The 72,089-nt window shown below is 32.3% G+C and overlaps 2 protein-coding genes, 1 long non-coding RNA gene and 1 pseudogene across 3 annotated transcripts; all 4 read left to right on the top strand.

Moving 5' to 3' along the window:
* The first annotated feature begins 5,395 nt into the window (after positions 1-5,395).
* On the top strand, positions 5,396-9,428 carry LOC107417386 (nudix hydrolase 2-like; annotated as a pseudogene).
* Positions 9,429-34,347: 24,919 nt separating this feature from the next.
* LOC107417387 (nudix hydrolase 2) lies at positions 34,348-37,046 on the top strand. The gene is made up of 8 exons (XM_016026001.4): positions 34,348-34,653; positions 34,738-34,803; positions 34,950-35,087; positions 35,569-35,646; positions 35,724-35,774; positions 35,878-35,912; positions 36,087-36,195; positions 36,540-37,046. The coding sequence occupies exons 1-8, from the start codon at positions 34,516-34,518 to the stop codon at positions 36,750-36,752; spliced, it is 828 nt and encodes a 275-aa protein (XP_015881487.4). The 5' UTR covers positions 34,348-34,515; the 3' UTR covers positions 36,753-37,046.
* A 1,165-nt stretch (positions 37,047-38,211) lies between these two features.
* LOC132803501 (uncharacterized) lies at positions 38,212-42,867 on the top strand. Its single transcript, XR_009638797.1, has 5 exons — positions 38,212-38,611; positions 38,777-38,870; positions 42,206-42,259; positions 42,348-42,472; positions 42,572-42,867. It is a non-coding gene; the product is annotated as an uncharacterized LOC132803501 (long non-coding RNA).
* Positions 42,868-65,559: 22,692 nt separating this feature from the next.
* LOC107417388 (cold and drought-regulated protein CORA) lies at positions 65,560-66,267 on the top strand. The gene is made up of 2 exons (XM_060816761.1): positions 65,560-65,674; positions 65,940-66,267. Exons 1-2 carry the CDS (start codon positions 65,560-65,562, stop codon positions 66,251-66,253), a joined length of 429 nt encoding a protein of 142 aa, XP_060672744.1. The 3' UTR covers positions 66,254-66,267.
* Positions 66,268-72,089: the final 5,822 nt, after the last annotated feature.

Below are 72,089 nucleotides of genomic sequence, written 5' to 3'. Positions count from 1 at the left end.
TCCACCGACAACTTGATTCCTGTTTTGTATTTTAGTTTTTTTTGGGAAGCTTGATTTATATATATTTATATATATATATATATAATTGGTAAATTATAACTAACCTAAAATGTTACCCCTTTAAGCCAAGCTACATGGAAGCATGGCTTATAAGTTCTACGATAACATACTTTAATTAATATATGTTAAAACTTTTTTCCCCAAGCTTTCCTTGGCAAGAAAAATGAATTCCAAGGCTTTTAAATTCTTAGGCTTTTTTGGTCCTAGTTGTTATACTATCTTCGATAGCAAAGACTAACGACATTGAGCAAAAAGGTTAAAATATTTTTTTTCAAAATTGGCTATTTTTTAAATTTGTTTTCTTATCTTTAGATTTTGAAAACATAATCAAATATGTTATAATTCAATTATAAACATAACAAGATGTCTTGGCTTTATAAAGTTAAAATAAAATACAAACAAGTCAAGATATATTAATCATTTAAACTGTACCTTAAGTAACTTGTACTGCATCTTAATTTTATAAAGTTAAGATGTTTTAATAGGATCTAAATTGTATTATAATAAGCATCATGTCTACATTATAATGGGTGTTTATATACACTTGAAGTGGCTAAATCTCAACCATAATATGGGTGTGACACTCATCCTAGAAAAATTATATAATGTTTATATAAAATGATGATTATAGATAAAGGAAACAGTCCAGTAGAGGATGAAAAGTCAAGAGGTTACTACTATAGAGGATGTTGTGTTCATGGCCTTTTAGGTCGTTGAAAGAAATGTTGCATATGATGGTCAGCCTCAAATAATTTTCGCAGATAATGATGATCAGCCTATGGCTCACCCAAAAGGTAACAACAAATACACCCAAAAACCATACCACAACATCTAAATATAGTTTGATTAAAAAAAAAAAGAAAATATTTTTTCTTATATACTTTAATTTACTTTATAAACTCTTATTTATATTAAAAACTAATTAAACATAAATGTGAATAAACTTTTATTCAAAAAGTATACAAATAAAATAATGGCATATAATAATACTTAGAGTTTACAGAAAAACCAGTTTAGATCGAGGCTAGAGTTTAAGACAAATTTGCCCTACTTAGGTCCTCATGATTTTATGACAATTGTCTCCCCAGATACAACGATCTCTCTTGATGATAGTAGCACTCCAAATCATCAATATCAATGAATCAAATTGGACTTAAACTCCCCGACATATACAACACTTAATTTTCTAACTGTTATGGATACATATATTATATTGAGTTTTAAAAATCGATTATAATTGAAGTGAAAATTATCTTATTTATAGAGTTTTAAAGAGTATGTAACCAAAGAAATATTTATTCATAAAAATGACAACTGATACATCTTCAAAGATAGCATTCATTGTGAATTAGTATCTTATAAAAGTAGCAACCATTGTGAAACTATGCAACTTATATCATTTGAAAATGCACCATTTTATATTTCCATTCAATTTGAAAAATTAATTAATATAATTTAAATTTTCCAACAATCCCCCGTATGAAAGGAAATTTCTAAAAAAATCATGCAAATGACAATGTAGACATTAGAGAGAGTTCATTTGATAAGCAATTGCATCGACATAGGTAGCTTTTTGCTTTACCTAGTGAAGCATTATCGGATTTACAAGGCTAATAAGTAAATGTGATGTCATGAACAGTCAGCCGTTAATTTAAACCAAGACAATAATACTCACACAATTCATTTTCGATCAAATTTAAATTCTCACAGTTGTGTTCATTTTGGCACTGAATGCTATTGGTTTTTCATGAGTGCTCGACAGAATTCCAGCTTATAAAAATTCTCATAGAAGCGACACCTTCACACTTACATAGGTGACTTCCTATTAAGAGTTTCCTTAAAAATCCTAGTTGGATTTCCAAATTATAGGAGTCATTAAAAGCAATGCTTATCGTGACACACATTACAGGCAAAATTAATTATCATAGAAATGGGTAGAATTGTACAACTCTTTAGTGCTTTTGTAAAGTCAATCGAAATTCGATTGTCCTTTTAAACTTGGATATTAGGATCTCTAATCAACTAGGTAGTGTTGCTATCAAAACCACTCTAAGATAATGCTTCTTATCCCATGGCAGCTAAATTGGAAATAATATCAATAAAGGATTCTGAAGTTAAGCGTGCTTAGACTAGAGCAATCATAGAGAGGATACTAGGCCCCAATGAAGGTAGATTTTGATTACCAGTGTGGACAGGTGCAAGTACTGGCAGGCCACCTAATATTCAATCCTACATCGCGTAGATGTAGATCAAGGGTTGTTGGGCTCCAATGAGGGTAGATTGTGATGATAAGCGTGGACAAATTCAAGGCACTAGCATACAATCTAGTGTCCAATCCCATATTGTCTAGTTGTAGATCAGGAAGGTAGGGTGTTATAATGGTATCAAAGCTTGCATCTGGCCGGAAGTGTGCCACGGATACTGGGCCCCAATGAGGGTCTATTGCGATGACCAGTGTGGACAAATGCAAGCACTAGTAAGCTAGCTAATGTCCAATCCCACATCGTCTGGGTGTAGATCTGGGGTCGCTGGACCCCAATGAAGGTGGATTGTGATGACCAGTGTGTACAGATGCGAGGCACTAGCAGGCTACCTAGTGTCTAATCCCATATCGATATCAGGGAATGATTCAAATATAATAATAGTGACTCTTCTAAAGCCTAGAATGCTCAAGCAAAAATGTAATAATAGTCACTCTTATGACTTCGAAGCTTATTCAGAGCAGTTGGCTTCAAGGTTCAAAAGAATTCCGAAGTGAAATGTGCTTAGGCAAGAGCAATCATAGGACAGATCAAGACAGGGTGCTATAAATTGTATCAAAGCCTATACCTAGTTGGAAGTGTGTCAGCGAGGATGCTGGACCCCAATGAAGGTGGATTGTGATGACCAGTGTGGACATGTGCAGGCACTGGCAAGCTACCTAGTGTCCAATCCCACATTATCTGGGTGTAAATCAAGGTCGTTGGGCCCCAATGAGGGTGGATTGTGATGATCAGTGTGGATAAATACGAGGCACTAGCAGGCTACCTAGTGTTCAATCCTATATTGCCTGGGTGCAGATCAAGGGATGATTCAAATATAATAATAACTAATGGTGAGCTGAGGAAAAAATGTAACAATAGTCATCTCATTTGTCAGGACCCGTCCAAGACCCATCATCGGAACCTTGAACAAGTCCTGGTCCCAAGGAAACACCACCGAATCTTCTAATGAAAAATCCGGCAGCATCTCCTCTAAGAGAAGGACTTACCACAAAATTTACTTGCACAAAAATACACTCCTATATAATACTACCTTATCCCTCCTACCTTACTATTCACGTCTGCCCACACCACCCACTTATTGCCGTACATTTCAAATATCCTTTTACAAAATATACCAATACGTAATATAGGAAGAAAAGTAAAACAATCATCACATCAACAACAATAATAATAATAGCGGTCGTTTTCATGATAAAAAAATAGTATTAATCTCATCTGTCATATTCACCCAAAGGTAACCACTTGTCCAAGGACTATCACATAATCACAGCTGTCCCAAGGACTATCTCACCTGCCCAAAGGCTACCACTTGTTCCAAGGACTATTATACTTGCCCAATGGCTATCTTTCTTACCCGTAGGCTGTGATACTTGTCCAGATATACATATGATGATAATAATATTAATAATAATATAAATAATATTAATAATAAAAATAAAAATAAATAATAGCAATAATAAAAATAATAATAATAATCATAATGATGATGATAATAATAGTAATAATGAAAATAACTGTAAACATAATTCTGATAAATAATAATTGTAATATTAATAACGAGAATAATATTAATAATAGTAATGACAATAAAAGCAATTAACTATAATGTTAGAAAATCAGGTTATGAATAGATAGAATAGTACGAGGTCAAATAATATTTAAAAATTCAAAATATATTATGAAATATACACTCGTATCTAGGGTACAAACAATACCCTCCAACATGCTGCGTAATCCATGATTGTAGCTGTTGTCGGCACCCTGCTACCAATGCAGTCCGAGGTGGTTGCCTAGATTGGTAGTCCAATCCCTTAAACTCGTAGGTAACATATTTACGAGGCTAGCTCTTCATGGACCACATCCGATCGCTGTCCCCATAAGGTACGATACATACAAATACAAAATATATGTATATATATATATAAAAGATACTTGATGCACATACTATATATCAGTGATGTCCTATGATACCCAGCGTCTCAAAGCACCGTCTGACGGTGAGGTCAAAGAGAGAAACCGGCATATAATTGCGTGGCGTCCCACCGCACCACTGCTAACAAAGTCCTGGCCATAGCAGGGGGTGGCTGATGCTCACTGTACATTATATCCTACCTACCCTCGGTCCGATGGCAATTACAAGACAACCTTATAAATCAACCTACCCGCTAATCACATCCACATCCACCTGCGCAGTAATCACATCCACAACTATATAACACCGGTACGTGTATGGTGCATTTAAAAACTATAAATTTTTATAGTATTATTAAAATAAGGAGTATCGATAAAATAAGATAAAATTAAGTTTATGAATAAATCAATAAATAAATTAATTCATTAATTAATGTATAAATATATTTTTTTGGAAATGCTAAATTTTAAATAAATATTTTTCTTCAAATCCAATGAAATCAATTTTCACCAAAACAATATAAAAAAATTCTTACATAATTAAAATCACAGAAATACATTATTTATGCATCAAAATTTCGACATTTAAATTCGCATAAATTTAATAAAAGAATTAAACCATAATTTCATAAAATTAATCTCTTCCACAATAATTCAATTCTATAAATAAGTAAATAATTAACACATAAACATATTTCTTTATCATAGTAATTTAATGTAATTAATTACTCAAACCTCCCAATCATTTCACACCAAATATCATTAGAACCACATACCATTTCACAATTAATCAAATATATAAAGATACAATTTATTCAATTCAACACAATTTTGGCATCTTCAATATAAATAAAATTATTTAAATATTAAGCATACATATTTTTCAGACTACCATATTAAAATAATAATATTTTATTCAAAATAGCATCTTTCAAAATACTCCACCATAATTTGCAAATAAAATATCTATAGAAAGCTAATGAGACAGAGAACACATTTCTATCCTCCATTGGCCACAACCTCGCTGGTGGTGATCGGAATTTGACCGGGAAGTTTCGGCCAAGCTCCTTCTCCTCATATCTCACAAATCGCTTAGAATTTGAGCAAATGGGGGTCATTTTTGGAACTAGGGGGTCGAAAACTAGGGAGAGGAACCAACTATGCGACCGGTGGCTGCCGGAAAATTGGTCAACCACCACCTCACCGCCGTATTCTTTGGACGCCGATCCCTGCGCATCTACAGGCCAACCGGCCATCGACTCGAGGCTCGGACTCACCCAGTCATTGGCCACCACGCCGTCCAGTGGCCGGAAGAGATGCAGCAAGGAGAGAGAGAGACCGATGGGAGGGAGAGGGGAAGAGAGAAGAAGAAGAAGAAAAGAAGGAGAAAGAGTCCTGTGGGTATTTTCCCACATGGGGGAGAAGAAAAGAAAAAGAAAATAAATAAATAAATATAATCTAAATGTAATTAAATTTAATATTTTGCATGTTTTTCATTTCTCATTTGAATGGTCATATCCATACCAAACATATTCTTTGCATTTCAGAATTGCTCCAATTGTCTGTCAATTATCCTTAACTTTGGTTTAGGACACATTTTCAAATTTATTGACATTTACGAAGTATATCCCTACTTAGACATGTGGTTTTTTTAATGGATAAAAGAACTGATTCCCAACCTTAATAGGTTAGACCATAAAACCAAATAAGGGAACTAGGGTTTAAATGGAAAATCCTAATCTAAAACAATGCTGCTTATGCCTCCTAGAAAATATTTTGATGATTTTATCTTGCACATTTAGGTGGGCAATGGGCCCGTTTAGTTGGACCTCATCCTATAAGTGCCGAGAAAGGTGTCTAAGAGTCGCTGCAATTACACAAACGACTTTGTTATTAGGCTTTGACCTTTATGCCCTAAAGTGGGGCTTGATTCATCCAAAAAGAGTTGTGATTCGAATCGGGTTCTTCATGAATTTGTCTTCCTTGTGTCCTTTGATTCACCAATCACGGATGATGTGTCTTACTTAAATCCACTATTTTTCTTGTTTAACAATTTTTTATTACTTTTCTTCCTATTTGTTTTTTGAAAAACAAGTAAAAACAAAAATTACAAGGCTTTATTTTATTTTTTTTTATTTTTTTTTTGGGGCATAACCCTTCACTACGTGAAAGACAAAATTTTGAACGAAAATCTATATGATGCCAAGAAAACTATTTGAAATATTCTAAGCTTTCTTCCACATCAACTTTTTCTTTTTGTTTATTTATTTATTTATTTTTATTTTTTTTAATAGGAAAGAAATGGCTATTGCTGAAAATGGGGCCCAGTTATATATATTCTACGTTAAATTAGTTATCTTTACTCTAGTTAACAAGCAATGGATTAAAGAAAAAAGGTTTTAACTAGCAATGGATTAAAGAAAAAAGGTTTTTTTTTTAAATATTAAAGATATCTTAAGGATGGTTTCCTTACAAATTAAATATTAAAGATATCTTAATAGGGTGTTCGGTAAAATGGAAAGTATTGAACGAAACTGATTTTTTGGTATTCAGTTTTTTGACAATGAGTTTTTTTGGGATTGTTTTTACAGTGTTTGAATAATTATACAGGAAAATAGGACTTACAACGAATTAAATAAATAAATTTATATATTAAAATTAAAGGATAAAATTGTATTTTAAAAAATATATAATATTAATTTCTCAGGAAATTTAAGAATGACACATCTTTAGTAGGATCCACTTTACCTGTCAGTTTTCCATATTACGAGATTTATTTTCTACTGGAACCTACAAATTCATTATCTTAAAAATTATCTAAATAGGAGAAAATTTAACTTTCCTAGGAAATTTTAGATTCCTAACTTTGCTAATACCCAAATACCCCATAAAGATGGTTTTCTTACGAATTATTTAATTATGTCACCTTTTTTAAAATAAACTTAACAAAATTAACCTTATAAACTGAATAAAACTATATAACAAAACGATTTATAAAAACAATTATATGAATTGAATATAATTAATTTATCAAATTCCTTGACCCAAAAAAAAAAAAAAACATATAATGGAATTAATCTAAAAGGAAAACATCAGATGTACAATAAAAAACTAATATCATATATTTAAACATTTATAATATATAATAAAAAAATTATACATTTAAAGTTTTTTGTTTTTACCAAGATGTGCAACAAACAAAAAAAAAATTGAAATAAGAATTGATTAATTGATTCAAAATCATATGTAGGTTTTTATAAATAGAGATCAACTAACTAACCAACCCAATCTTCTTTACATTTATTAATAGGAATCCTTCAATTGTTAGAATAATCCATATAGTAAAATTCTTTGTTCATTACTTTTTTCTATTTATTTATTGAGTGGTGATCAATAACTTGATCAGGCTTGATTGATCTTTTCCTTTATTAATATATATTATATAGTTCATAAAATTATTTAGTAAAAACTAGTATAACATTTCTTTTAAATTAATAAATATTCATTTATCTACAAATTAATAAATTTATTCATTTATCAATAAATAAATAACTTTTTTAAATAAATAAATTTTATTTACGTATGGAGATTTCATTATACATACAATTTTAATTTGATGATCTACGTGGAGGAGTTCGAGTAGAGATGAAAGAGCCTATGGATCCTAAGATTTTTTCTACAGGCTAAAGGCTTCAATATCACACTGGAGGCAGCATGTCAGGATTTTACGTTCTTCACTTGTTCATTTGATGTCTAGTTGATGCTGCAGTCAAGGTAAATTATTGCATTCTTCACTCTAACTGAGCTTTCTATTAAGAAACCAATTTGAAGATCGGATTGGTCATTAGAATTTTCTGCTATGGTACTGGGTCTCTATCAGCTTGATTTACAATCTCAGGCTTCTTGTTTGAATTTCATAGGAAGGATTTAGGTACCACCATGCGGAATCTGATTACTTATGCTAGTATATTGGATTCCTGATACTGTTGAAACTCTTCCTGTAAATGCTTCACATCGAGTGGGAATTGGTGCATTTGTCACGAACCATAAAAGAGAGGTATTTTTTTCTGGATCTAACACTGATTTTCCTGGTATTCCCAACAAATGAAATCAAGAAATGTGAAATTGTCTTAGATCAATTTAACCTCTTAATCATGGTGATTTTTTTCTCTAATGAAAGATTAATGTTTTAAGTACTTGAAGTGTGCCATATCAACTTGAATTTAATGTGTTTTTGTGTGATGAAGCCAAACTAATTCAGTTACTACAATAATGCATAGTTTTTATTATAGTGATCAAAGGCCAAATTAAATTTCATTACCACTGTAGCAGGAATATCACTTTCTTAGCTTTTTGTTTCTTAAAATTGTTAATAACATAGATTCCAAGCTGCTTTGACTGGAAGAAAAGGAAGTCATGGTGTCAAAATCTCTTTCTTTTTTCCTTTTATTCCTTCCCCGCGCGCGCGCCCCCCCACCCCACACCCACCCCCCCCCCCCCCCCCCCGCGGGGCGCCTTTTTACAACAATATGTTTCCAATTTATGTAACATTTAACGTTGGCATGTTATATTTGGCTACTGATATTAAGCTATATTGTTGGGTAGGTGCGTGTTGTTCAGGAGATTAGGGGCATGTTTAGTGGTTCAGGTGTGTGGAAGCTGCCAACAGGAGTTACTAATGAAGTGAGTACATAAAAAATGTGGGTATTTCCCAAATATTTCAAGTTATACACCATGCATTGATTTTTTACATCCACAGGGAGAGGATATATGCGATGCAGCAATTAGAGAAGTGAAGGAAGAGACAGGGGTAAGTTTTAAACTATCAAATATCTAGACTCATATGAAAATGGTTTTTCCATGTAACTACCGCTTTACAATGTAAATAATAACGTTGCTTTAGTTTCCTTCAGATTGAGACAGAATTCGTGGAAGTTTTAGCATTTAGGTAAGGATTTTTCCTCTCATCAATTAGTTTGTCGCACATTTCTAGATGCTTACTCTCTAATTGGGCTCAAAATCAATCTTCCACAAGACGGAAATTGCTAGTTTCAGCATGTTTCCTTAAAATCTGCTTGTACCTCGTTTTCTTTTCGATTTTGTCCTTATTAAATTCCCATTCCCTACAGGCAAAGTCACCAGGCATTCTTCAGCAAATCAGATTTATTATTTGTTTGCCATTTCACTCCCTAATTTGTTCTTTGTTTTCTTCGGTCACCCTTATTAGTTCTGAATTAATCTGCCACTTCACTCCATAATTTATTCTAGGTATTTCTTGTTATATTCTATTTTTGTGTAGGAAGAAACAAGTTTTTGGTTGTTTGATCAATATCTTCAAAAACCTTTTTCAATCCCCAATTAAACCTAATTTGTTTTTTCAAAAATGGTTATTGAAATTAAGATGGACTATAGCTTGTGATTTTTCTTTTCTTGGGTTCTTTTCAAATGAAGTTAAACTTTTATTTTTATTTGTGTTTATTTTAATTGTTTGGATATGATATTTACTTATCCTGTTACTTTTACCCTAATAATATTAAATAAATATATTTGAAATATTTATCTAAATAATATTTCATTTAATTTTAAATCTTAGTTAAACTCTATTTTTTTTTATAAGGCAATAATTCAAGTTTATTAGAGGAGAATTGATTGCAGTTTGATATTTTGATAAACCATCATCTAATACTATCATTTTCAAAAAAACTTGAACTTGCAAGAGATAGATTAAAATGGGATTATATATTTTAACACTTAGGAAGTAATTTTGCTCCTTTAGTATTATTTGATTAATAATAAAAAATTTCGAATTTCGAATGAATTAAATTTAAATTTTTTGTTACAATTAAAAATAAATTTATATTTTTAAAAAATCTACATAATTGATAATCTCAAGAAGACACCTGTACGGTGACAACCACTTCCCTAAACAGGTTACATAAATTTATAAATTTACCCAAAAAAAAAAAAAGAAAAAAAAAAAAGAGAGGTTACTTTACGGATTACCAAACACTTGTGTTTGTGTTTATTGCTTTCTCATGGAGTGCAAAAAGAAGAATCATTAGGTTTTAGATGTCTTAGAAGCCCAGTGGGCTTGTAGTTGGAATGCCCATACTCTTCTGGTCCCGTTTCTTTAGTAAGCCCAAAGTCAAAGCGTTATACGATGAATATATAGGGTTTTTTCGAAAAATAGCCACCTTACAACTCCATTTTAAAAAAATAGCAAAAATTTTTTTTTTTTTAAATAGCCACTTTGGGACAAAAATACCCTTGATAAAATTGAAAATTACGCAAAAGGGTTTTTTTTTTTACCCTTTCCTCCTTCCTCTACACAGCCGTTCGTGGAGTTTCTCTAAGGTCACTCTTTGCATCTCATCTCCTCTCACTCTCATTTTTTTGTATTTTCTCATATCTCAAACTAACCTCAGGTAAAAATTTTATCTTTTTTCTTATTAAATGAAAGTAAGGAAATATGTGTTTTTTTTTGTTTTTTCTCTTTCTCTTTTTTCTTGTATTTTTTGTTAGTTTAGGGTTTTTTAAGCTTTTTATTTAATATGGGTATGCAAGAAATTAATTTATGAGTTGTTATATGTGATTTTAAAGATACTTAGGTGGCATATGGTTTGAAAATGGGGAAAATTTTATGTAAATTGCAAAAAACAGTAAAAACGGAGGAAATTTGGCGAAAAAGATGAACTTCCGCCAATTTCCTCCAGTTTGTCAGTTTTTGCAAAATTTCCGTCAATTTTCCACCAGTTTTCCGCCAATAGGAAAAAGCTATATTTGGCGGAAAAAAAAAAAAACCAGAATCAATTTTTTTAATACAGTTAATATGTTTGTTTAATATTATTCAAAATTTTATATATTTATTGATTTAGTTTAATGTTATTCATTTAATTTTGTAGTAAAATGGAAGATGATGACATTGTTATTGCGGTATTATACAATAGAACATTGGTACAAAATGATGGTGGTAATTGGGAATATCGAAATGGTAAAAATATAATGGTTTCTGTCGGCAAGAGATGCACAAAATCAGAGTTAGAGGATGAGATTTTCAATTCTATTGAGATAGATCGAAATGAATGTTTGCTAAAGCTAAAATGGATATATGGACGATGTGTAGAAAAGTTGGATCCTATAAAAATACGATGTGATAGGGATGTGAAATGCTTTCTTCAAGAAGTGAGGAATGGAGGGATGACAATGATGCGGCCTCCATTGTATGTTGAGGTAATTTCGAAAGTTGAACATGTATGTAGAAATGTTCATCAAACAACATTTTCTTCGAATAGTGGGAGTAATCTTCATTCTTTTTCTTGTCCTCCAATTGGCGTTCGTCTACCACAAACTTCCGGTACTGAACCTATTCAGGCTACATCTCAAGAAATTATGGTTCAAGAAACTCAGTTTAGAGATCAAGTTGATGTTCATGGGGCCTGGACATCATTTAACATCCATGAAGGAGTTGATGTTGGAGGTGACTATGCTGAACGGTTTCCTAACGATGAGGAGTATGAGCAATTGCATCATATTGATCATGATGAGAATTACAATACAGCATGGGATGATGTTGATCATAATGATGTAGATTTTGATCATGAGTTGCCAGACAATGATAATGATATGCATCCTGAAATGAACAATGAAGGAGTTGATGATGTTAGGGTTCATCGTGCTACAAGTGACCACATATCATCGAGCAACAGAAATGGTTCTATGGCCATATTTTCGTCAAAGTTCACTGGCTGTGAGAGCATAGTAGTTGGACAATTATTTCGCAACAGACGTGACCTACAGAATAAACTGAGTATCTATTGCATGCGAGAAAATAAGGAGTTCAAGGTGACACGGTCAACTACACAACGGTATGAGGTTGTATGCTTGGAAAATATTTGTAAATGGCGACTACGTGCAACCACATTTAAAAATGGAGAAATATTTGTTGTGAGAATTTTTGACAATGTACACAATTGCTCGTTAGATATCATGCATCGAGAACATAAGCAGGCTAGTAGCCGGGTTATCGGGCAATGTATCAAATCTAAATATGAAGGTATTGCACGTGTTTACAAAACCAAAGAAATTCAACATGATTTTTTACAGAAATATGGGGTGAATATAAGCTACAACAAAGCATGGAGAGATAAAGAGTATGCACATAACAGTGTTAGGGGATCTCCAGAGGAGAATTTTGCTAAGTTACCTGCCTATTGTTATGAGTTAGTATCGAAGAACCTTGGGACTGTTACACGTATCAAAACAGACGATAATAACAATTTTGTATATTTATTTATGGCGATTGGAGCAAGCATTAGGGGATTTAAATCCCACATAAGACCCATGTTGGCTGTTGTTGCAACTACATTGAAAGGGAAATACAAAGGGTACATGTATATTACATCGGGCATGGATGGCAATAAGCAAATATATCCTTTGGCTTTCGGCATTGGAGATGGAGAGAACGAGCAAGCATATACATGGTTTTTCCAAACCTCAAGGATGTCATCCGAGATTTTCCGGATTTGGTGTTTGTGAGTGATAGACACCCTGCTATTGAAAGGGCATTACGTAAAGTTTTTCCCAATGCATACCATGCGTTGTGCATGTACCATATAAGCAGAAATATTAAAGCAAATGGACATGCAAAAGATGAATCAATAATACAATGTTTCATGCTCGCAGCTAGTGCATATTTGGTTGAAGATTTTGAGTTTTATATGGGGCAAATTAAGGCAAAAAATAGTAGGGTTGCCCAGTACATTCAATCATGTGACCCTACAAGGTGGGCACGTTCTCTTTGTCCATGTAGAAGGTACACTATTATGACCACCAATATTGCAGAAAGCTTGAATGGCATTTTGCTAGATGCTAAAGAGATGCCAATAGTAGCATTAATAGAGTACATACGGGATTTACTGCAAAGGTGGTTTTATGAGCGACGTACTGGGGTGCAAAATTGACAAAGCCTATGACTGACCATATGGAAGAGCATCTCAAACTACGAAATTTGGAGTCCATCAGACTATGTGTGAAAGCCATTAATATGCATGAATTTCTTGTGGAAGGTGGGAGTTTGAGGGGTACAGTTAATCTCCAATCAAAAACATGCTCATGCAAAGTCTTCGATCTTGATCAATATCCTTGTGATCATTGTATTACCGCTTGCAGAGATCGAAAAATTGCTCCTTATGGCATATGTTCTCATTACTAAACCGCGGATGCATATCGTGCAGCTTATGCTGAGTCCATTTATCCTTTGTTAGATGAAAAACAGTGGCATGTCCCGGATAACGTGGCAAGTCGCATTGTTCTTCCACCAAGATGGACACGTAGGCGAGCCGGTAGATCGAGGATGCAACGCATACCATCCGAAAGTGAAGATGTTATTGGACGTAGATGTAGCCAATGCGGTGGTGTTGGACATTATAGGTAGAGATGTACGAATCCATTGTCTTATGCTTCGTATTAGAAAGTTTTAATTTAGTGTTATGGTTTAATATATTGGATATAATATTTTCTACTCCACGGTGGAAGATTTATTAGCAATCTTTTTTTTTTTTGAATTTAATCCCAAATGAAAATAGGCTTTCTGGAATTGATTTTCAATCTTTAGTTTACATATCATTTTATGAAATGTCCAAATGATTTTGAAAAGAAAAACAAACATATATCATTTTTTCTTTTATTTAAAATGGTTATTGATTTTAAATGTCACTACATTTTTTGTTAATTCCATCTTCATCTTATATAATATTTGTCTCCACTTCCAATTTTTTTTACCCCACTATTAACTTATATAATCTATTAGAAATTGATTTTCCAAGTGGAGGAAATTAGTTTCTGATAGGAGTAAAAATTATTCAACGATTTCCACTTGAAGCAAATTTTTTCCAACAGGAGGAAAACTATTTCTGCTTGGAGGAAAATTTTTCCACCTGGCGGAAATTTATCCAGAGGCTTCAATTTATCTTCATATGGGATTTCCGACTGGAGGAAAATTTTTCCGCCTATAGGAAATATTTTCCGACAAGCAGAAAATTTTTTAAAATTTGGAAATTGAGCTCGTAAGGCGTTTGTCCATAACGAAATTCTAATAAATAAACATGGCACATTTCCTATAAGGTCAATTAATTATCCTTACATCAATAGCACATTGTTATCTTTGTTAAATGAACATTATAAGCCACCATTATATTTACAATTAAAAGTCAAATATAATAAATAATATGCATCTATAAACATGACAAAAGGAAAGAAAAATGCATCACCACTCAGCTCATATGTTTAGTTCTTTGTTGTAAGCCTCATATGCATACTTCTTCCTAAAGAACTCCATGTCATCTTGTGTGAATGTCACTGGTAATCTAGCATGTAAAAATTCGATGGTCTTGAGTGTAAACATGCCACAGTCACCACTACAAAAAAAAAAACAATTATTATAACATATATTAGTATTATTAGAACCATATTCAATAGTTAATATTTATTCAACAAACATGTACGTATTAAGGGGTTTTACCCGTTACTTTGCTGAGGGGTATTTTGTGCCAATTCACATGTAAACTCATCAACGGAGTCTACAAGATCCGGCTGCTGCTCATAAAAGGATGCAGACCACAGTAAATATGGTAACATTATGCATAATTTCTGGAAATAAATTTCTCCCCTGTTTCTGTTACCAGCCTTATCTGAGTCATATACAGTCATACGACGCTCTTTCAAGTCCACGTACCCTACCAGCCAATGTATGTTGCGCTTGTTTAGTGGAATCAACAACTGTCAATATATTACAGGATTTCAGTTAGCACAACAAATAAAGGAAGGCACATGAATAAATGAATAGTTAACATTACACAATTTGGACATGTATATTTTACATGATTTACGCATTTCCATGGCTTAGACTCCTTCATTCGAATCCCCAGCACATATTCTTGCTTTGCGTATGAGAATTTGAACTTAGACGGATTGGTGAAGAACTTTCCATAACACTGCTCAATGTATACCTACAACAAAATAATTTATTAGTTACCCAAAATCACAATAGCCACATATAGGACACCTAGCCGTTACTTACCCAAAATCCTCCATCTATCACCTCAAAACTAGGATAAAAAATATCAGGAAATCGATTGGCACGTACACGAAATAAGTAAGGCAGGACTTCCATATGCTGCATTGAAAGACGAGTTAATTTTAAATTACATCCATGCAGTTGAACAACTATCTATGGAATTTATCAAATTATAAAATAAAAATCTTGATCGAAAAATACTTACATCGTGATTCAGCCACTTCTCACTAGTTACAAACAACTAGAAAAAGTCTTTACCCGCAGTTAAAATGTCCATATCAACCTTTGCTGCCCAACCGGACTTCATAAATTGGTCAAAATTTTTTACAGGTCGCGTGGGTACTGGTTTGTATGGGTCGAACTTCAAAGTAGAAGATGCACCGGGTAAAGTGCGCTGTAGTTTTTTCCGCAAGCCTCCAACACTATAAGGAGTTGTAATAGCTGCTGCCGCCTTCCTATCCCTCCTCCCAATATCTATACTTTGCTTAGCAGCTGATACCTTTCTTGCACGTCTCCCGGCAGGAAATTTTGATGGAGACACTTTCTCGATGATCGTAACACTTGGTCCTGCATCATCTACAACAGATGGATGTGACTGTCTATCAACGGGGGTCGCATCCCCTTCAACGTCTACATCCATCCCATCTCCCAACCCGTCAGCACTAACTCCCACTCCTTGGTGCTTCATTAACTTATCAAGCTTGGTGTCCAAACTTGCAAACTCTCTAAGCATGGCGATTCTTAAATCCTTAACATCTTGCCGTACACTAGCCACTTCGCCTTCAAGGATTGTTAATCTCTCTCTCAAAGGTACCTAAAAGAAATAATAATGATTAATACTTGCAATAATAAAAAAGATAAACATTCATACAATTTATTCAAACCTCATCATGGGATGGAATCGTTGGAGGTTGGGATGGAGTCGATGGTTCAATATGAACATGAGCAGCAACTCCTGCAGTCGATGATGAAGGCTGGTCTGTCGGCTTATGTCCCATTCGCCGCCTCCCTCCTTTTTCCATAATTTCCACAGACGCCTGTTTCCGTTTCTTACTTCTTCCATTTCTGTAAGTGGAAGACCTTCATCTTTTTCATCATGACTTGCCTGTGGTGGCTTGTCTCGAACGGCAGGTGCAACATTGTATGGAGTACTGTCATGACGTACATCCCATGCCAAGTTGCCGATATATGCATGCTCAAATTCAGTCACATTCATTAAGCCATGAACGGGATACTGCAAAAGACAAAAGGGATTATCATCAAGTGATTAGTAAGTAATACTAATATTCGTACAAATACTGTAAAAGTGTATAAATAATATTACTATGTTGGAATGTATATTTATATATATATATATATATATTTGTACATATAAGTGGAAGAATTGATATACTTACATGACGATGATCGAAGAGTTCAATGGCCTTCTCAAATCTTGGCACTTATGAAATATGCCAATTAAGAATTCGAGGGAATGCCATGTCCGGCAACTTCTTTCCGAATGCTTGACCCAACGAAGGAATTGTCTCAAAACCCCAAATCTGTCAAACAATTAATTAATAATGAATAAGTAAAGAAATACACACCATAAATACAAGTGTAACAAACTTTAAATAATAGTGTAACAAACTTACCATGAAAGCCAAAGGAAACCCACAAAGACGATAACTCTTTGACTTGTTTAAAGCCATGGACTCTCTACGCTCAAAAGCACTCTTTAACAATCTAATGGTGGTAGTGTATGATAAAGTACCCCATGGATAGTTATTGAAGTACTATAAATCGTCCACCATCTCCAAGTGATTATGAGGTGCGGTGGCCATGCTTTCTTTGCCTAGAAGAACCGTCTCTAGGAAATATAATAAAGCCAACTTCAATCTATCATCGTCGGCTTCATCATCGTCTTGACACTGTGCAGTCATGAAAGCTTCGGTTATCTCTGAGTTAGTGACCTTTCGCTTTCAGCCAAAATACGTGTCACTAATACGAGTAGAGATGTTAACTCGCCTATTGGGTTCGTAACCAAACCATAAACTTGTAATTATGGTGAAGTCTCTCTGTGTAAATCTAGCACCACGCCCTCCAAAATTGAATACCATAGAATCCTTGTCGTCGCAAACACACTGCCTATACAGCATGCTATTGACGATGTGGCCACTAAATTGTATCTCGTTGGCCTTCAAAAAGTGGCCAAAAATCCTCAAACTTCTTTATTTGGGCTAGAGTCAGCTTGAACTTAATATCCGAGACGGCTTTCCAGAACTTCGATCTACAATTAACCTTTGCCCTCGATATCTCCGAGTCCCAAAACCTTCGTTGGTAATCTGAATCCATTTATCTGCAAATCAAATACAACAAAGCATAACAAATGGAGGAAATGTTTTTTCCGACACGAGGAAAGCCTGGAGGACAATTTTTCCGCCTGGAGGAATAAATTTTCCGCCTGGAGGAAAATGTTTTCCGCCTGGAGTAAAAAAATTTCCTCCAAGAGGAAATAAAGAGGAAATATTTTCCTCCGGGTGGAAAATTTTCCAGAACCTAAATAACATACACCTAACGGGATTTGTGCAACAATATAATGAAAATGGCTAAAGAATCTTTTCGAACCAGCGCATAATACATTATACATTAGTAGTGTACATTATACATTGCTTCCTAAGGATAACCTATAGATATATTATGATTTCACATTCAAACCTCCCATTAAATTCAAACAAAAACACAACTTCACAATAGTTTTAATTTCACATTTCACATTCTAACCATGCAACATAAATATTTCTATCACACCAAATAACACAATATTATAAGCATAGCGCATAATGACAAAGGTTCCAAATTGAGCAATTTATAAAGAGATGACTTATCATCTCTAAAATAATCCATCATGGAAATTATCAACAATTGTAAAACTCATTCAATACAGCACAACTAAAGGTTTTCAGATAAGTTCGTTACATTAAAGCAAAATTAGTTTGCAAAATATTTTCTATGTTGTACAGAGAAGCAACTTACATTAATGGGGGACAAACCACCACCAATGCTTCTCTATCTATTTATATATATCTCTCTCTCTCTCTTTCTCTATCTCTGTGAGTGTATGTGTAATTTTATCAGCTTGCACTTGTAACTCTACAATCACAAATTTTGTGCTTCAATTTTCTGCTCAATCCATCACTTACTCCTCCAATGCTGAAAGAAATAGAAAATCAATATTAGTAACCATGCAGCAATCAAACTTATCATATTATATGTGTAAGATGTGCATATGAAAGGGCACAGAATACTGCTTACCTAGCTAATGATAAGATGGAGCCTGGAGGTTCAAATAGATAAATGTCTCCTTGTATATTCTTTCTTTGATTTCTATTCAAATGAATAAGAGCATATGAGAAATTTGGAAATTTTCCACCAACAGAAATAAACCACAAGAACTAATAACAACTAAACAACTACAAAAATATACGAAATCATTGCATAAAATTTTCAAATTTCCTCACTTTTTATATATTTCAAAGGGCAATATAAAAGGTTTTATTTTGTTTCTTGGATCAAGAAGTAGGAATATTAAACCATAACACCAATCCCCATTGCCATTTCTCTCTATTTCTTTTTTTATGCAGCCATAATAACACTCACTCACTAGCATAGCATAAAAAAATTATTTGCAATATTTTAATTTTGCTGTTTTCGACCTGACAATCTGTCCCCTTGTTATATTTATAGAAATAAATTAAGGATTGCAAGCTGACCATCATCATCCCCAATAACATGAATAAAATAAAGGTGAATTATTTACAAATGACATTTGCACGGTGGAATTCCATATTAGTAAGAAAACTATTATGACAACAATAATCTGAGAAATTGGAAGCTTAGGATGCCTAACATTTTTTAGGAAATGAGGATTACCATTTGCACCACAAACTTGAAAAAATAAAAATAAAAAATAAAAACATTTATGCCTGTGTCTTAAAGACATTTTCAAAACAGGTAGGAGGGATATTAGACTATAACTAAATCCTTAGCCCCATTTTTTAGTTCTATTTTATACGTGATAAGGAGTTATTTATTTGGAGGGCTGCAGTATATTCTACAGCAAATTTCGGACGACTCCAGGAAGGGGCATTTTTACCATCAATGTCAAGCGGGGTAGATCCATAATCAAAATACCACTGAAAGCCTACTCAGCTAAAGAAATATCTCTATTGTTGCTCCTAGAGAATCAAACCAATGATGAATTATTTGATGACAGCATTTAGGAGGTGTTTATAACTTTTAACATTAATTGGAAAACATTTATCTCTATCCAGTGTGGAGGAAGGTAGAGGTAAGCTTATCTACAGGTATTGTACTTTTTATTGTTAGAAAATGTTATTAGGTTGTATTACATCATGTTACGACCTTATGTTCTTTGCCCAAACGATTTTATTTTCCATTTCAATTTCATATTATTGTATGAAAGAAGAAGAAGAAGAAAAAAAAAAAAAAAAAGGGAAAATTTTTGGAATGCCAAATTGAACATTGGCAGAAAGATTAGGCTACCCTTCTCAAAGTTGTGAATCTTGATAACTCTATATTTACAAAGATTATATATCCACTAAAAATCCCTTATAGACTAAAAATAATTTAGAACTCTTACATAATGCATTAAAAATTTACTGTTACAATTTGACAAGGTTCAAAAAAGATGCACCCTAAACTTAGGCAGCAAATCAAGACATGTCCACTTCAAGAGATCACGCAGATGTATATTATATATGAAATTATATGCTAGAGATAAAAGTAAGATATAACAAGCAACAAAATTATAGCAGAAGGCATGGATGATACAAAAACTAAATATATCATGCTTTCTAGAATAATAATTTTCTTTGTAAATGCTACTAGTAAAACTAATTGGTCAGAAAAGAAGAATTATCCATGCATACCATGCAATACACATAATACCAGATGAGATGCACTAACAATGAAACTAACAACATTATGGACAATCATAATAAAATTGGCAAAGCAGTAACAACATTGAAAGATAAAAGCATCGGTATATTAGCAAGCAAAAACTACCAGAAATAATTGCATAAAATAAAATTTAAACACAGGAAAAAGATCAGGTATATAATATTAACAAGTAAAATACTTACAGAAATATCAATGACAATGCAGAAGCATATTCAAATCTACACCAGATGGAGAACTAACCAGTCAAAAAATGGTAATTTTCAAATAAAAACAAAAGGAAAACTCTATAAACTTATCTATTTAGTTCCCTATCGCAAGTAAATGAACCAATAGCTTATCCAAGATACACTCTGTAGACTGCTCCATGGGTTATATGAATCTTCTAAACAATTCACTTTACTAGACTTCTATTCATCACTCATCACTACCAAATACTCCAAACCCTGATACCGACTGATAAGTGGGCATTGAAAAGAATCTGAAAATAGCCTAACACATACTACGTCAAACTATAAACATAATTTAAGCCATTGAGAATTGCAGGGGTCCATAAATGAATCTTTGAAACATTAGAAGTAACGGCAATCAAAAAACAAAGTTCACAAGCTACAAATAATCAAATACATCCCTGCTGACAATCTATAGCTCAATTCTTCAAAACATTTTAATCAAATCACCATGAGAAGCAAAAGGCAAACCATTTCTATTTTAAAACTATAAAAAAGTTCTTCATCTAAGTCTGCAGACATAATAAATCCTGGAATTGTGACTATGAACTCTGCTAATTATTTAGTATTGGTAAAGTTTCCATAAAAACCCATACAAAATTCCAACAATCTGTCCAATGAAATGGAGGTTAACTGTACAATAAACGTGTTTTAATAGCTGTACAAGCCTTAAAGAATCTAAATTTAAAAATAACTAAGGATAATTCATATTACTTAAAATATTTAAGAAGCAACTAAATTACAAGGACACAGGGAGATGTGGTGAAGAATAGAGCATTAGTGTTCTTGTGATAGTGATAGAAGCTAGCAAAGGTAGAGAGAAAAAGAAAGAGAGAGAGACAGTATGTAGAAGAAAATCGGCTTCACGTGGCCCCTACATTCCACAATCTGATTTTCAGTCCATATTTTTAGTCAAAAAAAAGTTCTTGAAACTCTTACCTCTTTTAGCTATTCCTTCAGCGATTCCTTCACTTTCTTCTTTCACGATTCCTTCACTTTTTTCTTCGGCAAACTAACTGACGAAAATGTGGACCTTCTATAGAAATTTGCAAGCTAATTTTGATTTTCCAGAAACTTGTCTCTCTGCTCAAAGACGAAAATCAAACAACATCACATGGGCATGGGGAGGGAGAACAATTTTCCAAAAACTGGTTCTTCTATGACACCGGCGAATGGGAGGACAATTTTGCTTGAAGTGAAAATGGCGCTGGTGTGTTTCTAAAGGGAAAGGGAAAGCTTAGCTTTGTTTTTATGCCCTAGTTCTGTTTCGAAAGGAAAAGGGAATGGAGGAAAAAAAAAAAACCAAAAACAACAAAATAAAAGAAAGTTGCATTTCGGTAGAGAAAATAGACCCCAAAAAAAAAGTACAAAGAGTATTTTGGTCCTGATGTACTAAAAGTTGGCTAAATTTTTTAAAAAAAAAATTTGCTATTTTTCTAAAATGGAGTTGTAAGGTGGCTATTTTTCGAAAAAACCCGAATATATATATATATATATTTCAAAAATGTTTTATAACTATTTTTTTAAAAAGAAAAAAATAGATTTTTTATCCTAATAGGTTTGGTTATAGGTATATTTCAATTTTATTAGAAAATTAAAAAAAATAAATGGTACTTATTTTTTGGTTTTATAAAAAAAACAAAGAAAAAAAGTACGTTTATTTTACTTTTACATTGTTTTCAACTTTGTGACACTAAGATATAAAATAAGTCTTTTTCTTTCTTTTTTTTTTTGCTTTTTCTTTTTCTATTCTTAAAAGCTATTAGGGTTAATACTAAAGGCTTCCAATTTTAATTTGGAATTTTGTTATCCATTGAAAATTGTTAAGAATCCAATATCTTTAGAAATTTTGGAATTTTTGGATAAATTTTGGGACATAGAAAGGAAGATCTTGAATTTTTTAAGTTGATCAAGGTTGATTTTTCTGATCTTTTTGTATTATATGAGATTATTTGAGATGCTTTGGGGTGATAGAAATAATGATTAAGGTTGAATTGAAGAGTTATTGTTGAAACCTTAATTTGGAATTTATATGGGGATCTGTACATAGTGAATATTTAAAAGTTTCTGTTGGCACTAAACCTTTTATAGATGAAAATAGACATGTTTATAAATCAGTAGAAATTTATTTGGAGCGATTTGGATCTATTTTTAATTTATTACAAGATTTTGAATTTATACATTATGACTGGTTTTTCTGTACGACTACAATATGGTTTGTATGTAAAAATTTCAAAACAGATCCAAACGAAAATATTTTTATCTGAAAATTTGTATACTTTATTCTTTATATAATATTACTATAAAAAAAAAATTGGCTTCAAAGTCCTTAGAGCATCCCCAATGACTTTTTAAGAATAAAGAGCATTTTTCATATATTAGAGAGCATCTTTAAACATAAAGAATCGAACTCTTAAAACTTCTCCTACAATGTTCTTTGTATCACACTCTTATTTTTATTTTTTCAATGAACATTTATTATTATGAATATTCCTTCCTTTTTTTTTGTTTTTTTAACAATAAATATTTTTAAAATATATTAATGTAATATAATGGTCTTAGAATTTAATAAGCATCAAATAATATTAATATAATATTATATATAAAGAGCGCTTCTGGCTCTCCAAATTTGGAGAGTCAAACCCACTCTGTATTTTAAAAAGTTAAAATACAAAGTGGATTGGTGCTTGTTTTTAGAGATTGGCTCTTCAAAATAAATAATTTATAATGGATAAAGAGCCCATTGGGGATGTTCTTATATTTTAGTTGTGGTGATTTTCTAAGTTACCTATACTCAGCTATTTGAATTTATTTTCTAGTTTGTTTAGCAAAGAATAAAATTCAATTTAAAATATTTTTCAATCTTTATTTGACTTAATAATTTTTATATAGCATTCTTACTATATATAGTTAAACTCTATAAAATTTTACTACTTTTGGAATTTTATTTTATTTTTAATGAATTTTTATGGAGATCGGACTCGCTATAAAATGCTGATTTTCAGTTTTTGTCAATTAGTTACTAAATTTAATTTGACCATGTTTTCAAACTTTGTTTGGCTTTTAAAATTTAAGTGGATAAAAAATTTTATGAAAGAGTAACAAATTGAACATTAAATGAAGGTTTCTGAAAATCTAATAGTCTCAGTATTTCTTTGTTAACTTTTCAATGCGTTTTGAATAGTTTTTCATTATTATTTTATGAAATTATTTTAATCATAGTTTCTTATGTATGTGTATAGTATCCTTATAATTTTTCAGACATAGATGATGTCATTTGAATAAGGAATTAAGTTTTTATTTAGAAACTATTTATGGATTAATAGGTTTTTATTCGACTTTTAGTGATTTGATCTTATTCTAAGCTTATGATTTTAAGATTTGACGGTTAAGCTATGATGATCTTATGGTATCAACTCTTATTCATTTAGTTTGAATTTAAGACTTGATTTTAGGATTTATACGTAACATAATTATGGTATATGATGGTTCTGCTTTATACTTATGAGAGATTGTTGGTACTATCCATAGGTTGTTAATCTTTTGTGAATTTTGCTGATCAAGATAAGTTACTGGACTTTTTACTGAAACCATAGCAAATATATACTTATTTTTTATTTATGTTTTTCTATAAATTTATGTTTTATGAAATATATATGTATTGTATAAATAAAGTGTTGATTATTGATATATGTATTTTTTGCTCTGGTGGTTGGTACTTAGTAGGCATTTATGTGATATATTATGATATATTTTCAAGTGTTGAGATGAATCATGTAAGAGTATTTGGCTAGTGCTTTATGGTTCTTTACCTTCTAATTCAGACATATTGTTTCATATGCGAGGACCTACTGATGGTCACAATAAGAGTATGACTTATATCTTAGGGTATGAGTGCTTGTTTTTAAAATTTATGTTTCCCCATTTGTTACTGCCTCACACTCGAGCTTATACGGATTACCGATGGATAATATTATGTTATGTCAAGTCCTACTAGGTAGTTAACAATTAAAGTTTATAAGAAAATTATGTTTACATTGTTAAAGATTATTTTGGAATATTTATTATTATCATTTTAAGTATTTTTTTTTTTTTTGTATTTATGAAAAACCCAGTAACTTATTGAGTTTTATACTCATTATTTATTGTTATGGTTTTAGCTACATCATAATTTCAATGGATTTGGCATATGATAATGGTGTTTAGTTGTTTTTATTTTTATATTAGTTACCTTGAATTACGTTTTGGGTGTTGGAGTTTATTTTTTGTTCACTTTCTTTGGAGACATTTTAGATATTATTTATTAATGATGTTTTGACATTTATCATATTTCAAGTATTTAGACTTGGGGTGTGACACAAAGATAAATAAAAATTACCTTCTTCTTTTTCCTTTTATTTTTTATTTTTTTTATTTTTTATTTTTTTTGTTTTTTCAAATGCAAAATCCATATGCTAAAAAGCTAGGAAGAGAAATCTCACTTGGTTGCTATCTTTTTTCTCTTTAAAAAATGTGTGAGATTGCCATACCTGAAGTCAAATATCTCTTTAATTTCTTTTGTAAGGATTTTTATTTTTTCAGGGCACAAATTATAAATTAATCATGATAACTATTAATTTGTCAATATAAAATAAAAATAAATTATCTTATTTAAATTAATTATTTCATATAAAATAAAAATAATTTATTATATATGTAAAACCATATAATTATAATTTATTATATATGTAAAACCATATAATTATAGTTACAAATTTACAATAATATAACATATGATATGATAATATAACAATCTCATATATAGTGAAATATATATATATATATATATATATGTATACATAATAAACCTAATACTACTTTTTTAAAAACAATATAAGAAACTTTATTAATAATTATGTTTTTAATTTTCTACATCTCCTATACTCTTAGACAGATTAATTTTTATTTTTTCGATGTCCATAAACCCATACATGCATCAAACATATTATATTCAAGTAAATAAATATTATTTCAATAATTTTTATTTTTTATTTTTAATTAATGAAAAAATCAATAATATAATCTTAAATAAGTTTGATATTTAGCAATTAAAAAAATATTAGTTAAAGTTTTATTAATAGTAAATTTAATATATTAAAGTTATAATTTAAACGGGTTATAAGCGTGTTGGATTCGGGTTAAACGGGTCAATCCGAAATTGACAAATTTAATTACATGGATTAAACGGGTCAGTTTCAGGTTAATCAGGTCAACTTGAAATTAGCACATTTATTAATTGTGTTAAACAGGTTGATCCGAATTTGATCCGATCTCATTTATAGTACACTCAAACTCATTAACTTCATATCGTTTTCGAATCGTGTCACCGTGTCATGACCTAAATTGCCATATCTACTCCCAACCATGCATTGGTGTATTTGCATTCCCTTTTTCACTAAGATATTTTAACGTTCATACAACTTGCTTAATGCTCATCAAACGAATTTTAATATCCTTCATTTTTGTGGAGTTTTGACTTTTTAGAATAGAATTTATAGCACAACTACATGAAAAGGAAACAACAATTATATACGACTATTCTTTTTGCTCTACCGACAACTTGATTCCCATTTTGTATTTTTGTTTTTTTTTGGGAAGCTTGATTTATATATATATATATATATGTGTGTGTGTGTGTATATAATTGGTAAATTATAATTAACCTAAAATGTTACCCCTTTAAGCCAAGCTACACGCAAGCATGGCTTATAAATTCTACGATAACATACTTTAATTAATATGTGTTAAAACCTTTTTCCCCAAGCTTTCCTTGGTAAGAAAAATGAATTCCAAGGCTTTTAAATTCTTAGGCTTTTCTGGTCCTAGTTGTTATACTATCTTCGATAGCAAAGACTAGAGACATTGAGAAAAAAGGTTAAAATTATTTTTTTTCAAAATTGGCTTTTTTTTTAATTTGTTTTCTTATCTTTAGATTTTGATACATAAAATAATCAACAATGTTATAGTTGAATTATAAACATAACAGAATGTCTTGACTTTATAAAGTTAAAATATAATACAAACCAATCAAGATATATTAATAATTTAAATTGTATATTAAGTAACTTGTACTGCATCTTAATTTTATAAAGTTAAGATGTCTTAATAAGATCATAATTGTATCATAATAAGCATCATGTCCACATTAAACTAGGTGTTTATATACATTTGAAGTGGCTAAATCTCAACCATAATATGGGTGTGACACTCATCCTAGAAAAATTTTATAAAGTCAAGAGGGTACTACTATAGAGGATGTTGTGTTCGTGGCCTTTTAGGTCGTTGACATAAATGTTGCACTTATGATGGTCAGCCTCAAATAATTTTCGCAAATAATTATGATCAGCCTATGGCTCACCCCAAGGTTATCAACATGTACACCCAAAAACCATACCACAACATCTAAATATAGTTTGATTAAAAAAAAAGAAGAAAATATTTTTTCTTATATACTTTAGTTTACTTTATAAACTCTTATTTATATTAAAAACTAATTAAACATAAATGTGAATAAACTTTTATTCAAAAAGTATACAAATAAAATAATGGCATATAATAATACGTAGATTTTACAGAAAAACCAGCTTGGATCGAGGCTAGAGTTGAACTCTATGTCCTTAAGACAAATTTGCCCCACTTAGGTGCTCATGATTTTACGACAATTGTCTCTCCAGATACAACGATCTCTCTTCATGATAGTAACACTCCAAATCATCAATATCAACGAATCAAATTGGACTTAAACTCCCCAACATATGCAACATTTAATTTTCTAACTGTTATGGATACATAAATTATATTGAATTTTAAAACTTGATTATAATTGAAGTGAAATTCTCTTATTTATAGAGTTTTAAAGAGTATGTAACCAAAGAAATATATATTCATAAAGATGGCAAATGATACATCTTTAAAGGTAGCATTCATTGTGAATTAGTAGCTTATAAAAGTAGCAACCATTGTGAAACTATGCAACTTATATCATGTGAAAAGGCACCATTTTATATTTCCATTCAATTTGAAAATTTAATTAATATAATTTAAATTTTGCAACAATCCCTCGCATGAAAGGAAATTTCTAAAAAATCATGCAAATGACAATGTAGACATTAGAGAGAGTTCATTTGATAAGTAATTGCATCGACATAGGTAGCTTTTTGCTTTGAACCTTACCTAATGAAGCATTATCGGATTTACATGGCTAATCAGTGAATGTGATGTCTTGAACAGTCAACCGTTAGTGCAAACCAAGACAATAATACTCAAACAATTCATTTTCGATCAAATTTAAATTCTCACGGTTGTGTTCATTTTGGTCCTAAATGCTCTTGGTTTTTCATGAGTGCTCTAGAGAATTCCAACCTATAAAAATTCTCATAGAAGCGACCCCTTCACACGTACATAGGTGACTTCCTATTAAGAGTTTCCTTAAAAATTCTATTTGGATTTTTACAAAGTATAAGAGTCATTAAAAGCAATGCTTATCCTAACATACATTACAGGCAACATTAATTATCATAGAAATTGGTAGAGTTGTATAACTCTTTAGTGCTTTTGTAAAATCAATCGAGATTTGATTGTCCCTTTAAACCTATATATTAGGATCCCTAATCAATTAGGTAGGATTGCTATTAAAACAACACTAAGCTAATGGTTGTTATCCCATTTCCCTTAATCAGTGGTTTGCTTATCTATAGAAAACTCTTTAATAAGTGGATCCACTTGCTTTTCCTTTTGTAGTTTAACATAAATTTCTTTAATAAGTAAACTACTTTTCAATGTTGTGTCTTCATACATTTAGATTAACGAAGTCATTCGATTAGTTTTAGATTTTCAAATTCCATAGTGTTTTCAAGATCTCCATAACACAACACTAACTCCAAACAATTAAATTATCAATTTCATTCATCTCAAAGTTAATAAGGAAATTAATTCTCCTCTCTACTTTTATTTGAAAAATAAAATTAGGTAAAAATATATTACTATATAAAATCACCCCAAATAAATAAATATATATATATATATATATATGTACATATATTTTTATTTTGTCAAGTAAGGGAAAATTTTCCATATCCATAGGTAAAATACTATTTTCCCTTTTTATTTATTAGAAAATAAATGTACGATAAAACACCATTTTCCTTCCCTTTGTAATTTACTTATTTATAAATATTTTTTTTTAAAAAAATGCTCCAACCGGAATTTCTAAAAAGATAATTTTTCCAAAAGAGAATTTTCATTTCCGAAACACAAGTATATAATGCATATATAATTCAAATATAAAAACAACGATTTCCTTTTTTTTTTTTCATTAATTAGAAAATACATAAAAAGTCGGTAAACCATATATTTTTCTATCAGAATCAAAATTTAAAATAAAATTTAAAAAAAATCCTTTTTTAAAAATTTTTTATGATGACATCAGCATTGGGATTGCTGATGTCAACGTCTTCTACCTCCAGCGGATTGACCCGATTGTGGTTCATGGGACATGCGACCCGTGATCCAACCCGATCGGATCTTCTCATTTTGGCCACTGTTTTTTATGCCATTTGTTGGGTTTTATCGTATCTACGTTTCTGGGAGAATTCCGGTGTCCATATGGCCAAAAACGTGGCTAACATCAAAACCTTTTTTTGGTTTTTTTAATCAAAATTTCTGATTTCTCACTGTTTTGCAGGCCAAAGTTATCAGTTTTAGAGTCTCGAATCCATTCATATATCAGCGATTAGATTTCCCTTATCTCAAATTGATTCACCCATCAATTACAAGATTGTAATTTTTCTGGTGTTTTATGAAAAGTACAGAGTACCTTCAAAATGGACGCTTAATATGAATACAATGTTTGTGCTCTGACATCGATTGCTATCACAATTCCATCAAACCAAGAGATACACACATTTGATTTTTCAAAATAAAAACCATGATTTTCTCACTCGTTCATCAGCAAGATGCAATTTTCTAGTAAGTTGTAAACTTACAGTAATCAATATGGTAAGATACAGATTAACCACAATCAAGCCGCAGAATCCAAAACCATTGAGTTCTATACTCTAATTCTCTTTTACCCTGTCTTGTCATTTCTCAGACAAGTCTAAGCGCAGCCCTATTAATTCTGGCTTAGTTTGAGAGTATATTTTGTTCCAAAGAACAAGAACATTTGAAATATTCATTTGCTTTGTCTTAAAGAGTTGTCTTGCTTATTTTGCTAGTCAACATAATTGGGATAGACACCAGTGATTACACACCACTGCTATCAGAATTTCCATACTTCCTCTGGCACCCTTTCACACATCAAATCCACAAAATGTTCGTTTTACTACTTATCTCTTATCAAAAAGCATAAACAGAGAGTGCCTTCTCCTGACACTTTTCCAACATGGACACTTTTCTGTGAAAATAATGGTGATAACTGATAAGACACCGTCATAAAATTCCAGTTTGAATTTTCAAGATCAAATATCTAGTATCATCACACCTGTTTATTGGTATTTATCAATTATCAAGGCATTTATCAATATTTTGAAAAATAATCAAACATGTAATGATCCAAAAAACAGATACATCACAGACCATTTATTATATATATATATATATACTCACCAGATATTCACAAAACATTATACCACATAATCCATAAACAAACAGCCAGTTGCAAGCCAAAGTCATGGGCTTAAAACCCCCGTTTTTTATATTCTAGATTACAATATTTATTTAATTGCATAATCTTAAACCTTTATTATATTAAACACTAATTCATCATTCAATCAAAAATATTCAAGATCAATTCCTAAGTCCCAAAAGTAGATATATGTTCGAAAATTTCACCAAGGAGAGAAATAGGCACAGGCCAAATCTCTCAATCAATGATAGAAACCTATGTTGTCTTTATCATAAAATCCTTATTGCTTTCTTACTATATTAATTGTATATGGACTTAAGATCAATTCCTAAGTCCCAAAAGTAGATATATGTTCGAAAATTTCACCAAGGAGAGAAATAGGCACAGGCCAAATTAGCATATAACTATTTTAGCATCAATCTTCCTTATTAATAAGATTTAAAAAATATATTAATAATTTAATATGAAATTAATTAATAAAAACATTAGTACTTTAATTGAAAAAAATAACCTTTATAAATTATTGTTGTATTTTTAAATCATAGCTAGAAATGTAAACAGGGCGGGACAGGGTCAATTTTTAAAATCCTGTCTCCGTTTCTGTGAAAAATTTTTCATCCCATCTTCTTTGTTTTTTCTGTTTTTTTAGTGGCGGGATGGATACGGGAATTTTCCAATCGGAGATGAGATAGGATGGTTTTCGCTGTTTTTTTTTTTTAATAATTGATATAATTTTTTTAAAAAATTTATATAAAAAAAATTTTATAAATAAAATATAAATAAAGTAACTAAAATACAATAAAAATATAATAAAATATATCAAGATGATGTCAACGGTCAATATCGATAGTAAAAATATGTTTGAAAGTAATTAAATATTTGTTATAAAGTATTTATAATTTCATTAAATATTTTTATCATCGGTTATGAAATTATTTAGTTACAACTAAAAAAAAATAATAAATATTTTTATTTATATACAAAAAATAATACAACAAAATTATTATTATTAAAAATAATAAATCAATATATATATATATATATCTATCGGGCCAAATTTGGGCCGAGGCTTTTTTTCCTGCCTCCAGCCCGTCTTCAATTCGGTTTTTAAATCTATATATCCCGAATGCACCCCGTACTCGCAATTTTTTGGTAAAAAATCGCCCCATGAGGGGCAATGGACCGTAGGATTGGAGTTGGTTGGGGCAATTGTCATTCCTAATCATAGCCTTGAAGCCATTCAATGTATAATAAATAAAGTCATGCATGCACTTACTGGCATCTTTCTCCCATAAATCCATGCAATGCCCTGTCAATCCTATGTTTAATAATTGGAAAAGTCTACCTTACAGGTTACGGATTGGAAAAGTCTCCTTCAATAATTAATAGTCAATCAATTATGTTAATTTAAAATAAACAAATAAAATTCGTGTTTACTGTTTATTTAAAAAAGAAGAGGTAAAAGTATCAAATTTTTTATTACAATTTCCTATAGATGCAAGAAACTGTTGGAAAAGATATCGCAATAAAATGAAATGATATGATAATATTTATTTAATAAATTATAATTTACGATATTTATCTATTTAAGAGTTCAATTATTTATATAAATTTTTAACAGCTAATATATAATAATAATTTTCACATCATTTGGAAAACAAAAAACAAAAATTATAGAACCCTTCTGCATAATGAGATTAATTTACATTTGTACCTCTAATAAATCATAAATAAATAAAAGCTAATGTGTAATACCACTTTCATAAAATATATTTTTAGAAGCATCCAAGAAGTCGTTACTGAGATTGAAAGGATACAATAAAATAAACAATTATTGTTGACTATACTTCAGTCTCAACAAATTATTTTTCCACACAAGGAACTTCGATGATACTTCCTAAAGCATCGATTAAACTTTCATAATATGATTCTTCGCTTGTCGGGGAAAAGTTGATATTAAAGGGGAGACTTATGAAGGACTTTATGAATTGAAATTGGTTAAAGAAGGTCCAATTTTCCCCCCTCTTTTAGACTTTGTTCTGTTCGCACTTTTTCCTATAAAAAATAAAAAATAAAAAATAAAAATCTATTATATCTGGTACAAACAATACCTATAAAAAATTATGTCTTCATGATAACATTTCTTCAAAAGAAAAAAAGAAAGTTAAACATAGAACCATATTGAGACCGAAATATATAACCATAATCTTTAAGCAACAATTTAATTTAAGAGTTTTGAGTACTTACATGATGTGAGCAATACAATGCATTTTGCGAATTGTGACTTTTTTCCCATACTTTGCTTGTCTTTGATAGAATTTGCATTAGTTTCAGTTTCCCCAAAAAAAAAAAAAAAATGACTAAAGTCATACGTATTATGTATATTGTACTATATTTATATACAGATATCAGTTATTTCCATATCCCTAATACGACATATATAATTAAATAAATAAATGCAAACCTAAAATACCAGTTTCATACAATATTTTCGGGAACCATACTAGCTGATACTAAAATTAAGCTGATATAGAAAAGAAACAAAATATTGGCTACACTTTCAGAGTCAACAAACCAATTATTTTTCCACAAGGAACTTGGCTGACACTACCTACAGAATTATTATTATTATTTATTTATTTATTTATTTATTTATTTTATGGTGAATGACACTACTAATGAATTGACTTAGACTTTCAAGACTTCATAAAAAAACAAAGAAAAAAAAAAAAAAGACTAGACTTTCGAAGTGCTTTGCTCCTCTGATAATTTCTTATGTAAAGGACAGGGAACATGATAGAGTACTATATGGTAGATCTGGCAATTTGGGTCATGATACAGCGACACGACTCGAAAACGACACGGAATAAATGGGTTTAGATTTATTATAAATGGGTTCGGTTCATAATCAGAGCAATCCGTTTAACACGAATATTAATCATGTCATTTTCGGGTTAACTTGTTTAACTCGAAATTGACCCGTTATGATCCATTTATTAAACGTGTCAGTTTCAACCCGACATGATTATACACCTATTACAACTCATTTAAATTTAATTTTAAATTAATATTTTATCACTAATATAATATTTAATAAAAATAATAACAGAGGAAAATAAAATTTATAAGTAATTAAATAAATTTATATATTAAAATTAAAGGATAAATTTATATTCAAAAAAATACATAATATTAGTTTATCAGAAAATTTTAGAATGATACCTCTTTAGTAAGATCTATTTTTCCTGTTAATTTCCCATATTACTAGATTTATTTTCCACTTGAACTTACAAATTTCTTCTCTTAAATATTATCCAAATAAGAAAAAATTTTATTTTTCTAAAAAATTTTAGATTTACACTAACTTTACCATTATCCAAACACCTCATAAGAGTTTTTTTCTCCAAAACTGTTTGGGAGGTTATGCTCGCTTGTTCTTTTGACCGAGCCTGGCAGTATAGTTTGTCAAGCTGCAGTGCTTGGTTTTGACTTTGAGAAACCTGCTAAGTTGAACAAATTCCAATTTTGTTAAATAACAATAATTATGGGTATCTTTTAATTTGGGAAAATATAGTTAATTAACTATTGAATGAATTGATGAGATATTCTACTAAACCAATTAAAATAACTTTTCAAAACATTGTTAAAATACAATTTTAGCTCTTTAAAAAAAATTTGAAGGTTTTTTAATAATATCCTTTTTCTGCAAAAGATTGAGATCTTTTAACAACATCAATAAATATACTTGTATTTATGACTTTTTTTTTCCCTAAGTCAAATTTATTTATTTTAAAATAATATTTATTTATCTGCACTCCATCGTTGTTTTTTAAGAAAATTCTCATACACATTATAACGTAAAATTGTTTAAAATATTTTATTTTTACAATTATTTTAAATCCACTATTTTTCTTGTTTAACAATTTTTTATTACTTTTCTTCCTATTTGTTTTTTCAAAAAATAAAAATAAAAATTACAAGGCTTTATTTTTTTCTACAAATTACTATTAATTTATAATTTAAGAAAAATGGTTTACACAAATTATACTATTTCCTCCTATTCTTATTTCTCAAACCCTTCAATACGTCGTCCGTTTATTTTATTTTTATTTTTCCCTCTCTTTTGGCATAACCCTTCACTACGTCAAAGACAAAAATTCTCTTATATTAATTGGAATTTTGTGGCTTTTTCTTCTTGTTAGCTGCCAAGTTAATGTTCTATGAATTGTTTCATAGAGTTACTTAGTGGATATCATTTTTTACCTTATATTTTTAGACCGAAAATATAAAATCCCTTACTTGATTCCACAATTGTTGGTTTCAACAAGTTCACTAGCAGTTCAAGAGCAAGTGATGGCAGAAACTGGAGTTGAATTACTCAGTTCAATTGATGATCTACGTGGAGGAGTTCGAGTAGATATGAAAGAAGCTGTGGATCCTAATATTTTTTCTACATCGCTAAAGGCTTCAATATCACATTGGAGGCAGCAGGTAAGGATTTTACGGTCTTCACTTGTTCATTTGACGTCTGATCTGCTACTATATTATTATTTATTTTGAATGTTAACGCTGCAGGGGAAGCAGGGTGTTTGGATCAAATTGCCTATTGAGCTTTCTAGTCTAGTTGATGCTGCAGTGAAGGTAAATTATTGCTTTCTTCACTCTAACTGAGCTTTCTATTAGGAATCCAATTTGAAGATGGGATTGGTCATTAGAATTTTCTGCTATGGTAGTGGGTCTCTATCTGCTTGATTTACAATCTCAGGCTTCTTGTTTGAATTTCATAGGAAGGATTTAGGTACCACCATGCGGAATCTGATTACTTAATGCTAGTATATTGGATTCCTGATACTGTTGAAACTCTTCCTGTAAATGCTTCACATCGAGTGGGAATTGGTGCTTTTGTCACAAACCATAAGAGAGAGGTAATATATTTTTTTTTTTTTCCTAGATCTAACACTGAATTTCCTGGTATTCGCAACAAATGAAATCAAGGAATGTGAAATTGTCTTAGATCAATTTAACCTCTTAATTATGGTGATTTTTTTTTTCCCTAATGAAAGATTAATCTTTTGTGTGGCATATCAACTTGAATTTAATGTGTTTTGTGTGATGAAGCCAAACTAATTGAGTTACTGCAATAATGCATAGTTTTTATTACAGTTGATCAAAGGCCGAATTAAATTTCATTACCAGGAGTATCACTTTGTTACCTTTTTGTTCCTTATAATTGTTAAGAACATAGATTCCAAGCTGCTCTGACTGGAAGAAAAGGAAGCCATGATGTCTAAATCTCTTTCTTTTTTTCTTTTTTTTCCTTTCTATAACAATATGTTCCAATTTATGTAACCTTTAACGATAGCATGTTATATTTGGCTACTGATATTAGGTTATATTGTTGGGTAGGTGCTTGTTGTTCAGGAAAGCAGGGGCATGTTTAGAGGTTCAGGTGTGTGGAAGTTGCCTACAGGGGTTACTAATGAAGTGAGTGCATAAAAAAATGTGGGTCTTTGCCAAATATTTTAAGTTATACATCATGCATTAATTTTTTACATCCACAGGGAGAGGATATATGTGATGCAGCAATTAGAGAAGTGAAGGAAGAGACAGGGGTAAGTTTTAAACTAGCAATATCTAGACTCATATGAAAATGCTTTTTCCATGTAGTTTACTGCTTTCCTATGTAAATAATAACACTTCTTTAGTTTACTTCAGATTCAGACAGAATTCGTGGAAGTTTTAGCATTTAGGTAAGGATTTTGACTTCATCAATCAATTTGTTGCACATTTATAGACGCTTACTTTCTAATTGTGCTCAAAATCAATCATTCATAAGACAGAAATTGCTAGTTTCAGCATTTTTCCTTAAAATCTCCTTGTACCTCCTTTTCTTTTTGTCCTTATTAAATTCTCACACTTTACAGGCAAAGTCACCAGGCATTCTTTAGCAAATCAGATTTGTTCTTTGTTTGCTTGTTAAAACCTCATTCCTTTGACATCCAGAAGCGGGATTCAGAGGTTGCGGAAGCCCAGGTAACTTCTGGTACCATCATAAAATTTGGAGGTCATGAACAGAGAAAAACAGTGAAACAGTCAAACTTCTGATTTTTATTGCAATTTGCTACAGGGAAATGAACTTAGATGCTCTTATGTGTGCTTTTTATGGGATTGCAGGAAGAATTTCTTATTCCTCTTGTCCCTTCATTACACTGCCATTATTTACATAGAATTAGTAAAAAAATATAAATAAAATAAAAAAATAAAAAATAAAAAGAAGGAAACAACGAAACAGAGAATGTGTCTGACAAAACAAAAAAAAGAAAACGAATTCCAATACTTACCTAAGTTATTCTTTATTTTTGTTGCTTTTTCTCTAGTGGATGCCAGTTGAAGAATATGCAGCTCAACCCTTTAACCAAAAAAATGAAATGTTCAATCTCATTGCCAAAGTCTGCTTGGCAAAGTTGGACACAGGCTATGTCGGTTTTTCTGCAGTGCCTGCAACCTCAACTTCTGGCAAAAGAAATTATATGTACTGCAACAACCTCTATATGGGCTTCAAAACTTCTTCTACTAACAATCAGCCATGAAACGTTGATTCTCTACAAATAACTCCATAGCATAGTAGCAAAAGCTGCAAAGTTTTAGGACCTTTATAGCAGAACCCCATTAAGGGCTGATCCATGGCCATAGTGGGAAAAAGGCTTAATGCTTTTCTTTCCGTTTTCCATTTTCATTCTATTTGTCTTTTCGAAAAAATAACATGCCAATATAGGTTCCTGTTTATTCATACAATGTATTGCTGTGTGGAAAACGTTATCAAATATCCTCTCCTTGTATACTGGAGCCTCTATAAAGATTGTCATTGAAGGTTTCTGTTTGTCTATTTCAGTATGCAAAAGTTGTGTTGATATATAATGACCTGTTTGGCTTGGCTTCTAAAATATTGTTTTTGGCCTATTAAAAGTGATTAGACAGTTTCGTGGAACAGCTTAAATCCAAAACCAGTAAAATTTGGTCTCTTATCTTAACCAGTTAACTGGTAAAACATGACCAGCAAGAGAAGCTTCAAGATTTATACAACCTTTAAAATAATGAATAATCCAAACAAAGTAAGACTACCCCATTTGGCTTTGGCAAAATAAAACAGTCGAGTTTACATTTTAATCCTTTCTTAATGTGTACTTATTATCTTTTGGATATATAAAAAGATAAAATAAAAAAAATAAAAAAAATAAAAAACGAAGGTCAAATGTTTTTACATCTAACTTATCAACAACACCTCATTATAAATAATATTAAAGAACCTGGGGAGGTGACTACTGGTTTAGTGATTTTTAATTTTTTATGGCAATTAAAAATGATTAATTTTCACCTGGTATCTGAGTCAGCAAGAAGGCATATGCCATGCCTTTTAAAGTCAAATTGACAAAAAGCCCATACAGATTCTTAAATTTACACTCGCATGTCAGTTTGGTAAAATTGCAATTTTGTTACAAACTCTGTCATATATGGAAAACCATCAATAGTGCAGATAACATTTTAGGACATGTCGTTATCTTTGGATGATGGAATATTATATTATTTTTATTTTAAAAGCTTGATGAAACTTTATTATTATAACCAGACGTACAGAGACTGAACCATGTTCAAAGGGTGAGCTCTCAAAGTGAAAGGAGACCTTCATGAATAGGGGTGGGCAAATAACCGGGGAAACCCCCGGACAGGTAAACCTGACCAAATCGAATGCATACAAATCGGATTGGTTGGGATCGGTTGGGCTGTTCGGTTCTGAAGAAGAAGTGGTTTGGTTTGGTTGTCGGTTTAAATACTGAGATATGCTCAAAACTTCCAAACCGAACCAGATGTTTAAATATTATAAATATATATATATATATATATAATTACATTTTTATATATATAAAATAATTTGATTTAACAAAAAACAAAAAACTATTTCTCTCACTCTTGGGCCTCTCTCGATCGATCTCATTCTCTCTCCCTCCTCTTTCACTCTTTGTTTTTGAAAAAAAAAAAAAAAAAAGGGTAAGGCTCTCTAAAACCTAACTCTTTGAAACCCTAACCGTCACTCTCGGTCACCACTCACCAGCGACTACCAATGAGCATCTCCTCCGGTCCCCCGCCATCTTTCCGATGACAATAATCTCTTTCTTCCATTCTCTCACTCCCAATCTCTCACCATTTCACCCTCTCGATCGGACCTCTCACTCTCTCTATCTCTCTCTATCTCTATCTCTTGCTCTAAAATTCAATCTCTATCTTTTTTACTCTCACTCTCACTTTCTTACTCTCCAATCTATCCATTCTCAGGTTGGCCGACCGAAACCCTAGCTCTATCACCATTACTCTATGGTGGGCCAGTGGCTGCGAGACCATCAACAACTTTGATTCCCGTCATCTTGTCACCAACCATCACGTTAATTCTCAAGTAATTTTGTAAATTTCCAGTTTCCCCAAAAAAAAATTTCCCTTTTAGTTAATTTCTATAAAATCACTATTTTAAAATTATATATTTTTCTTTGATGATCTCAAATCTCAAATCTCAAATATTAATTGTTTAATGTTTACTGACTGTTGAATTTTAATTTTTGAGAAAATTGGTCGTTCAAAAGTGAGGCAGCTCCGTGGCTCGTGGTCGTGGCTATGTTGTGCTCGTGTGTGGATCTGTGCTCAAAGCTACAATAACGGTAAATTGTTCTGTTCTCTCAAACTCTCACTGGTCGTGGTTGTGGATGGATAAAGTGTGGTTAAATTGACTTTCATAATTCAGAGTCTCTGTGATTGTGACTCTGAATTTGACTCAAAATTCAAAAACTGAATTGTCTCTGTGAAATGTTGAATTGCTTCTAAAATAGTTTAATTATGACAGTTCATATGGTTTTAAAATAGTTTTAGTGTGAGAGTTCATATGTTTTTAAAATGCTGAATTGTGAATTGTATCTCTGGATTGTCTTTGAAACTCTATTTTTATGAAGTTTTGAATTTAAATCGTGAGATTGCTTACATTTTAGAGTCTTTGTGACTCCAAAATTTTTGAAATTGCAATTTTAAACAGGATAGCTTATATTTCAGAGTCTTTGTGATTCTAAATTTCTAAAATTGAATTTTAAAAAGGTTAGCTTTCATTTCAGAGTCTTTGTGACTCTAAATATCAGAAATTGCTATTTAATTTTTAGTGTTTGTGGAATTGTGGAATATTATGCAATTTCTGAATATTGTGGAATATTATGCAATTGAAGTTGAATTTGGAACTGTTTAGACAAGTTATTTGCATGTTTGTAGTTGGAATTGTGCAATTTTAAAATGGTTAGCTACATTTCAAAGTCTTTATGACTCTGAAATTTGGAAATTGCTGTTTAATTTATAATTTTTGTGGAATTGTTGAATATTGTGCAACTTCTTCATATTATGGAATTGAAGTTGAAATTGGAACTGTTTAAACAAATTATTTGCATGTTTGTAGTTGAAATTGTGCAATTTTAAAATAGTTAGCTTACATTTCAGAGTCTTTGTGACTTTGAAATTTGTAAATTGCTGTTTAATTTGTAATCTTTGTGGAATTGTCAAATATTGTGCAATTTTTGAATATTGTGGAATTTTTTGAGTATTAGGAGTCTAAGAGACAGCAATTTTTAAAAGAGAGACAAATTTTTTTAATGCAATTTCTAATTGCTAAGCATTATTAAGTACTAGGAGTCTAAGAGACAGCAATTTTTTCAAAACTTTAAAATCATCTCTCTTTTATTTCATTTCATTGCGTTGTAGCGGGTACATGTATTTCAAACAGATGGATCCACATTTTTGAAATTACTGTTTAATTTATTGTAATTTAATCGGGTTGAGATTGTGGAATTTGTGGCCTTGAATTGTTGTGTAATTGCTGTCTTGTTTTTGTTTGTTTCCTCTTATGTAAGCAGTGTCCTAGATATGCTTGATATAGACCCAGATTTTCCATCATCAGTTAATGCACCTTCCTCTCAAACCCCAATAGGTCAAAGTCAATCACAACCACTATCAAAACCTCCATCGTATGATGCCAAATCGACATTACCTCCACAAACTCGATTAGGGGGGAGAAAAAAAACAAAAAACCTTCTAGGCCACCAAATGATGTATGGGATCACTTTGTTAAAATAGAAGATACTGATCGTGATGACCCTAGATGTGAATGCATATACTGTCATAAGGATTATGCATGTGGTTCTAAGAAGTGTGGAACTAGTACCCTAAGGAACCAATTGAAGCAATGTCAAAAAAATCCTTATAAAGTAGATGAAAATAAGCAAAAGACCTTAAATTTTGATAGGAAGTCCGATGATAGTGGTAGCAATTTGGTAGCTACAGTTTTCAACAAAGAGGCATGTAGGAGGGCATGTGCCAAAATGATAATATTGGATGAGTTGGCTTTTAGTTTTATAGAAGGTTGTGGGTTTAGATACTTTTGTAGTGTTGCATGTCCTAAGTTTGATCCTCCGTCTAGAAGAACCATTGTGAGGGATATTTATTAATTGTACTTGGATGAGGAGTTGGCTTTAAGATCAATATTTCTTGCAAAGCAACAAAGAGTTAGTCTTACAATTGATACATGGACTTCTATTCAAAATGTTTGTTATATACCATTGACTGCCCATATGTTGATGATGATTGGATGTTACATAAAAGAATTTTAAGTTTTTGTCTAGTTCCTTATCATAAAGGAGAGGCAATTATAAAGCTAATTGAGGTTTGTTTGCATGATTGGGGTATTGAAAAAGTGTTCACAATAACCCTTGATAATGCAAGTGCAAAAAATAATGTAATTGCATATCTTAAGAGGAAAATGGTACATTGGAAAAGTTGTGTATTGAATGCTGATTTTTTGCATATTCAATGTAGTGCACGCGTTGTCAAATTGATTGTGTGTGAGGGTTTGAAAGAATTAGATAACCTAATTGTTAGCATTCGTAATGCTGTGAGATATGTTAGATTGTCTCCTTTTCGATTGCAAAATTTTAAAGAGTATATAAATTAAGAGAAAATCGATAGCAAAGCTTTAGTATGTTTGGATGTTCCACCATATGGAACTCCACATACTTAATGTTAGAGTCGGCTTTGAAATTTCAAAAAGTCTTTGAGAGAATGGAGGAGGAAGATGGACATTATGCTTCCTATTTTGAATAGGATGATAGTGGTAGAAAGAAGGTTGGATCTCCTTTAGCTTGGCATTGGGATATTGTCAAAGTTTTTGTCGAATTTCTTAAAGGCTTTTATGATGTGACTCTTAAATTTAGTGCCTCTTCACATGTTACCTCCAATATATACTTCTATCAAGTTTCTTCCATACAAAAACAATTGGATGACTTGTGATAGTGAGGATGACTGGCTGTGTGTTATGGCAAGGAAAATGAGAGAAACATATAATAAACATTAGGGTTCCATGGGAAATTCAATAAATTACTTCTAATTGCAGCAGTGCTTGATCCAAGATATAAGTTGGATTATGTGTCATTTAGCTATGGGACGCTTTATGACAATGATGAAAGCATGGTTACTAAATCAACAAATGGTTTGAAAAAGACTTTAATGAGGCTATATAATTGGTATAATGAAAAAGAAATGGGTTCAGATAATTGTTGTCAATCTTCCATTAGTGTTGAGTCTTGTGGAACTAGTTTGGATAGTAATAGCAATGGATTAGAATAGGCCAACTATGCTAACTAGGTTTGGATTGCTTATTTACAGAAGAGAGAATAAAGTCAATGTAAGGAGGTCAAAAATGATGTTGATAGGTATCTGGCCGACCCTTGTGAATCTGGTTTAAATAAGGATTTCGATATCTTAAATTAGTGGAGAGTTAATGGAGAGAAATACCCTGTGTTAGAGAAGATTGAAAAGGATGTATACACCATTCAAGTCTCCACTGTGGCTTCCGAGAATGCTTTTAGTACTAGAGGCAGGATACTAGATCCTTTTAGGAGCTCTTTGACAGCTAAAATGGTGGAGACTTTGATATGTTGTCAAAATTGGCTTAATGATTCTCCAGGTTTGGACAGATTTTTTATGGAAGATATGGAGTATTATGAAAGTTTAGATGCAGGTAATGTAATATGCAACTGCAATTATTGTTTGTTTATATGCAAATCATATTATTTTTGAATGCTTTTATAATATTTGCTTCTGTTTAGTGTCACTCCAAGATTTGCCAAAGCCAAACAGTAGCAACAACTCCGGATAGCAACAATAAAAAGGATTGATTGTGCATTGTGGAGTGGATGGACTTGAAAATTAAAAGTTTTTGACAATGATGAAAGTAACTCTTTTAGTTTTATTTTTTATTTCTTAATAATCATCACATTATTAAACTAATATTGTATTGATTTAATTTATTTGGTTTCCTTTGTGATTGTAGGCTTTATAATAGTGGCAATAGGAGAGTGGCTTTGGATTTTTGGAGGGTTTGGTAGTGGCAGCAGGAGAAAGGTAATGGCTATTGGAATGGTAGTGACAATTGCACTTTGGAATTGTAATTTGTTATTTTGACATTTGCATTTTGTGTTTGCATTTCTCATTCTCTTTTTTGGCCGTGCCAATGGCAGACTAGAAGTGGCATTGCATTTCTCAATTTTCAATTTTCCCTTTGATATATGTTGAATTCTTGATCAATTTGTATTTGTATTATTAAACATTACATTAGTATTTTAAATTTGTATCTGTATTATAACTTGTAAGCCTGTAATATTTAGATAAATGTTTGTATTTGATTATTTATAATTTATTTGCTTGAGAGAGATGCAGAAATAGAAATGTGATTTTTTTATGTAATTTTGTTTATTTGTTTATGTATAAGAAATGTAATTTCTTTATTAGGTTTAAAACCAAAAAGTCCAAAATTGCCCATTCAAAAAAAAAAAAAAAACCATTTCATACATAAGGGTGCGCTCGGTGCAGGTCGGTTCAGTTTTATGGGCTTTTTAAAACTAAATCGACCAACTCGGCTTGGGTTAGGTACGAAACCAAACCAAACCGAACCGAACCGATGGTCATTGGTCGGTTTGAGTTGGGTTAACGATTTAGGCTAGTTTGGGTCTCATATTGGGCCTCGGCCCAAATTTTTTTATTTATGCTATTTTGAGATAGAAATTGTATACATCGGACTCAAAATTGTATAAAAATTTTTTAGACCTTTTTAATTATCAATCTTCAATCATATTCATACATTATATTTTGAATCAAATATCTTTTTCAAGGTATTATCTAAATTAAATAATTTTCACATATATTCACCTAGCAAAAATAACAAACAAACTAACTATTAACTACAATACAATGTAAAACCATACAACTACAATACAAGTGAAATAATACAATATAAAACCATACAACTACAATATAAGTCTACAACTACAACCTAATTATACAAATATATCATACGCCAACAAATAAATTCTACAACAAATCTACAACTATTATTATATAAAATAGAATACAACCCATATTTGAAATTTTAAATTTCAAAATGAACTTATAATTAAATAAACTAACAATCCATAAAAATGAAAATTATTTTAAAATGTCTTCTTCCACATTCTTCAATCCCTTTCTCACAATATGCCATGCAAAACTCACTATCTCCGCAAGCTATAATCCAGTCATCCTTCAACAAATATAAAATTACACATTAAACATTAAACATTAAATGTAACTAGCATTAGCAATCAATAAAAATTAAGTGTATTACTAAAATATTATTTAATTTAAAAGATAATTGATAATATGGAATTAACAACAAACTTACCAAGCAATCATAGATCAATTAAGTGGAGGTAGACTTTGTTTCGTAACACAAGATGCTCCCAAACAAATTAAAATATGATATTAAATTAATCAATAAGTACTAAAAAGAAGTTGTAAATATTACTAAAAAATTTTAAAAAGCTCTAAAAAAAGATGATAAAAATAAAATTACAAATAATAAAAGGAAAATTCTTACCAAATTCAATAAAATCATAATATGCAACATCCTCAATTGGTACTTCAACTCTATAATCATATCTCATAGGATTTGATTGCAACCCAGTTTGTGAACAAATCAAAGCCTCCACCATCTTTGGACCCAGTGAACTTTGAAATGCATCAAGAATACGCCCTCCGGTACTAAAAGCATATTTGGATGCTACTGTAGAAATTGGAATGGCATATAAATCTCTTGCAATTTGAGATAAAATTCGATATTTTGTGCAATTATTTTTCCACCAAACCAAAATATCAAATTTCTCACTCTCCACATCCTCACATGGATCAAACAAAAATTTCTTAATTTCATTCTTTATTTCCAATACATTTTTCTCCATTTTTCTTTTTTTAAATGGAGTTGTAAAAGCTTCATGGGTTGTAAAAGCTTCTGTTTTTCTTTAAATTTTTTTTTTTTTTAATATTAGATCCATTCATGGGTAATTGTACAGCTGCACACCATCACCAGCTATTTTTTATTTATTTTTTTTATAACTTTAATTGGGTATAAATAATTCTAGTGTCATGAAATTGGGTGTTTTGAACAACATTTTTTTAACACTTTATCTTAAAACTCCATTCATAGGTAATTGTACAGTTGAACATCATCACCAGCTATTTTTAATTTATTGATTTTTTTTTTAACTTTAATTGGGTATAAATAATTCTAATGTCATGAAATTGGGTGTTTTGGATTTTAATTTTGTTTTGAACACCATTTTTTTAACACTTTATCTTAAAACTTGGAAATCTAACATGACATTTCAAAAAAAAAAAAAATGTGAAGAAGCAATATCAAATTATTTTAGTTTTTATTTGGGATGCAAGTTCAGCCTTGTTAAATATGTTTTAAAATTATCTTTCACTTTTGGCTAAGAAAAAAACAATTTTCCTCTTATGATAATAAAGAGAGAGAATATTGAAATTTAGAATAATATGAGAATCTTAAAGGACATAAAAGGAGGCTATTGGACGGTGAAAGCATTTGAAGATGTCATAAATTTGTTTCATCACAAACAGATTTTCATAACAACTTGAAACTTCATAGCAATCAAATCACAATCAAGCATGGTTCACTTCACAATCTCCAAACTTCACAGCAAACAATTTCACAGCCTAAGCTTCACTACACTTTCCAAAAGTAATTTTTCGCCTTCCCACTTCTAATGAATTTCATATTTCACAAATGATGGAAAAATAATGAGAAGGAAGGCTAAGTAACTTATCTCCAAAGTTCTCAACCAAAATCAAATGGAACTTGCAACCAAATGGAACATAAATTTCTCAACCAAAACAAAAACCGAACAGATGCCTTACACCAACTATGAGATCTTCAACTGCACAATACACAGATTAGTTACATTCTGGCCCTAAAAACAAAAACCCAAAAGAAAATAAAATAAATCAATATAGGCCACCTTCACCAAAAAAAGTTGTAAAAAAAAAAAGCCCTTAATAAACTGGTTTCAAACAGTTGCAGAAGCTTTCTTTCAATCTTTCATGGATTATTTCTAAATAGGAAAGAAAAATAAAGTACTAAAAAATTGTGTACTGACCGGTGGGGTTGCTTGGTGTGGAGTTGCTTGGTGGCATCTTAAGTGGTGGATCGGCCAGTGGGGTTGGGCGTTGCAGGTGGTGGTGTTGCTATTAGCTGGCGATGAAGCTCTTGCTTGCTGGTGGAGAGGAGAAGAGACGAGTGGTGGTGCCGTGCTTGACTGCTGGATGCTGGAGAGGAGAAGAGATGAGACAAGTGCTGGCTGTTGGACAGGAGAAGAGACCGAACTACTGTGCAAAAACCAAACTGGTTAGGATGGCTGCTATTGCCTGCTGGAGAGCAGAAGAGACGAATGCACTGCTGCTGGCTGCTCCTAGGGCTTCAATGAGAAGGGATTGGACTTACAAAATCTAGAGAAAACTTTTAGGCTTATAAAAAGTTAATAAAAATAACTTTTAATAGTTTTATTTTATAATTATATACTATATTTATATATAAAAGTAAAATAAAATGTTAGTTTAATTGTGATGATTGATTTGGTGCAGGTTGGGTTGGATAAATTTCATCCAACCCGCAACCCGAACCGACCATTTTGATTTTTTTTATATAGTTAACCGAACCAAACCGATTAATAAGTTAAAATCAATCTAAACCAAATCAAATATGTCGGTTTGGTCGATCTAGTTCGGTTTTTGTCCACCCTTATTCATACCTAAAATTGGCCATTTCATACATAAAAAATTGGATGCGATAGGTATAGGTATGAAAATAGGCCCAAAATTGTAGGCCCAAAAATAAGCCTAATCCCATCTGTTCGAAAATAGACCAAAAATTATAGGCCCAAAGATAAGCTTAGGCCCACTAATCTGAAACCAAGCCCAAAATCAGAGACCCAATAATAAGCCCAAATCGACAACCCGAACCCAAACCAAACCGACCCCTTTGCTCGGTTAAATATTGGGTTTCCACTTCTCATCGGGTCAGTTCGGGTTAAATTACAAGGATCACCGAATGATCGATTCGGTTAGAATTTATGGGTGGAATCGATCTAAACCGAACCGTGCCCACCCCTACCATCATGAATTCTTCAACATTTCCTAGCCATGGCTTTGGTGCAAAGTAAATCAATGGGTCAAGGTCTATTTCTAATCTTCCTCTACAAAAACATTTTTTATTTTTCATTTTTTTTATTTTTTTGGTCACCTTTATTAGTTCTGAATTAATTAATCTGCCATTTCAGTCCATGATTTATTCTGGGTATTTCTTGCTATATTCTATTTTGGTGTAAGAAGAAACAAGTTTTTGGTTGTTTGATCAATATCTTCAAAAACATTTTTCAATCCCCAATTAAAACTATTTTTTTTCAAAAATGGTTATCGAAATTAAGATGGAATATAGCTTGTGATTTTATTTATTTATTTATTTTTGGGTTCTTTTCAAATTAAATTAAATTCTTATTTTTATTTTTATTTTTATTTATTTTAATTGTTTGGATATAATATTTACTTATCCTGATACTTTTACCCTAATATTATCAAATAAATATTTTGGAATTATTTAACTAAATAATATTTCATTTAGTTTTAAATCTTAGTTAAACTCTTTTTTTTTTTTTTTAAGGCGATAATTTAAGTTTATTGGATGAGAATTGATCTGCAGTTTTGACATCTTAATAAACCACCATCTATAAACATCGTTTTCAAAAAGGCTTGAACTTGCAAAAGATAAACCAAAATTGGATTATATACTTTAACAATTAGGAAGTAATTTTCCTGCTGAATTCGGTTAATAAAAAGAATTTTAGGATTTTAAATGAATTAAATTTAGATTTTATATTACAAATTAAAAGTAAATTGTCTTTTTAAAAAATCTACATAACTGATAATCGCAAAACCACAAGTATACGGTGGCAACAACTTTTCTAAACAAGTTACTTAATTTTACAAATTTACCCACAAAAAAAAAAAAAAAAAAAAAAGGTTACATCTTTACTACCTTTGCCAATTTCCAAGCACTTGTGTTTGTGTATATTGCTTTCTTATGGAGTGCAAAAAGAAGAATCAACAATTAAGTTTTAGACGACGATAGAGAAGCCTAGTGGGCTTGTAGTTGGACTGCGCATACTATTCAGGTCCCGTTTCTCTAGTAAGCCCAGAATCAAAGATAAACGAAAATCACCTCTTTTCTTAAAAGCTAGGAAGAGCAAATCTCACTTGGCTGCTATCTTCTTTCTCATTAAAAATGTGTGAGATCATCATAGCTCAAGTCAAATATCTTTTTAATTTCTTGGGTAAAGATTTTTATTTTTTTAGGGCGCAAAGTATAAATCAATCATGATAACTATTAATCTGTCAATAATTAACATGCCCTGTATTGGTTATGCCATAATAACTACTTTTTACGTGTTTATTATTAGATTTTCCTGTCCTTTTCTTTTCTCTTTTTTTGGTTTTTTTGTGAATATTTTCCTGTCCATTTGGCAAAGTGACATGATATAATATTTATAGATATTATTATATATTCTGGTCTAATTTGTCATATAGTGGCAGATTGGATCATATATGAACCTTTGCATTTACCCCTCGAAAGGAAGTTGTTTGTCCAACATTATGGTTTTCATGCGTCAAAATGCTAATGTATACATATGGTCGTCAAAAAATTATTTAATTAAGGATGAGATAAGATTTTGAAAAAATTGAAGATCAAACTGATCGGCAGCCAATAACCAACTAAATTTCCAAGTAGAGACACACTTCTTAAATGGCACTAAAAAACATCTTATATTGGTGATGAAAATGACATTCATTTTCGATAATCAAGTGCTTTTTAGTTGCCTAGAGATTAATAAGATGGTTGCAAAAGGCTTTACCTCGCCTGAGTTTTGCACTAGTGTTTCTTTTTCTCATCTCTTCAATGGTAGCAACAGCAGCTAGGGATCTACCATAAATTTCCTCCCAATCCCATGCTAAAAACAGTGAATTTGATTGTTACATATGTTAGATCAAATGCATACCTAATATTAACGGTTTAATGTCTCAACTCCTTTGATGAATTATTCAATTGGCCTGACTTACGTTCACAAGTATGTATTGAATCCATATATAGGAGACTTATATAGTAGTGAAAGAAAGACTCTATTTAAAAATGGATTAATTAAATAATTTTTTCAATCTTACAATAACAAAATTATCATTATCTTAATAATTAGAAGTTTTTTTTTTTTTTTGGGTAAATAATTAATAATTAGCAGTTTAGCACTATGTTATAGTGAATTTCACATATTATGTATAATTATAAGCTAAGATATTGGGCATTAATTTCTTATGCATAAACTTGTGCAGAGCATGTAATGGCAACAAGTAATGATGAATACAAACAAAATTATCATGGTGATGGAGGAGAAGGATCGACTTGCCATTCTGGTTGCTGCATTATTGGTCACTACGGTATAGGATTCATAAAGGGCTGATCTTGTGCTGGTCAGACCGTTCATGTACAAACTAAATTTAAGCCACACGACTACACTAAAACAAAAGTAAGTTTTTGCAACACTTTCATAAAATTTTTTACAAGAGGCATTAAATAGATGTTGCTAAAAGTATATTTACAACCTTAATTGCATTAATTACAAGATGCAGTTGGAAATACACATAATAATTCCTATAATTAAATTTAATAAACATTTTTACAATAAATAAAGGGTCTTCTAAAAGGGCTATAATGGTAAATTTTTATATTTAGCGCCAAAAAGTACTCGAAGTTATATATATATATATATATATATGGCATTGCTGAGAAGGGACCACCATCGTAAAGAAGTTTCAGCGTTGCCATTGCTAAGTAGTATATTTTGCATCTTCCCCAAAGCTGAAAAGGGACCGCCATTGTTGAGAAGTTTCAGTGTTGCCATTGCTAAGAAGTTAGGGTTGTTGCGGCGAAGAATAATGACAGGATCCGTCCCGGGAACCCTCTCAGAACCTCCCGGGTGATCCCGCCTAGTGAAGTCCCACTGGACAATCTCTAGAAAATATACAATGGAACCTCACCTTAAAACGTAAATAATCAACACTAGCATTAACATTAAGACCTCAATATATATATATATATATATATAAATAAATCCATAACCGGTCTACTGTACTACAGGCCATAACAACACACATGAGTACTATGGTTTCTACTGAGTTCCATATTTAAAATCAAAACATTCTAAGAGTGTCAACAAAGTCTATGAGTACAAATAAGTAAATAAATAAGTCCAAAAGATAACAATAGGTAAAGAAAGGATAAATACAGCTGCTGTAGTGGAAGGAAACAAGCGGTAAGCTGTGCACAAGGTAGACTGCTACTAGCCGCCTAAGCCTAGGGGAACGAATTTAAAACAATAAAACGTGAGATAAAGAATCTCTGTAAGTGGCATAGTATAATAGAAAAATAATGATTTACTTCTGAAAAATCTTTCTCTCAAGACCTCTCGTTCCACTCTTTTGAAAAGTTCCCCGTTTAAAATCATTTCACAAAATCCAAACTTGTACCCCAATTAATATCATAAAAACCGATGCTCAAAAGTATGAATGAATGATCATTATAATATTATGAAATGTCTCAAATCCAAATATAAACATTTGAGCATACACTATAATAAATACAGTTCCACCAAATAAATATGAAAATGCAGAAATCACCCCAATATTTATAAATCAACAATGTATACAAACATATACAATGTACCATACAATGTACCAATCTGTAAACCGTGGGATACACCCACCTCACGACCCTCAATATATGAATGGTGTCGTGGAAATAATAAATAACAGTCGGGACGTACCTAACCTCACAGTCCATGGCAATAATAAACCGTTGGATGATACCAACCTCACGGCACCATGGTAAACCCAGCACGTGGTAATATAATATAATATAATATTGATCCAAGGTATTGGCATTACATTGTACATCAATTTAAAAATAACCAATACAGTATACATGAAACAATCTTGTAAGATTATAAATATACTTTTCCAAAGGATACTGTATCATAAATCATAATTTAACATTTAAACTTCCACCGCTTAATTAAATACTTCAAAATCTCAAAACATCATTTCATACGAAAACCAGAAATACTACAGTGAAATATTTTCACCATAAACCAATTTTAAGCACATAAAATTATAAAATATTTGATCGTGCTTAAAATTATATGATTTTCAATCTGGTTTCTCAAACCAAATAGTTTCCAAAATGATTTAAAATCTCAATTTCATTACCAAGATATTTAAATACCACAAGTCCATTTATGGACCCATTAAAATTGAAAATCACTTAAAATATTATCAAAAGTCACATAAAATAATAACACATATATGTGAAAGCAAATATTTATATATGCATAAAACAACATTTCAATCAAATGATATATACGTAAAATATTTAAACCACATATATATTATACTATATACCCAAATCATTTAAAAATGATATAACCACTCACAGTACTGTAGATGCTCATGCCTGCTCCTCTACAGGATTGCCTCCAAGCTCAACTCGAATGCCTGTAATATAATAAAATATTCCTCAGGCTCCAAACAACTAAACTAGAGACACTTGTATAATCCAAATGTCTCAAAATAATTTACAGTACTACAAAATTTCATAAACTGGACACCGGACAATCCAATTATACTGCGTGCTCTTAGGACCCGGTATCCAAAATTGGGGATTTTCACCCGAAGCGTAATATTTTCAAATTGAACCACCTAATGGGTCCTAATAATATCTAATTTCACTAATTCAACTCTAATTTTAACTAATTTGACTAATTTTATCCAAACACAGTCTCCAATTTATCCGAAAATTAACTAATTGATCCAAAAATGGGAAAATTATCAAACGACCTCCAAAATTCACAAATTCACAAATTGACGTGAAGTTCAACGGAATAAGTCAACGGAAAGCCCAAGAGACAAGAAGTTCACCAGTGGTCTTACCTTGGTCCGGTGACTCCTCCAGTGACCAAAAAATTGACGTAAAGGTTCGGTCGAATTTGAAGTTGAGAGATCTCTCAAATGGTGGGGATTTTGGGCAATCTAACCACAGAAATGGACTCAGACGGGTCGAAAATGATGGGATAGAGGTATGGGTCAAGCTGGGTTGGCCGGAAAACACAAGAAAAGAGGAGAGAGAAAATGTTCGACCGGCGGGCTTCTCCGGCCCTATCTGGGCGTGTCCGGCGACTTGTGGCTGTGAAATTTTGTGGCCGAGCTTGCCTCCGTCCCCCGCTCCTCTCTGGCCGGGCGCGTGTTGTAAGGTGGTGGCCGGAGATGGGTCAAACGGTATAAACCCGGTTGGAGGTAAAAACGGTCGGTTCAGGCCCGTGGGTTTGGGGTGTTTTTCTCGGGTTTTGGAGAGGAAATGGGTATTTTTGGGCTTTTCTTCCTGTTTAGCACACTTACCGAGGCTTATATAGAGCCTAAATCACTAACAGACAAAAATTGGGGACTGGTTTGGACACTGATATAAAACTTATGTTTAAAACTTCTCAGAATCATAACTTTTTATCCGTAACTTGGAATTTGGCGTGCCGGAACTCGTATCGATGAGATCTATACAATGGTACCTCAGTCAAACCAAAAATATTGGCTATTGAAAAAGTCAACTTGAACCCATATATTATTCACTTGGTCAAACTTAGTCAATTTGGTCAAACTTGTTTAATCATGTATATTTTTTGGTACGGGGTGTTACAAATAATGTAATTCTTCAAAATTTCAATGGCTTCTGACATTCATCAATTGGGAAATGTGTATGTAGAAATGCATCAATTGAGAAATTCATGAGTTGACTTAGCTGATTTAGTTTAATTTCTTTGAAAAAATGGAACTATTGATGATGCATTTTCCTGACCGCAAAATTGAGAAGTTCATATGCTAGAATACGACTTTTTAGGATTTCATACTAGAAAACCTGAGACATGGAAGGGTTTTATGATAAATTAGATTATTATTATTATTTAATTCTACAAAAAAACCATTAGATTTAAGAGTTAATACAGAAGATCAATGAAGAGTTTTTTTTTTTTTTTAAGGCAACCATTAGGTTGGTATTGGAAATAGATATTTTTATCAATCTAGAAGTAGATGATTAATAGACAGCTAAAGTTCTTATGCATGTCAAACATGTGGCATTCATCATAATTATCAAGGACTTAAAATTTAATTTAATGTCAAATTTCAATTAAGTAATACCTATAAGAAAAAAAAATGTAATTAGGAACCATAAAACTATTTATCAAAACAATCGTATGAAAGAGTTTCAGATATATGAAACAACAAACAAATAGTAAAACCTCAAAAATGTCTTCAGATGCCATTAGCAACAGCCAAAAACCGATAAAGTTGAAGACATATTAAAACCCCTCTGGAAATATGTCACAAGATATGATGGGAGCAAGTCAGAAGGTGGTCGAAATACTCAATGGCAATGTAATTTTGTATGAAAGTACATACAAGTTCATTTACTAGAGTTAGTCTCATCTTTTGAAGATAAAATGTTCATTCAAAAAATCGACAATGAAGCAAATGACAGAGGCAAAACAGCTACACCAATGAAAGTGCCTTTGCCCCCCTCTAGTATCACACTGAGTGAAGCACAAACAACAATGAAGAAGAGAAAAATTCCAACAAATGGAAATGGTAAACTTGACAAGGCATTCAATCTGGAATGCCGAGAGTAGTTGGATGCTGAAATTGTAAAGGTGTTCTACACTGGAGACTTGCCATTTCTTCTAGCAAGAAATCGATATTATAGGAGTTTTGACAATTTTGCTACCAACCTTGCTCTTACAGGTAATAATCCTCTAGGTTATAATGCTCTAAGAACAACTCTTTTACAAAAAGAGAAGGTAAATGTTCATAGGTTGTTGGCTACTACCAAGCAATGTGGAGTCAAAAAAACTATTGGCATTGTGAGTGATGGATGGAGTGACTCACAAAGGAGGACATTTATTAATTTCATGGTTGTTAGTGATGGACAACCAATGTTTTTAAAAGCAATTGACTGTGCAAGGATAACAAAAGATAATTTTTTTTTATTGCTAATCTGATAATAGATGCGATTAATGATATAGGACATGAAAAAGTTATACAAGTTGTCACATATAATGCTACAAATTGTAAAGGTGCAGGTCAAATCATTGAAGGTTTTATTTCCTACCATTGTTTGGACAACATGTGTGGTCCACACCCTTAACCTTATATTGAAGAATGTGCATGCTGCAAAGAACACGGAGAACAATCAATGGATTTATGAAGAGTGCAATTGGATTACAAATGTTGCAGGAGATGTTTTACAAATCAAGAATTTCATAATGAACAATGGTATTAAATTGGATATATTTAGTGAGTTTATGAGCTTGAAGTTACTTTCTACTACAGAAACTCGTTTTGCTTCTATTATTGTGATGCTTAAACGATTAAAACTCATAAAAAATGGCCACCAAGCAATGGTGATAAGTGGCAAATGGTTTTGTTATAAGGAGGATGATATGCTATAAAGGCAAGATTTGTCAAGGAAAAAATTCTATGACTTTTGGTGTAATTCTATATATTACATACTCTCTGTCATAAGTCTTATTTATAAAATGATTAGGTTTTGTGATATGTGGGACATGATGATAGAAAAAGTGAAGGATGTTATATATGCCAAGGAGAGAAACAAAGAAGATGAGTTTTCTAGCTTTTGTAAGGTGGTTTATAAAATTTTAATTGATAGGTGGAACAAAAACAACACACCATTGCGCTGCTTGGCGCATTCTCTAAATCCAAGGTAAATTTTAAATTTTTAAGCTTCTAAATTATTATTATCATTGTTATTATTACTATTATTATTATTATTATTATGAACAGGTTTCGAATTTTAGGTTTTTAAAAATATAACTTTAATCTCATATGTAGGTCCTACTTTGATCAATGTCTCCATGAGGATCCAGATGTTGAAGTTTCAAATGAAAAGAAAAATGTTTCAAAAAGTATTTTCAAAACTTGGAGGAACACAAAAAAAAAAAAAAAAAAAAAAGCTTTAGTGTATGCTAGTTTCATTGATAGGTCAGGTGAGTTTTCACATGCACCATTGCTTCAAAACTTTGCTTTGAAGCTTCTTGTGCAACCCGCCTCTTTTCCTTATGCTTAAAGAAATTGAAGCACCTACTCTTTTATGCACTCTATTAGGAGGAACAAAATGACTCCACAAAGAGTCAAAATTTTGGTTTTCATACGTAGCAACCTTAGATTGTTATCAAGAAAATCTAATAGTTATTCAAAAGGAGAATCCAAACTGTGGGACATTGCTAGAGTCTCATTTGATACTCTTGAAGTTGTTGGGCTGCTTGAGGTTGCTAATCTATCACTACATGAGCCAGAGTTAGAGATTGTGATTTTTTTAGTGATGATGAAGTATTTAATGATGGTGATGTTGAAACAAATGAAGCTGGGACAAGTTAGGTTGCTATTTTAAGACAAGATCTTTAGTATTTTATTTTGTGTTTGTTGTTAGGTACTTAAGCTGTTGTTTTAATATTTACATGGTAATGGAACCATGAACTATGATTGAATTGTGTATTTGTGTACGTTATGGAAAAATGTTAATGGAAGGAATTATTTTGACATAGAGTTTATATATATATATATCCTAACATATCCATATCTTAATTTTTTAAAAAAAATTGTATCAACTTATCCATGTTGTATATTATCCAAATCAATGCTTCCTAGGTTTAGACTTTGAAGGGAGTCTTTACAAAGGGCTTGCAAATTTGCCAATATAGCTTAAGCTGGGGAGGGTAATACAGATAAAATTTTATGTCCTTGTAGGCATTTAAATGGATGTCATCAACATTTTGACACGGTGTATGAACTCTTGGTGATAAGTGTAATAGATTCTACTTACAACGTTTGGGTTTCTGATGGGAAAATCCAAAATTTTCCCAAGCAAAAAATGATCATGAGGATAGATAAGTACCTTACTCATGTAGGATGTACATGGATGCATATTTTGAGGATGACAATATCAATTCTATGGAAGACACATTTGAAAGAAGGGAATAAGAGTTTAAAGATACATTGAAAGATGTTGAGGTCCTTTTAATTTCTAAATACACTAAGTACACAAAAATATATGCACTTGGAGAATTTTATAAGCACAAAACAGCTCACAATTTGTCTAACAATGTTTTTGATGGACATCTCAACCCAATTTTTGATATGCTTCTAGAAAACTGGACTTTGCCAAAAAGCACATATGAAACAAAATGGTTTTGAGAAAGTGAATTGAAAATGGTATATTTTTAAGCATCTTAAAGTCTTTTATAACATGCTTAAAAATAGCTTATGGTAGTATATATTTTATTGCTGGTATTTATATTTTGGCATGAAATGATAATTTAAAATATTTAAATAGATGATAGGGTCTAAATATTAAATTTTGGCTTATGATACCTATTTATTTGGGAAAAATGAAAATGTATGATTTTAAAACGATTATTTATGAATACTTTATTGTTATTTTTGAATGGTGTATTATATAATACCAATGGTTTTGTTTATTTTGTTAGCTATGAGTAGGTTAGTCATCTTATATATAGCCGGGATATGAAAAAATGATAATTGAGTTTTGAGTTATTCTTTTAGAATAATGATTGAGTTGTATACCATTCTATCATGACCATAGGAGGACAGGCTGGACACAATGTCTTTAAGTCTCCAAAGAGTCATGATGATGGTTTATTTGTATCTCCTTATTGTCTTATAAAGCTTAGGGACACTATATACCTCTTGGTAACTCTAGATATATCGTATGATATATTATATATTTTTCTTTCTGTGGTTTTATTGCATTTCTATAGTTATTTCTAAAAATATGGTTATATTGTTTATTATCTAGTATTAAATTTATATTTCAATTGGTTAATAATATTTTTGATTCTTTAATATACAATACCCATTTTATGATATTGATTTTGGGTACAAATTGAATTTTGTGAAATGGTTTTTAAAATAAGAACTTTTTAAAAAAGTAAAATGTGAGGTTTTAAGCAAAAAAATTTACAAAAATAAAATCATTATTTTATTATTGTACTATGTCATCCAATGAGATATTTTTATGTTATGTTTTTTCTTTTTTAATTCATTCCTTTAGGACCAGATAATTAGCGAACGATCTACTTCACATATCACTTGTCATCCCTTATTTCCATCAACAATAGTAGGATTTATCTTTTTTTTGTTTACCTTTATTTATGTTTAGACTTATTTTGTATAACTTATATTTAGTTTTTGTTTTAGAATACTCTAATATAAAGTATGGAGACAAATATAAAGTATGGAGACAGCAATGTCCCTAGTAAGTGTTTGTAGTATGACTTGTAGTATAATTGGTTGAAATTGTTAATTATATTTGGTAATTGTTGTGGCTTTATCTATATATATTAAGATATTATTAATTTTGTATTGTATGCATTGATTGTTCCTGATTCAGATAAAATTCCATTGAATTTTCTCTGAAAATTGCTCGCTAAAATTTCCCTAAATGAGACCATCTAATATTCTTGAGAGGATTTCCAAGTGTATATATATATATATATATATACACGAACATATAGCAGAAGGTCTGAGATAGAATACAGAAGGTTTGAGAGTAGGATACATATTGTAGGTATAAATGCAATTAATAGCATGTAATCATGAAAAAATTAATATATAAGACAAAACTAGCTAGTGATATCCACATATCCATATCCATGCATGTATACGTGGAACCTCCTAGGCAGTTGTTAGAAAGCTTTATGACTTCCTAGATAATATTTTCTTTCCTCCCAACCATGCATTTGCTGTATTTTCGTTCCCCTTTTCACTAAGAAATTATAGCGTTCATATAACTTGCTCAATGCTCATTAAACGGATTTTAATTATCCTTCATTTTTGTGGAGTTTTGACTTTTTAGAATAGAATTTATGGTACAACTGCATGAAAAGGAAACAACAATTATATACGACTATTCTTTTTTCTTTACCTCCAACTTGATTCCCATTTTTTATTTTTTATTGTTTTTGGGAAGTTTGATATATATATATATATATATATATAATTGGTAAATTGTGGTTAACCTAAAAGGTTACCCCTTTAAGCTAAGCGACATGCAAGCATGGCTTATAAATTCTACCATAACATACTTTAATTAATATATATTAAACAAGAGTTATAATTTGCATGTGTTAAATAAATAAATTATTTGTGGACTTAGCATAATCAATTACTCACTTACAGGGCCTATTTATGCCATTAATGGGACTGGTTTATTTTATTCTTTTGTAGTACGGCCGTTTGTCACATACTCTCTATAAGACTCCAGTTAGCCCGTTAGACTGGAGGACCAACTCTCTTCATAAGCCCAATGACTTACCCATATTTTTCTATTATTATATTATTAAATTATTAGTATTTTGTGTTGTTAAAATTCATAGGTAAGTGTGACTTGCAGAGACTATAAAAGGTCTAGAGCAAGCAAACAAATATATGCCATACGGTATTTTGATATTAGGGTTTTCAAAGATCTAAAAGTGGTTTAAGAGTAGTGTATCCATAGACACTACTTTACATTGTTTTCTATTTTGCAAGATTAAATATTTAATTTATCAATGGCTACGGTTGGAGGTTAGTAATTTATGATTAATGGAATTTATTATGTATATTTAGATCCATAAAATCTAACAATTGATATCAGAGTATGGTTAATATGCATAATAAATTTCTTTGTGATTAGTCTTCGTTGTATCTAGGATGATCGGATTGAAAAGCATATATTCGGCCATTGATGATCTGTACATTGATTACATGATATTTATTTTTATTATTGTTTGCTCTTCCTTTATTAATCAGATATTATATGTTGATTGTCTGTGAAATATAATCCAACTTTTATATACTCAATAATAATAATAATAATAAAATAATAAAATAAAATAAAAATTGTAAAATTTTCAACCATATATTGCTTTTGGAAAATATTGAGAAAATTGTGTTTTGTATGAATTTTTGATCTGGGTATTGTTGTTCTTGTTCTCTAAGTCAAATGGAATTAGTTTTTTGAGTTAATTTGGACTGAAAACTTCGAAATTGGATCTGAAAATTCCTGTTTAAAGCCCGAATTCATCTTGTTTGGGTGTTAAACTTTGGAGGTTTTTTTATTCAAATTCAATTGGGGAAACAATTTCCCGTAACCGGAAGAACCTAAAGCCGCCGGAATCGTTGAAAACAATGGCAAGAACGGCAAGATAAAGTCGAGTGAAAATAGCGGATCGCGTGACGCGTTTGGACTGGAACCAGGTCACCCGTGACCTGGTTGGGTGAAGAAGAAGAAAGAAACGGCATGCCGTTTGGAGCCTTGGTGCTAATGTCAGCATGATGTGTCATTTGCTGACGTCAGCAGCCAAAAAAAAAAGGGATGTCATTCATTTATTTATTTCATTCCAATTTTATTGAATTAAATTACATATCTATGCTTGGTAAATTGATTGTGTTAGCTTTCTCTAAGGAGGCTTTGTGCCTAGTTGGTATAGTAGTGTGGAATTTTAGGTACTCAAATGTCGTGAGATTTATTTTATCTACATTATGTGTACCAATGTAATGTTTGTTGGCATAGTGGATAAGATGTTTTATATTTTCCTATTTCATGAAATTGCCAATTTGTTATTTTTTCCTACTTTTTAACCAAGGTCTATACAGGTAACTAGGCTACCCTGTTGGTAGTTTTAGTTGCTTTATATGACGCCTGGAATGGTAGTGGAAGTTTATTTGAATGCCATAAATCGCAGGTTCTGAGTTACCCTGTCGGTGATTCAGTTCAATGCATTTGATTATGGTTATTTGGTTGACTGTCCCTGGCCCGCGAAAGGGTATCTTTAGTGCTACAAAGACCCTAGCGATATTGATATTTTATGTTTTGTGTTAAGGGGCTGGAAAATAGTTATTGTTTTATATATCTTAAATGTTTTATTGTGCTTACTATTTTCACAGTTAGTAGCATCCTGAATGTTCTGCCTATGACTGCCATGATGAAATTGGATGGGACAAACTATTAGAAGTGGAAGAAGACTTTAGTTATGAATTTGACATTTATGAAATTAGATTTGGCTTTAGAGATCGATCCACCAGATATACCAACTAATGAGAGTAGTGTAACAGCCCAGTCCAAACCACCCACATGCGATATTGTCCGCTTTGGGTCCAGCCCGCACGATTTTATCAAAATGCGTCGCAAGGGAAAGGTATCCACACCCTCTTTTAAGGCATGCTTCGTTCCCCTTTCCAACCGATGTGGGATCTCACAATCCTCCCCCCTTGGGGCCGGCGTCCGCGCTGGCACACCGATCAGGGTACTAGCTCCGATACCATCTGTAACAGCCCAGTCCAAACCACCCGCATGCGATATTGTCAGCTTTAGGCCCAGCCCGCACTGTTTTATCAAAACGCGTCGCAAGGGAAAGGTATCCACACCCTCTTTTAAGGCATGCTTCGTTTCCCTTTCCAACTGATGTGAGATCTCACAGTAGTGTAGCGAATAGGAAACTTTATGAGGATTGGAGGCATTCTAATAAGTGCTGCATAATGATGATAGAAAATTATATGGACGAATCAATTTATGCAAGTATTCAAAAGGTGGAAACTACAAAGGAACTTCTTGAAGAGATAGGAAAGAAATTTATCAAGTTTGACATGAATGAGAAGCATCATTAGTTGAACCTTTTGAATAATACTAAATATGATGGAATTAAAGGAGTAAGGGACCACATTATGTTACTTTCTTCTTGACTTATTCGATAATGAAGAGTCTTCCATCTCAGTTTGATAATATAAGGTCTAGTTTGAATACTAAGAAAGAATGATGTAGTTTGGAGGAATTAACTGCTATTCTTGTAAAAGAGGAAGATGATATTAAGCTCAGTAGGTTAATATCTGTTGCTATAGTTTCACATCAAGTAGATAAGTCCAAGAGGGTTTTCCAAAGAAAGGACAAGGATTTAAGCCTGGACAAGGATTTAAGCTTGGACAATGATTTATGTCTAGACAAGGATTTAAGTCCAACAAGAAGAAGTTTTCTGGTATAAAGCCAAAAGTGCCTAGGGATGGAGCTCATCACATAGAGGAAAGGAAAGCCTACTTCAATGGAAAGTGTGGCTACTGCAACAAAGTTGGATACAAGAAGATAGAATGTTGGCATTGAAGGGAAAGCAAGAAAAGAAAGGTAATACTTTAATGATTGAGACTAATATTATTGATGTGCCTATGAATACTTAGTGGTTTGATACTGGAGCAACAATTCATGTTACTAATTCATTGCAGGGGATGATAAAGCAAAAGGGGCCAACCAATCTTGAGCAGCATGTTTATATAGGAGATAACTCAAGAGTGAAGGTGGATATCATGGGAACAATCACATTGAAGCTTGCCACTGGATATGTTTTAGGATTACAAGAAGTTTCATATGTACCCTCAATTAGGAAGAATTTGTTATCTATTTCACTTTTGGATAGTCAAGGTTTTAGTTTTTTGTTTGGAAATAATAAAGTTGAGATGTATAAGGATGATAAAGTTGTTGGTTTTGGAACTTTATGTGGCAATTTATATGGACTTGATTTATTTAGTAATGGTCTCAATTCTTCTATTAATTTTGTTGTTGCCCCTATTATTGCTTCTAAACGTCCAAGAGTTAATGATAATTCTTCAATGTTGTGGCATAAGCATTTGGGACATATTTCTAGACACAGGATGGAAAGGTTAGTGAAGGATGGAATACTTGCTAATCTTGATTTCTCCGATCCGTCGACTTGTGTAGAATGTGTGAAAGGGAAGCTAATTTCCAAAGTTAGAAAGGATAAGATAGTAAGGTGTGGAGATGTTTTGGAATTAATCTATATTGATGTATGTGGACCTTTCACTCCAACTACTTTGGGTGGTTATAGGTATTTTATTACCTTTATTGATGATTTTTCTCGTTATGGACATGTTGAGCTTATCCGTAAGAAGTTAGATTCTTTAGTTACTTTTAAGGAGTTTAAGGTAAAGATGGAGCTTCAAAAGAATAAGAAGATAAAGGCTGTGAGGTCTGATAAAGGTGGTGAATTTTATGGCAGATATGATGAGACTGGACGGAACCCAGGGCCATTTGCAATTTATTTACGTGAGTGTGGCATTGATGCGCAATATACAATGCCTGGTATACCATAGCAGAATGGCATAGCTGAGAAGAGAAATCGCACTTTGTTGGACATGGTACGATCTATGTTGGCAAATTCTAGTTTGCCAGATTACTTGTAGGGAGAGGCTTTAAGGACGGCTGCTTATATTTTGAATCAAGTTCCAAGTAAATCTGTTCCTAAGACTCTTTTTGAGCTGTGGTCAGGGAGAAAGCCTAATTTGCATTATTTTCGAGTATGGGATTGCAAAGCTGAAGTAAGGATTTATAATCCCCAAGTTAAGAAGTTGGATCCTAAAACTATAAGTGGGTATTTTGTTGGCTATTATATAGGATCTAGGGGTTCAAGATTCTTTTGACCATCTCACACCACGAGAATTGTTGAATTAGACAGGGCTATTTATTTTGAAGATGATTTTGGATTTGATGATAGTAATGGTCCAAGGGAGCCTCAATTTAGAGAAAAAAATGTATTCATTCCCAGTGTTGTAGTTCTTGACAAAGATATTATTAATCCAGTAGTTGATGAACCAGTAGTTGATCAGGATGAACCCATCATTGAGGAGCAGAATATCCCAGCTAATGTAGATGCTGATGTGCCTTTGAGAAGGTCACAAAGGATAGGAGGTCAGCTATTCCTGATGACTATGAGGTTTACTTGCAGAAATATGATTTTGACATAAATGATGATTCAGATCCAGTCACTTATAAGGAAGCCATAAGCAGTTCGCACTCAAATTCTTGGTTGGATGCAATGGAAGATGAAATGAAATCCATGGCATCAAGTGGTGTTTGGGATTTGGTTGAGTTACCATTGGGTAGCAAGCCTATAGGGTGCAAATGGGTCTTTAAGACTAAAAGATACTCTAATGGTCAAGTAGAAAGGTATAAGGCTAGACTTGTAGGCAAAGGGTTTAGCTAGAAGGAAGGAATTGATTACACAAAGACATTCTCTCTTGTATCCACAAAGGATTCTTTTAGAATCATTATGGAAATTGTGGCACATTATGACCTAGAGTTGCATCAGATGGATGTCAAAACTGCTTTTCTGAATGGTGATTTATTTGAAGATGTGTATATGGTTCAACCAGTGGGCTTCCAGCAAACAAGGAATGGTCATTTGGTTTGTAAGCTTAAAAAGTCAATTTATGGTATTAAGCAGGCTTCGAGGCAATGGTATCTTAAGTTTGATGAGGCTGTCATGCAAAATGGTTTCAAGGAGAATGTTGTTGATAGATGCATATATATAAAGGTCAGTGGGAGCAGTTTTATATTTCTGGTGTTGTATGTTGATGACATACTTTTGGTTACTAATGACACTAACCTGTTAGCTGAGACAAAGCAGATGTTGTGCAACCATTTTGATATGAAAGATCTTGAAGAGGTTTCTTTTGTTTTGGGCATCAAGATTGTTCGAGATAAGATTAATTACGTGTTGCAATTGTCTCAAAGAGTCTACATTGATAGAATCCTTAAGAGATTTGATATGCATAATTGTTCTCCTAGAAGTGTACCGATCACAAAGGGTGAAAGATTTTCTAAGGATCAATGTCCCAAGAATGATAAAGAGAGGATGGTGATGAGAAATGTTCACTATTCTTCAGCAGTGGATAGTTTGATTTATGCTCAAGTATGTACACGGCCTGATATAGCTTTTGTTGTGGGTGTGCTTGGTAGATTTATGAGCAATCCTGGTCCTATTCATTAGCAAGCAGTTAAGAAGGTCTTTAGGTATTTTCAGAGTACTAAAGATCATATGTTGACATATCGACGTACCAACTCCCTAGATGTTGTTGGTTATAATGATGCAGATTATAAAGGTTGTGTCGATAATAAGAAATCTACCACTAGATATATATTTATCATGGCAGGAAGTGTTGTATCTTGGCACAGTGCCAAATAATCAGTGACAGCATCCTCGACTATGGAGGCAGAGTATGTGGCATGTTATGAGGCTACTCGTCATGCAGTCTGGCTTCGGAATTTTATTCATGATTTAGGAGTGGTTGACTCCATTGAGAGGCCTATTATGACGTATTATGACAATACTGCAGCAGTATCTTTCTCCGATAATTTAAAAGGTACCCCTGGTGCGAGGTACATTGATGTTAAGTATTTTATGGTTAAGGAAAAAGTTGAAGAACGCTTCATTACTATAGTTCACACTCCTACTTACAGCATGGTGGTAGATCCACTGACCAAGGCCTTACCTGTAGGCATATTTGAGGAGCATGTGTCCGGTATGGGATTGTTAGACAGCTAAGACTGCTGTGGGTCAGTGGGAGTTTGTTATAATTTCTGCAGTAATATCCATGTTGAGTATTATTTATTTATTTGAGTATTTTGATACATTGATGTATGTGGATCATTATATGTTTATAAGATGATTTATTACACATATTATTGCTCCTATGTTTACAGGCCTGTTGAGACTATTAGTCTATATATATATGTGTATGTTGATCCACAGGTGCCATGGTGAGTCCCTACTACCTAGTTTGGGTATATTGTTGTATCTTGTCGATACACAATGTGTTCAGGTGAAATGGTATTTGTGTGTTGAGGGATTGCACGTGGTTAGTTAAATCTATACTACCTAGACTGAGTTTATGGCATGCAAAGTGCTCAATTGAAATGGTATCATGTTTTGGGAGATTTACTGAGAGAATCTATACTGCCTAGTCTAGTATATTGTTGTGCCCTGTCGGTATGCTATATATTTAGATGAAATGGTATTATGGTTCGAGAGATTCTGTAGTAAGTGAGTTTGGATTATATATATGATGATGATTATGCAGTCCAAGTGGGAGAATGTTAAATAAATAAATAATTTGTGGACTTAGCATAATCAATTACTCACTTACAGGGCCTATTTATGCCATTAATGAGACTGGCTTAATTTATTATTTTGTAGTAGGGCCATTGGTCACACATTTTCTATAAGACTCCAGTTGGCCCATTAGACTGGAGGACCAACTTTCTTCATAAGCCCAATGACATACCCATATTTTTTTATTATTATATTATTAGTATTTTGTGTGTGTTAAAATTCATGGGTAAGTGTGACTTGTAGAGATTATAAAAGGTCTAGGGCAAGCAAACAAATATATATCATACGGTATTTTGTTATTAGGGTTTTCAGAGATCTGAGAGTGGTTTGAGAGTAGTGTGTCTATAGGCACTACTTTACATTGTTTTCTATTTTGCATGATTAAATATTTAATTTATCAATGGCTGCGGTTAGAGGTTAGTAATTTATGATTAATGGAATTTATTATGTATATTTAGATCCATAAAATCTAACAGCATGTTCTTGATATAAGGTGAGTTTCTAGAATATCATCTTATAACTGTGGTAAAATTAAATAAAAACAAATTAACCAGTAAATTAGTGAAAAATTCAGTCAAAGAAGGATAAGACAGAATAAATGGTAATAAATGCTCCTTAATTACCAACCAGGCCATTGTGAGGTCATAAAAAACATGTTGCACAATTCAATTATCTACTAATCTAAAAACACCTTCAAATCGCCCTTTCTCAGCCTATATATACCAAAAAAAACCATCCCCCATTTTCTCATCCTTTTCCATTAGTAGTTTCTTCTTTCTTTCCATATTCAGTCTATTGGTAAGGGAAAAAAATGGGTTCCAGAATTTTAATTTTCCTAGGTCTTGTATTCGCAGTTGTGCTTTTCATTTCTTCCGAAGTGTCCGCTAGAGACCTTGCAGCACAGACTTCCACCAACAACAAAATTGGTGAGCTACTTTCTTAATTAGTTCTCATTATAAATTCAAAAAGACAAATATAATATTAATACACCATGGTCCTGTCATGGTTCAAAATTAGCAAATTATTAATTAATACTTCCATTTCCGAAATTGGAATTACATTACTATATACTTTACTACATAAAATTTTATGGACCATATACTAGTTGAATTTAGTGCTTATTAATTATAATAATCTTTGGCCTTAACGCCCTTGTCTTCATGTAACATATTTGTATGGATATGCCAATAGAAGAGGCCAATGGATTGAATGAATCAAAATATGGTGAATCTGGTGAATCTGGTGGAGGATATAATGGCGGTCGAGGTGGATACAATGGTGGTCAAGGTGGTTATAATGGTGGCAGAGGTGGCTACCCTGGCCATGGTGGTGGCGGAGGCAGCCATCCTAGCCATGGTGGAGGAGGCTATCCCGGCCGTGGTGGTGGCGGCGGTTGCTACTATGGTTGTTGTAGGCGTAGCTACCATGGAAGAGGCTACTCAAGGTGCTGTTCCTATGCTGGTGAAGCTGTTGATGCTGAGCCTGAAGCCAAACCTCACAACTAAAAGAGTGCTCTTGGTTATATTATATTATATATATAATAAGCATGCGTGAATAAAATCACGGGACATGTATCTTTGGTCCATGCCCCTGCTCTTATATATATATATATATATGGTATCGTATTATGTTTTAAATTACACGATTAGTGTAATGAGACTATATTTGCTTTTAATAAACTAATCTGAGTGGTATTTTTAATGTTTGTTCCTAAAAAAGAAAAAAGTACTGTTTTGTGCCAAAACAATCAAACGACTGTGCTAATTAAATATGTGAGCTAAATATATATTGTAATATGATATAACCTAAGGAAGTGCTCCTACCAGGATAGACCAATGGTATCCACTACTTTCGCGAGGCAATAATTCTTTTTTTTTTTTTTTTTTTGGGCTAACAGCTCCTTGGGCACTCTTCAAGAGAGATTAAAGTGAAAATTTGAAAACCAAAAGAAAATTGAATCTAAAAAGGAAGAAGATGGCAGAAAGTTGTATATTGAAAATCTAAAATTCTGGGCATTACTTTTCTAGGTATTAAACCGTGCATAATTCGCAATCCACAAATGGAGGACCTAATGCCATATTATACCTCATTTCAATACTATTTTTAAATTTGAAAGAAGTAAATCGGAATTGGATTATATATCTCAACACTTATAATTAAAATAGTCTCTTTCTAACAATACTATTTGGTTAATAATAAAAATTTTAAGTTTCCAAAGTAATTAAAATTAAGCTTTGTACTATAAGTTACATAACCAATTTCTCAAATACCTAAAAAAGACAACTATACTAGTGAGAACAACTTTTGCGAACAATTTATATTTCTACTAACTATACCAATTACCAAACTTTTTTGTTTGTGTGCGTTTTGTTAGCTATTAGCTGACTTACTTGTACTTGGATTGCCCATACTCTTCAAATCCCATTGGTTTAGTAAGCCCCAAATCGAATATAAAAGGAAAACGCCTTGTTTTTACTCCTTCAACTAAAAATCCACCTGCTGAAAGGCTGGGAATAGCAAAGAAAATTATCTTACTTAGTTGCAATCTTCTTTTTCCATTAATATGTGGGATCATCGTAGCTAAAATCAAAATATCTTCTTTATTTTTCTTGGCTGAAGATTTTTTTTTTTTTTTTGGACACAAATTATAAATCAATTATGATAAGTATTAATCTGTTTATAGTTAATTCACATGCCTTATATTGTTTATGTAATAACAATTACTTTTTACGTGTTTATTGTTAGATTTTCCTCTCCTTTTTTTTTTTCGGTAAATAAGCTTTCATTGCACAAGGCACAAAAAAACTCCCAATAAAATGGGAGGGAATTACAAAGAAAGATTATTTCCAAGGATGTCAGAGGCAAGAAGGTCCAAGACATCCCTGGGAAGAGAGACAGAAGAACAATAAAAAGGAAGAGATAAACATCCAAACTGAAGAGCTTTCTTGGCAAGTAAATCTACGACTCTATTAGAATTTCTTAAGTTCTAATACAAGCACTAGTTATCCTTATCAAAGGCTGATTTGAGGGAGAGAAAGCCGTATCTAGTTTCCCATCCGTGGGATCTTCTGCAGCAAGAATACCATCCACCAGATCTCTACAATTCGAAAACCAGAGAAGATTTTTCCAACCCCTTTGTTTGGCCACATCAACAGCCCAGGAGAAAGCTTTCACTTCAACTTCCAAGTGGGAATCGCAGGAAATGTGCTTGAAGTCAAGACGCATGACCTGACCTTTCCAATCTCTCACAACGAAGGCAATTCCGGATTGATCATTACAAAACGCCGCATCGGTATTAATTTTCCACCAATCCTTAGAAGGAATAATCCATCGCTCCTTTGGAGAAGCCATTCTAGCACTGTTCACATCTTCCTGCAAAAACTCTTTGACTAACTTGTTGAAACGAAAAATCAAAACCTGGCTTTGTATAGGGCCAGAGAAAATAAAATCATTTCGACATCTCCACGTAAAGTACATCAGAGTAACAAAAAAAATGGTGAACGATCGCTTATCCTAATGTTGCAAGTAATCTTCTGTTTTTGGGATGACACATAGCTCCACAAGCTCCTGAATATTGTTTATCTGCCAATGCTCAAGCCTGCAGCCCCACAAACTAGCAAAAGTTAATCTCCTGACAAACTGACAATTTTTGAAAATGTGTAAAGCTGATTCCTCTGTTTCATCACACCATACAAAGTTTTGATCCCCTTTCCCTAGTCTTTGAAAAATCAACTCTCTAATAGAAATTACATTAGCCATCACTCGCCAAAGAAAGAGTTTGAGGCGTTCATGAATCTTAAGATTCCAAATATTTCTCCAGAGGTCTCCTCCTCCTTCAGAATGTTCAATTGCAACCAAAAGATCAAAACAACTCTTAACAAAAAACTTCCCTATCTTATTCCCTTTCCAGATGAGTTTGTCTCTGCAGAAAATCATAGGCCATGATATCTGTAAAATGGCTTCAGCGGAATCCAGAGTGCAGATTTGTCGAATCTCTGATTCTCTCCACTGGTTGTTCCTCTCATCCCAAAAATCAAAGACTCGTCCCCATCTACAGATATCTGCTTCCTCCTTTACAGTTGGGCTTTTGAGAACAAGACCTGGAAACCAGGGTCTCTCCAGATATCTATAGATGAACCATCTCCAAGTTGGAAGCACGAGCCTTTTCTGATAAGTTTCCTTGTTTTCAGAATTTCCTGCCAAACCCAAGATGCTCCGGTTTTAAGTTTGCAGCCAAAGAAAGTCTCATTTCTCATGTATTTTGCTTTCATGAGTCTAGTCCATAGACACTCTTCATCGCTAGCCAATTTCTAACCAAGTTTTGCTACCATGGCTAGATTCATATCCTTGAATCTTCGAAATCCTAAACCTCCCATTTCTTTAGGCTTACAAAGATCCTTCCAAGCCTTTAGAGGAAAGAAACCTAGGGCATTTGGCTTAATCTCCCACCAAAAGTTTTGAACAATGGCATCGAGATCTTCACATAGACTTGCTGGTAGGAGGAAAGTAGACATTGTGTAACAAGGGATCACTTGAACCACCTATTTGATCAGAGTTGCGTTGCCAGCCTTTGACAACAGACGTTTATTCCAACCTTCCAGTCTTCCTTTAATCCTTTCTTTAAGGAAATGAAATTCTTTTGATTTATTTCTACCAAAGACAAAAGAGTTGCCCAAATAAATAGCCGTGGAGCTCATATCCTTAAAACCCAAGATTCTTTTGATATCCTTCCTGTCTTGCCGAGGGTAGACTTAAAGAAAAAGATATTTGATTTCCCTTCATTGATAAGTTAGCTCGACCAATTACAGAACTTTGAAAGACACTCCCCAACTGTGGCTGCATCAAAGGGGTTGGCTTGACATGAAATAATAAGATCGTCCACATACATCAGTTGAGAGATGACTGGAGCATTACGATCCACCTTGATTCCGTGAATACGGCCTTGGTCCTCTTCTTTCAACAGAAGCCTAGATAAAATTTCAAAACACAGAATAAAAAGGATAGGTGAAAGAGGGTCACCTTGACAGATTCCTCTTTCTGGGTTGAAGGAACCACTCACACTTCATTGTGGAGGAAGGAAAAATGCACCAAGCTTATGCAACTCCGAATCATCCATCTAACTTCTCTAAACAATCCCCAAGTTTCCAAAGCTTTATCAATGAAGTTCCATTCGAGACGGTCATAAGCCTTTTTCAAGTCAATTTTAATCGACATTAGCCCTTTCTTCCTTTTATGATGCTGAATTTTATGAGTTAATTCTTGTGCACTGTGTTCTCCGCTATCCATCGTCCTTTTACGAAGGCTCCTTGGTTAGAGGATATAACCTTTTCCAGCACCCTACCTAATCTTTATGCTAAAATCTTGGTGATAATTTTATAAACAAAATTACACAAACTGATAGGACGAAACTGGTTTAAGGTTTGGGGTTGAATGATTTTGGGAATCATCACTATAAAAGTTTCATTCACAGATGAGGGGATCTTTTTTAAACGAAAACATTCCTGAGTGAAATTGATCACTTTATCTTGAATCGTGTGCCAATAAGCTCGGAAGAAAATACCAGGAAATCCATCTGGTCCAAGACTCTTCAAAGGATGCAGAGTCCAAACTGCCTCTTTTATTTCTTCCGGTGTGGGAATTCTCAGCAATTCCAAGTTTTCTTCCTGCGAGATAATGTTTGACCCTAGTTCTTTGATTTCCTCTAGAATTCTCAAAAAATCAGATTTATAAAGATCCTTAAACTGGTGCAGGAAATGAAGTCCTATTTGGTTTGTATCAATAATCCACCTCTGATCATCTTTTATAGCCTGAATTTTGTTCTTCCTTCTTCTATTGATAAGACTTGAATGGAAAAACTTAGAATTCTTATCTCCCTACTTAAGCCATAATTCACGAGATTTCTGGCAGAGAATAGATTCCCATCTATTCCTATGCAACCTGAGATTATTAAGCAAAACAGCTTCCTTAGGAAAGTCTCTATTCTCCCTGTTTTGTAAAGAGAGCAGCTCAGCTTCTAAATTCCTTATCTCTCTGTCAGCAAAGCCAAAGATCTCCTTGTTCCATAATCTTAAAGCTGGTGAGGTTGTCGATAAGCTTCTCTTTAATTTGTGACAATTCATGCCACGGCATTGATCTTCATTCCAAGCTTTCTTAACTACTTCACAACTCGATCTGTCCGTTGTCCAAGCTTGAAAAAATCTAAAAGGTTTCTTCAGCTTCTTTTCTTTACCATCCATCTGAATAAGGATCAAACAATGGTCAGATTCTCCACACAAGAGGTGCTCCACTATAGTCAGAGGAAAAAAAGCCAGCCAGTCCTTGTTAACCACAGCCCTGTCCAATCTTTCCTTAATGAAAGCTTGGTCGCATTGCCGATTGTTCCAAATGAATCTTCCTCCAATGTAGCCAAGATCACTACCATCTGCTTATTGAATGAAATTTTTCAAAAAAAGCCTTCTTCTCCAGATCGGCCGCCCTCCAAACTTTTCAAAACTATCTATGACCTTGTTAAGATCACCAAAAAGCAACCATGGTTTATCCAGAATATTCACAACATCTGCTAGATGAGACCAGAATGAATTCTTTTTTTATATGTATGGGGAACCATAGCATGCGAAAAAGCACCATTTGGGAATTCCATTCTCATCAATAGCTTCTCCACTAATAACTCGCTCACTAGTCCAGGTAATTTTAAAGTTGCATTCATCCATCCACATTAAACATAATCCCCCTACCACTCCTTTGGCTTCAATAATCTCAGCACTATGATAACCAAGACTTCTGCATACCCGATCTAATCGACTTCTACTGGCTTTTGTCTCACAAAGGAAAATACATGAGGGTTTATGGAGAGCCTTACCAGATTCTTCAATACGTTTGTAACCTCTTGGTTGCATATACCCTTATAGTTTCAAAAAAGGATTTTCAAGGCTGAGGGGGGGGGCATGAAAGGGCCTGCCTCCTCAGCCTACTGAAAATCCAACTTCCGTCTAGATGAAGAGCTTGCCTCCCCTTCTCTGTTCTTATAAACCTGAGCTTGTGATACCCCTCTTCTTCGTGCTTCCCTCTTCCATGACCAAGTTCGCCTGTCTTCTTGAGATCAGGTGAGCCTTCCTTTTCGAGGTGATTCAGCTGCTAAGTATGTATTTGTTTGGGTAGTCTCACTCAGATTGGGCAGAGTCTCTGCTTCATTGTTGGTCCTCGAGACCGAGCCTGTTAAATGAGTATCTGGGGGCAAAGGTTCTGCAGAGACATCAAGAAAGTCTTCTTCTTGACTTAGGATTTCGATGGGCTCCTCTATCCTTGGGTAGGCACGGGTAGGGCCAAAGAGATCAGTTGGAG

The sequence above is a fragment of the Ziziphus jujuba genome, chromosome 4 (genome assembly GCF_031755915.1).
Source record: "Ziziphus jujuba cultivar Dongzao chromosome 4, ASM3175591v1".
NCBI lineage: Eukaryota > Viridiplantae > Streptophyta > Magnoliopsida > Rosales > Rhamnaceae > Ziziphus > Ziziphus jujuba.
The sequence above is the reverse complement of the archived record's forward strand: the minus strand, read 5'-3'. Positions and strand labels throughout refer to the sequence as shown.

What these genes read in the sequence shown, in the direction of transcription:
- LOC107417388 (XM_060816761.1), top strand. Translation starts at nt 65,560, where the DNA reads ATGGGTTCCAGAATTTTAATTTTCCTAGGTCTTGTATTCGCAGTTGTG. An exon ending in TTCCACCAACAACAAAATTG is followed by an intron (nt 65,675 to 65,939) that starts GTGAGCTACTTT and finishes ATATGCCAATAG; the next exon opens with AAGAGGCCAATGGATTGAAT.
- LOC107417387 (XM_016026001.4), top strand. Translation starts at nt 34,516, where the DNA reads ATGGCAGAAACTGGAGTTGAATTACTCAGTTCAATTGATGATCTACGT. An exon ending in AAGTGAAGGAAGAGACAGGG is followed by an intron (nt 35,775 to 35,877) that starts GTAAGTTTTAAA and finishes AGTTTACTTCAG; the next exon opens with ATTCAGACAGAATTCGTGGA. An exon ending in CAGAGGTTGCGGAAGCCCAG is followed by an intron (nt 36,196 to 36,539) that starts GTAACTTCTGGT and finishes CTTTTTCTCTAG; the next exon opens with TGGATGCCAGTTGAAGAATA.